This window comes from Numenius arquata, chromosome 5 (assembly GCF_964106895.1).
Source record: "Numenius arquata chromosome 5, bNumArq3.hap1.1, whole genome shotgun sequence".
Classification (NCBI taxonomy): Eukaryota; Metazoa; Chordata; class Aves; order Charadriiformes; family Scolopacidae; genus Numenius; species Numenius arquata.
The window spans coordinates 39,021,500-39,093,588 of record NC_133580.1 but is presented as its reverse complement, the minus strand read 5'-3'; the positions used below and the strand labels follow the sequence as shown (position 1 = coordinate 39,093,588).

At 39.5% G+C, this 72,089-nt stretch overlaps 1 protein-coding gene across 1 annotated transcript; it reads right to left on the bottom strand.

Moving 5' to 3' along the window:
• Positions 1–54,035: 54,035 nt before the first annotated feature.
• Positions 54,036–65,021, bottom strand: RBM46 (RNA binding motif protein 46). The gene is made up of 4 exons (XM_074147679.1): positions 64,866–65,021; positions 61,367–61,834; positions 59,155–59,937; positions 54,036–54,082 (listed from the first exon to the last, which is right to left on the bottom strand). The coding sequence occupies exons 1-4, from the start codon at positions 65,014–65,016 to the stop codon at positions 54,036–54,038; spliced, it is 1,449 nt and encodes a 482-aa protein (XP_074003780.1). The 5' UTR covers positions 65,017–65,021.
• Between the last annotated feature and the right edge of the window lie 7,068 nt (positions 65,022–72,089).

Below are 72,089 nucleotides of genomic sequence, written 5' to 3'. Positions count from 1 at the left end.
TGGACCTCCTACATCTTCACAGACAGAAAGAGAAAAACCTTCTCTCCACCTAATTATCTCACTTGGGTTTTGTTTTGGTATCACTCCTGCAGTCAACTTGTTAACCAGTGTCTGTTAGCTAGAGAGAGAGTCCAAAGTAGGAAGTGGTATCTTGAGATATGCAGCAATAACAACTTTAAAACTGCGTGGCGTGAATGCATGGATACTTTCAATAAGAAGACAGCATGGCATGTTCTCCTGACACATGCTGAAGGTCAGCATTTTAAGAAGCAGAAATTTTAAGCCAATAGGAAATTGAGACGTTACCCTTTGACTATGTACAATTATGTTTAGGATTCAGAACAGAAGCAGCAATTAAAAGAGTCATCCATTATCCTTCTTTTATAAAGATCCTTGGCTAATTCAGAAGAGACATAGTTGTCACCTTTTGACTTAAATATGCTTTTGCCACAAAAAATAAATTACACATAAATTAGCATCCATCAAAATAAAAATACGGACAACAACTTGTGTGATTCGAGTATAACATACAGATTTTAAAGATGACAACTACTTTCATCTTAATAGTAGCATTGAAGCTGATTTATAGAATGCATGGCCACATTCATGGTTAAACCCATGTGCAGTCTTTGACTATGTGTCTTTGTTAGCGAGCAGTGCTGAAAAACAAGACCGAATATCTGTGATGCAGAGCAGCATGCAGTAAGTGGGGCTGATTGGAGGTTTGCCTCAAACTAAACTAAACTAAAGTGCTGGAGGAGAAATTCCCTTTGTGTCTCTTGTATAAGGACTTCAGCAGTCCTTATCCATAAAGGTTAGAGGAAGTGATCAGAGTATTAGACAAAAAAAAAAAGAAAAAGAGGTTGCGTTTGTTGCTTGTCCTACTGGGTACCTTCAGGCAAGTAACAAGCAACAAGAGAAAAACAGTTTTGAAGATGGATGGCTGTTTCTCTGAACTTTTTGTGCAGTCAGCATCATTGCAGCATGTTTTCCTGTCTTCATTTGTTGGCATATAGATTTGACTAGGAGATGTGGACATTTATCACCTTAAAAAGTGTGATGGTATGCATGGGCAAGTGCATAATACAACTCAAGGGAGTGTCCTCTCACACCACTATATTATGTTTTTTTCATCATGCATGTAATGACTTTGCTGAAAAATGTGTGAAGTTTGGTGGTCAAACTGACACATCCAATGCAGGTAGAAAAAAAAGGAAATAGAGGGTTTGAGCTAGAAGAGAAAGGCTACAAGTGTTACATGTTAGGGATGAGAGGAAGCAGTCCACGTATCAGGAGAAAGTAAGGATGTGGAGGATGTGCCAGTTGGGTGGACATCTACCAAGAAGCAGGTACAACAGACCCTGTTCAAATAAGTAGGTTTGCTTGCCATTAAGATTACATAATAGAACTGTTTTGTATTGGGGTTTGTTAGCTTTTTTTTCAGTTCTCCAAGCACAGTGCAGTAAATACCATGTGGAAATCTGTGCAGCTACACTCCTTCTCGAAACCTTCTCTCTTCACTGGCAATTAGTTTAACTCTTTAATTATGGAAAAAAACATGCTAAGCATTGTAATGTACTTTAATACTGATTTTCAGACCAAAAAGCACCAACTTTTCACAGAAAAGGGCAAATTTATCTTGCTTTATCTAACAGTGAAATATTCAGTAAATAAGAAAACTACCTTCCTCCAGCAATGGCTGCATTCTCATGGAGAGGGCTTTGTCACTGGGTTTCTCCCACATCAATCATGGTTTGTTGCTCTGCAGAAGTCATACCGTGTACATATTACAGCAGCCAAAACACCTAATTATTTCCTGTGTGTTATATCTTTTTTAGGCAGCAGGAAGCAGACAAAAGTACCTCTTTTTATGCTGCTAATTATATACATATATGCAGACAGGAATAGGTAGTGGAGCATGAGGAAGACATCACAAATCAAAACAAAGGGATGTGTCTAGTATTCCTGTCCCTCTGCTATGAATTTGGTAGGAAAGCAAGAATTGCATAGCCTGATATGCTCTCTGTGAAATTCATCACTATTGTACAATTCAGAGAAATATAATTAATTGCTTTAGGCTGCCACGTGTTTTAACTGTGTATTGCTACCATCTAATGCAATCAGAGAGAGGGTTACATACTCACAGGTGTAGAAGGTCCACCCACTGCCTCAAAGACAGGATGAACCATCCTTATGCCATTTGTAGCATGTTTGTCTGCTGAGTACTCTCATGGTAGGGATTCCTCAACCTTCCCAGGCTATCCATGCTTCCAATGCTTTGCTATCCTTGCAAGTAAAAAGGCGTGTGTAGGCCAAGTCTTCTCTGTTGCAATTTAAGCCCATCAATTTTTCTCCTGTCCTTAACAGACATGAAAAACAGGTTATTCTCTTCCTGCAGCCCCTTCCATACTTAAAGATTGTTCTCATACACTTTCCCCTATTTTCACTTCCATTCAGTCACTCCTGAAAAAATATACTCTCTAAGCCTCCGATCAGCCTCCCACAAAGGTCTTGCCTAGACTTCATACAACTAGCCCACATGTTCCTTGAAATTTGGACACTCAGCAATGGGTACTGTTTTTTGCTAAATGCCCAGCATGTGCTGAATAGAGTAGGATTCTTTTATGTGCTACACAGATTATAATCCCAGCTATACATCACCTTTCGGTGTTAGCCTTGCTCACTACAATGTGACATAGGTGTCCCATAGTTCACCTGGGAGCCAGAATAATCTTCAGATCTTTTCTCTAGAAAAATGCCATTTAGTACAACTACTGAATGAAACGCCATTTCATAGCAAAACATCAAGTAATGATAAACCTCAAAAGGACCTCTGCTTGGACCTAAAAATTTCCACCTGGAATTTTGCACACATAGCACTTACATGTTTCTATTGATTTTTGAATGGCAATGTTTCTGAGTAAACACCTGTGCTTGACGTTGTGCTTTACAGACCTAGAATCTGTGTTAAGGCCTTTTTGAAAAGCTGCATTTCAACATTGAAAATCTTGCATGGCAAGTGCCAAGCCACAAACCTGGGCTTGTGAAAGCAGGCATTTCAAAGCTGATGCATAAAGAACGAAGCTGATACGTGAGGAATGGCACAAAGGCAGAGAGAAAGAGGCAGGCAATTAGAAATGGATAAACGGGTGCAGTTAAAACAAAGTTCTTACTAAAACGAAACCCAAATTAAACATGCTGAAGGCTCAGAAAAGGCTCATGTGCAGCTCTTCAGTTCATCACTCTTCAGTCAGCAGTTTTCTCTTCTGGAGAGGTCTGCTCTTCCTGCTGTCAGCAGGTGCTTTGCAGATATTGCAGAGAGGAGCAAATCACTTCGAGCAGCTCAAGTACAAGCATTCTGACAGCCCCACAGGTTTGGCAAAGGGTTGATCAGGGTGAAGAATGAGGGCCTCTGCTCTCAATTGCAAAGACACTTTGCTTAAAAACTATGTGCTGGTGACATATTTGGGCCCAAATAAATTCCCCATTGACTGTCTGGTGGCTATTAGAACCAACTTGCAATTTTTTCTGTTGATCTTCACTTCTGTAGTTTTATTACTTTAGTGTAATCCTAGGATCATCTAGGGAAAATGTGTCCACGTCAGCTCCTAGAATCCATGCCTATTTTTTCATTCATTCCTAGCATTTCTGTAGGAACAAAAAACTGAAAACACACTGCATAGAAATTGGATTAGAAACTTAGTGTGTGGCTTCTTGTTAGAGAATTTTATAGCATAAAGATTTGTGAAGGTACAGTTTTACAAATGTTTAGTCATTAGAATGGTAAGAGACAAATACATTACTTCACTGCAAATGAGGAAATTTCCGCACAGTTTATCTCATGGGTGTATGCTTTTAATCCTGTTCTAAGTCACCACCAGTTAAAGCTAAGATACAATTATGAAAAAGTGTGAGATGATTCTTCCCTGCATTTATGACTACACTTATGGAAGGAGAAATTCAGTAGCTGATAGAAACAATTCCTCAGCAATAAAATAATTTATTGTGTTTCAGAAAAAAAATGTGAATTTTTTTCTTGTGCTTGTAGAAATGATAAATAACTAATCCAAGGATTAAAGTCTGAAGACAACAGCTGTTTATTTGAGCAGTGAGAGCAGCACTGGGAATTAAGTGAATAACTCTAAGACAACCCCTGACTGCAGAACTGTTGTCATAGTGCTATATATAAATATACCATCTCTGTAAAAATTCCTCATGGATCGTCCCATGTACTATTTCCCCCAGCCTTAGCAACACACCCTCTTGTGGGACTTACCTTGGGGCACACAGCCCTTTAATTCAGTTCAGGCATTGCCAAAAGTTGGCACACTGAAGATTAAAGTTGAAAAATGTATTTAATTGTCAGATTTTTCAGGGCCAAGCTCTGCAGGGCCAGAGGCAGATAAGCCCCTAGCAGCTTTAGGGGATACAAGACACTAGAATTTAAATTTCCAGAAGAGATCCAGCTGTGGGTAGGCTTTCTGGACTCACTGGGGCAGTCAGACTGCAGGAGCAAGCTGGCAGCCCGTCTCCTGCGAGCCCTGGCTGTCAGGCATCCATCTGCCCTGGCTCTGCTCTGTGCTAGCTCTGCTCCCTACATCTGCTTATGCCAACGGGTGGATGTTGCAACCTACAGCCTACAGACGCCCCCAGGCACCCAAAGGCATGTGGGCATGTGTGCGAAAACACATAGCGCATGCTTAAAGCTGTCTTTGTGGTCAAAATACAGGCCACCAAGGATAAGTGAGCTTCCATGGGTCTCACCAAATTCAGTGCAACAGGCCATAATGTGAAGACATAATGTCACAAATTTCAAGACCTGACAGTAAGTAGAATATAACTTAGCAGCTTAATGAGTCTGCCTGCACCCCAATTACAACAGTAAGTGTTTTAGCATGGTCTTTAATAACCAAGGCTTCCACTCTAGGTAATAATGGAGCGTGCATCTGAAGAACAATGTATATACTACCAGTGTGCTCTGAAAATTGAGGATAGATGCTAAAGCTATAATATGTCTTCTTAATCCAGTAAAGAGAGAAGAAAAACTCCTCCAGAGTACTTTCTAGACAAGACAGAAACATTAAAACATTAAAAATCTGTGTCACAAGGTTTTATTGTATTGTCAGGTTGTAGCAGCTGTGGGCATATGAGGACACGTTGTGTTCTGTATGGTTGTTTAAATATAGATCTTGTTTCTTGTCTCCATCTGGCTCTTCTTCCAGATCCACAATAATAATAATAGTAATAATAATTCTTATAGTTAGAAAGAGGATGAGCAGCCTATCCACTTGGGATCAAGACATGAATAGTTGACATCAAGGGAAAGTTTATAAAACATTTCCTGGTGTTATTACACCCACTCAAGCTCCAAGGAAAATTATTATCAATACTTTGTAGTGAACTCTTATCAGTTGCTGTAAGGATTTCACTGTTATGCAAAATTAGAAATAATTTAAGATCAAAAGAATCATATTGCCATGTAAAATTTGTCTTTCTGATAAAATTAATAATAACAAAGATAATTGACTTGCTTATGATAGATAATTGCCTCTGAAGAACAGTTAATGTTATGTTTATTAAGTAAGGATAGTAAGCACACATAAGGATTAGTAGTGTAATAAGCCATATATGAACCAGTATCATGAGAAAATCAGTAAACATGCTGTGTTCATATTCAGATTTTGTTTGTAATATTTCAATATTTCTGTGATTAATAATATTAGAATGAAAATTCATATAATAATTTGGCCATCTTTTATTGGATCTTTTATATTTGTACAATACTTTATATATTATTAATAATTTTTAACAAACTGTTTTGAAATTTGAGCTGTACCTTCATCAAAGAAGTTCAATTATTTCCCATTTGATCATCCATTATCTTGGCAAAGGGAAGGAAAATTAGTTCCTCTGAAAAAAATGGTTGACTTTGCTGGTTGACAGTCAGCAAATGCATCTCATAGCTTAAAAAGACAGTAGTAAAAGAAGAAAAAGCAATGACCAGTGTGCACCTTGAAAAGAAACCCTACTGTTCTAAAGAGAAGGAAGAAAAAAATTACCAAGTGATGTCTTCAGAAGTTCATATCCTACCTTGTCAAACTCTACACCACCACTGTAACTCCCTGATCTTACATAGCACACGCAGCTGCTAGGGAGAGTGACAGTGTAAAAAAGAAGATATATGGCTGACGTGCAGCCTTTATGCAATACTGGAAAGAGTCTTCTTCCAACAGCCATTTACGAAGTATGGGACCAGGAATGGGTAGAATGTATGTGCTCTTGGGCGAAGAGGAATTTATAAAGTGCTGCCATGCAGCTAAGGGCAAAGAGAACGTATGGTGCTAGGCGTAACCAGGAGTTAATAGGATAGTCACCATCTTGCTCCCTACATGATAATGCCTTTGCAGTTAAAAATACAAATTTCAAGAGCTTAAGACAAAGCTGTGTCTGTGGGGACAGTGGCACTGTGCCTAGGCATGAGTTGCCAGGGAGTAAGCTGTATCCCAGCCCCTAGCACCTGCACTCAGCCTTCCTCTGATGGCAGAAACCTAAACTAGAGCCTGCCAGCTTGTCTGCACAGGCAAAAAGTGAAATGCTTCTTCCATGAATGGACAGGGCTTGTGAAGTGCAACCACTGGGATATACAGGACTACAACTGCGCACATGCAGTTATCTTGTTTTCCAGCAGGAAGCACAGGCCCTTGTTACTGAAGCCAAAGTGGCTCCTGAACTGAAGCTCAGCATATAGTGAAGCTCAGGCATGGCTCCTGGCGCCTGATGCTGGAGATGCCTTACCTCGTTATTTAGGGGTTTTCTAAAAAGGATTCTCCAGGCATGGCATACTTTGCCACGTAAGATGCACCCAGCAAATGGGAACTGCCGAGCACACTGATTTTCTTTGTTCCCAAAAGTCATGTAACTTTCTCTGTCACCCGTTTGGTCCAAGACAGTACAGTTCACAAGGCAAGGTAAGAAGACGACCTTACACTCAGTTTCCTGGTGTCTCACTCCAGCCCTTTTACCCTGTGTCCAAATTTCTCCATGGATCACTCCAGATATAATCTCCTTTACCCTCACAAAACCTTTTGGATCTTGTTCCCATCCAACCTCACATTCCTCATTTAGGGCTGGGGTGTTGGCTGCTGCCTCTGACCAGCCCCTGACATCATCGCCATCTCCTACATCTCCTGTTACATTTTGATAAAAGCATTTTCACGCCTTTCCGAATGCTGCTTCTCACTTTTGGAAGGCGTTCCCCAGAAACAAGAACACAGCTATGTCATTCTTCCCCTTTATCTCCCTATTTAAAATTTTTCTTTGTCGAGATGCCAATAAAGCAATTAGCAACAGTTATGCTACTAGCATGCTGGTGGCTATCAGGATGGCTGATCAGATAACATTTTTTCTCATATAATTTCTCTTTTTTTTTTCCCTCCTCTATTTGCCTGGGTACATCATGCATTGTCTGCCGTTGTAGATTTCAAGAGTAAGTGGATGGGGATGGGAACCCCTGTTTTCTTTATATTTTATTCTGTGCCTGGCACAGTCAGGTCTCTAGTCTTAATCTAATCTCCTATGCTACCCAAATACAAATTATTACATTTGGAGAATCCTTAAAGATGTGCCTAATATTGAAATAATGCATTCCTTCACAGCAGCAAAGAAATTAGCAGAACTCCTTCTCCTTTCAGATTAGTTATATTATTTCTCAGGAGCCTCATAAGAGATGCTGGTAAGGTACAAAAGAAGGTACACCCATCAATATTTAACCCACACAACAACACTGTAAGGGAGACTTGTCACGGTACCAAACATTTCTGTGTTGTGGGAATTTAATTATGTCTTGCCTGTTTCATGGAAACTGTAACCTAGATACAGAGCCTCCAAACTGATAAACATAACTCAATATTTGGCATGTTATGAACCACCGTATTTCAGAGGAAATTATTTGACTTCGTTTATATAGATCATAAGCCTGAAACTAAATTACAGCCACGAATTTTGGCTCAGCAGAGTTCTCTGAACTGTAATAGCAAAGTCTGAGATAAGGTCTGAGTTTTTCAGACTTCCAGAGTGAAACTTTCTTTTTGTAATGTCAACCCTACCACTGTACATTTCACCCCATAGTAATATTTTTAATTATAAATGTCATTTTTCCGTAGAGTTGGACTAAGTGAAAAAGAAAAGTGCTCCAGGTTCAAAGGAATTGCCACAGGTTGGGAGCAAATGATAAACAGTTTTGTTTGGTGATTTTATTCACGTGCAAGAAAAAGAACAGATTAAGACTGACTTGGGAATGTCTTCACTTTCTATATAAAATTAAAACATGACTGCTTCACACTTTTTTTTAAGCCACTCAAGGTATTTTCTGATGAAGAACATCAAACTCCAATTTTCATTAGCAAATACAACTGGTAACTCTAATTGTAGAAAGTACGGTTTTCTTTTTTCCAGCATCCTTACGAGGAAAGTATCCCCAAGTCTCTCTGGCTGATAAATGAATAATGAATTTAGCTCACTATGCCTCAGCAGAAGAAAACACATGATGTGAAAATCTCAAAAATAGCACTAAATTTTCAAATCAAATATAACAGTTTCCCACCTATAGATGCTGTAGATTAACATTGGAATCCCATGCTGATCTTGAGTATTTACAACTTCACAAGCAAAACAATAAAAACCCAACGTAATTTTGAAACTGTTGTTTTTATCAAACATCTAACATTCTCGTTCAGTGTTAGAGCACCACAGGAAAAAGGGACTACACTGCAGATGTAAACTAGTGCAGAGAGTCAGTGCTTCTTCGCTTAAAGTTTGTGATAGAATCACCAAGGAACTTACTATGAATTTTAGTCTGACACAATCTTATTTTAATTTCTAAATGCTTGTGGATTTCTGCATACCTCTGTAGAAATAAATACCACTTTGTTCTTAAATACCATGATATTTAAATGATTTAAAAATTAAATGAACTTGCTGGATCAATTTCCCAAGTTCAACTGAGCTACACTTGACACTGAGCTTGCAAGGAAACAGAGGAGAAAAGTGACTTTTATCGTCTTCACCTTCTTTCCTCCATCGCGTCTCTGGCAGTTGCGGGAGTGTCTTTGAGAGTCTGTTCATTTCAAGGTGCTTCAGATTTGTTCTGTACCATCTTTGTTTATCTCCAGCAATTATACACTTATCAGGCTGACTAAAAATAATTCAAAGGAAGACTTTGTTCCACTCTATTAAGGAGTTTTCAGCATATCTGATACAAGTTATGTAGTGATAAAAGCTATATAATAATGCAATTAATTATTCTCTTTCCTTGCATAAATGATGCATAAAGTTTTGTTACCAAGAAAAAGGGATAGTCCTCTATTCACCGAGACATTAAAATTATTAGGCATTTAGATGTGAAAATGTATACTTAATTAGGATTACTACTTGAATTTACAAAAGCCAAGATATTCAAAGAGTTGTTATCCATCTGCTGGACTTTTCTTGTCTGATCAAGCCCAAAATAATATTATTATTAACTTTTAATTTCTGGCCTTCACTGTTTTATTATCTCCCTGAAAAGGTAATACGCCCTGTTTAGCTTTAAAATTAAATTGTAGGTAGTCACTTGTCATGTCTCTCCATGCTTTCACTTTATTTCACACAATAGGTCTTAAGACTGTCAGACTTACACTTGAGAGAGACTGGTAAGTGTCTGAACACTGTAGCTTTGTAGAGGTGGTTACTCAGTGCCACCCATATGGTTCAGACATGCTGGTTGTGATTGCAAGTGAGAAAACTATTCATGCTACTGCAAAGTTGTAACATAGGCTAGAAATCAATTCTTGTGCTGACAGCTACTCCCCAAAATTCACCTTCTCCATTTTACCATTTAACTTTTTTAGACCACATTTCAGAAGTTCTTGTGAATCCTTGCTCCAGTGCGTTACCTGAGAGGAACCTTAAAAAAAAAAAAAAAAAAAAAAAAAGCAGCTGGAAAGAGAAATAACTAGAAGGAACTGCTCAGATTCCTGCCAAGACCACACAAGCACGCTTTATTTTCTACACCACTGCAGTGTTTTACATACAGCAGAATCTCATTATTTTGTACTTCATTATTCATACCTTGGGTAAGCCACACAATCCAAGCAGAAGTGAGCAAGTTCTTCCCACATCCTGTAAAAAAAGTTAACAGCAGAAGTGAGGGATGCTATATTTCCAGTAAATTGTTGGTTTTACAGAAAGAAAATTCACTGTTTTCACTGCTTTCACTTGTCTGCAAGTAATTAAAACTAAAGCTGAATTGCCAGCATTAATTAAAACTAATTCCTAGATTCCCCTGTACTTCAAGATAACTGTACTGTCACATTCCTCAAGAATGCACTTTCTTTTCAGAGAAGCAAGAGGTATAAAGCTGCCAACAAAATGTCTCTGAAGCTTTCAATCTTCCCCTTCCATGGGGAAGTATGTAAATAGATGAGTGAAATGGAAATCGTTATATAAAAAACTGAATCGGCCAGAAAGAATAAATTACTTTTTTTTTTTTTTTTTTAATTTATCATCATGGGATGATACTAATATGGAATCTAATCAAGTCTGTGCTACAAGCAGAACTCAGGATCCACAGAAATATCTCCTTCAGGACAGACAGGACATATTTTCAGTGCTTTCAGTTTAAAGAATTCATTCCCTTCGTAGAGTCCAAGGTTAGTATAGTATAAAACAACTTTTCTGAGTGATAAATAAGTGGAAACAAATCCTGTATGGCAGATACAGAAACAATATTTAATTAAAGATATTAACATTGTTCAGATATTTAATTCAGATATGTTTGCTCTTGTTAACTCATTTATAACCCATAACAGTCTTGGTCTAGCCTAAGAATGCCAAAAACTGAAAATTAAACTGAGTAACATTATAAAAAGTGACAGATGGGAAAAGCAATGGTTTAAACACAAAGCTAAATCCCACTGCTAGAAATTAAGCACAAGGCAAGGAACAAAAAGCAATTTATTCAAAGGACTAAGTCTGGCAACTGAATGGCAAGAAACTCATAAATATCATTCTGTATGACATTAAAAATAAGAACATCTGTTTTACTATAATTATTACAAACCTCCAGGTTTCGTGCAAGTCATTCTATTTATGTATAAGGCCATCATCCTAATCAACAAAGAAACAGCACTGTACATGTGGGACGCAGCCCAAAGGTTTTGTGCAGCTTGAAATCTTGCAGGGTTTTTGCATCTTTGGAGTTTAATTGTTAATGAATATTCTGGCTGTTGTTTTTCATCCAACTTCTGTCTGTGGTCATACTTTCATATAGCGGGGTTTGTGTCAAATTTTTAGTCCTGCAACAAATCCAGACAAAGATGGAGATGGACAAGAAGGTACTCACTTTTTATTTGTGAAAAATATTTTATGATTTTTTTTTATGTGCATCTGTTGTTAAGGATATGTTACAGGAGCTACTGACCTCTACTTTCTCATGTGATCCTTCCATTTACCACTGCTCAGGTTTCCTGATCTGGTGCTTTCTTCCAATGTGGACTGCATTCAGGCAGGTTGGTAAATGGCTGAGCTGTAGACATTCAGGAGAGAACCAGAGGTTTTCCTGAAGAGAGGAACTCCCTGCTCCATGGTGTGCCCCATCACATCTGGGAAAAGGAGCAGAAGTCACAACACGGCAGATGGCCACTACACAGATTCCTAATTCAGGTCCTCAAGACTGAAAGCCTGACCACTGCATCTACCTGGCCCAAGTGTCCAGCTTTTCTCTCTGGCTACCTGAGTGTGGTAGGGATGGGACATGCCTGGGCCATGCCATGATGTGTGGTTGAAACATGCACTCCGATCCAAGATCCCAAAAGCACTTCCAGATATCACAGTGCGGGCTTTAAGTCGGTGGTGTCTGTTTCAATGGTCTCGTGGCTGTTCTATCAAACACCAGAAACACGTAATGCAGCTGGTAGCTCCAAGCACTGTTTTCTCCTCCAGCATTGAGCAGACCTCCTGCACTGCAAGAATCCAGTTTGGTGAACTGTAGAAGTATAAAAGTGGACTCACACAAAAGACATTATTCCTGCATGGTTTATGGGTGTTTTATATTTTTCTGTCCTTATTTTGATATACATCAATTACAATATCCTCAATTAAAATTAGAAGTAAAGTGGATCACATAAGTGATTGTCTTGCCTACAACTGGATAATTAAGGGAACATGAACTGAACAAGCTGTAAGGAGGAAATAAAGGGAAAACTGGTGCTTCAGAGTGACCCTAACTTATCACAGGCACGTGGAATTGTCTGCTGTTCTAGCATTTAACTTGGACTCTCGTGTGCAGGAAAACAAATTTTAAAATATTCTTAAGTCAATCCTTCAGAAGACAGGAAAATCAATGTAAAAACATCTTTGAATGTTTTAACATTTAATTTTAATGTGTAATTTAGTAGACAAAATGAAGCATTAACTAAGGTTTTTCCAGACTTTGATCCAAAGAGTTGAGGCTGAGTAACAAGTCTATTTATGCAGTGAACTAGTCTGCCAGACAAGGCCAGTTGCATGAGAGCAAACGTTCTCAGCATCATGTCTTGCACTGAGGCTGATACTTGTTCCTGGAGGCAAAGAACAGTATCAGTTTATCTAGTTATTTTAGCAGATAGACGGTGCACCAGTTTATTTTACTGTTCAAGGCAATTTGATTTTGCCTGCTGACAACTTCACAGTTAATTTCAGAAAATGTGTGCTGGTAGGTGATTTGTTCTTGCATGTGACTGAATAACCTAACCCTTCACTTTGAAAGTGTTTGTAGATTGTTCATTGGGAATACATTTCTTATGTCATCAGAAATAACACTTTTTTCTTCTGCATACTTAGGCTTCAGTTTACAGTGGATGCGTTTCTTGATTGTATCTTTTGTTTGTTGGTCTCCATGAGATTTCACAGATGAAACTAGTCTTGCTGTGAGGTGAGTCACTGTTGTCATTTCAGTCGCCAAAAAATTGTTTTTCTAAATAATATGATCATTGCTTGTTATATCGCATTTTTTAGTTAAGAATAGTTAAAATCTACATCAAAACATCACAGTTCTCTGTATTATTTTTGTTCTCCTCATAAGTCAATGCCCAACTAGTAACACTTTTAGTGATGAACATCTTCCACAGCCACAAACTCTTTGCTCACGCTGGCTGAGATTCTGCTGTCTTTCCTTGTTAGGGCACTGCAGAGTGGTGTAGCAGCATGCAATGCATTGCACATGCCCAACTTTCCAGAGGACCTTTGTCCTTTCAAGGGTTTGCATGTTTCCCTCTGAAGCTACATCTCACGTCCAATATGCTTTGGGAAGCTGCTGCAGGGATTTCCAGAAGTTTCTCCCTTAGTGGAGACCTTGTTGCCGACCTCCTTTCATAGTGTGGTCTCCAGAAGATATCCAGTGTGAGTGTGCTGTTGCATCACCCATGGCATTGAATCTTTGTCAGGTTAAGCCAAATTTCTGTAACAACCAAATTGGAATGTAGTTTAGATCCTGGACAGCATTTAAAGAGGGGAGGGGGGGCGGGGGGGCGGTGGTGGAACAACAACAACAACAAAAAAAAAAAAAAAAGTAAGAAGATGTGTAGGTACATGGTGCAGCTATGCCAGGGTTGGGTGGCAGGTGAAGATGGTGGGAAAATAACTAGTGGTAGATGGCTTGCATGAGGGAGTCCTTTTTCATTTCTTGAATGAAAGTCCTTGCAGCTGAATAGGGTCTGTGCTTGAAAGTATTTCCACGTCTGGTAAAATACAAGAAAAAAGTACCTCTCTGTGTTATTCTGGTCCACGCATTAACCTTCTAAAATGAGTTTTTCAAAATACCATGCTTCTAAATGGGAATAAGATGTAGCAGCATAAAAAGGCATCCTCTATGACTGAAGGACAATGTAATACAAAAGAATCTAACAATGTAAATAGCAGGATTAGCAGGTTTAAAAAACAACAACAACAAACAAAACATAGCCCATATATTTGCATATCTAGCACAGGAAACATTAAAACCCTAACCTAAAGGTTAAAACCTTATCTAACAAATAGTTTTTATTTGCTATTCAGCATGTCTTTTAGGGATTCTTCAAAACTGTCAGAGATAAACAGCTAGTTCTATTGGCAAGTACCATGCAAACATACATGCAATACAAACTGTGAAAACAGCTAATCCAAATGACATCTACTTCCCATTTTCGACAAGTACCCAGATTGGTAAATTCCACAAAGGCCAAGGAGGCAGATAATGTTTCAGATTATGTTGTTTCTGTGTGTGCACAGATTTTCCTCTTTGGTCCCAACAGATTTCCTACAAATCTCAATTTTAAAACATTTCTGTTAATGAATCATATGCTAAAATTCCCTATCGGTCTTACAGCTATGAAGTAGCAAACCCAGTCTGGCACAGTGAATCATTATAGTGTCTGAAGAGATAACTCACAAAAAGAGAGACGTAAAATTCAGAATCACAGTCACAGAAGTAAAACTCCTGACATTTCCCCCTTCCACTTCTCCAACCGCACCAAGCGCAAAATGATTTAAGGTCAAGTCCTCACTAGGCAAAGCAGCATATGCTCAGTGTAGTGTGAAAACCACTGGCCTGATTATCACAGAACCTGTTTAATGTGAAAAAATGAAAAATGTCAGTAAGCCTCGTTTTACCAGAGAAAGAGCAACTAATTCTAAGGAGGTTCAGGGCTGAATGGTGCTGTTATAAAGATGATAACATTTGCCTCAACAGAAGCAATGTCTCCCTGGATCAGTTCATTTCCCCCTTATGTGCTACTTCAAACCTCTTGTCTTTCACCTTCAAATAGTACCATTACTTTTCAGCCAACTAGAAATTAACTTCAGACTAGCTATTGCAGCCAGTAAATATATTTTTTAAAAGTATTTGCCAATAAAAGTCTCAAAAATGTGAAGGCCATCTGTATTCTGAAGGCTTACAAAGGAACCACTTTTGCTAATTTATTTTTACTGTATTGTTAGCTGAGATGGTTTCACTGGAATTTTTCCTTCTGTAAACCCTGTGCCCTCTATTCTTTTGTGCTTCATGGGGTCTGAGTGGATGTGAAGAAAGCACACAGACCCTGGGTGAGTGATTACGTGCTCTACTAGTACCTGTGAGGGAAGCAATCAACTATGTCCACCAGCTTCCCTAGAGACTCTTACAGAAGTCATTGATTTCTTTACACCAGTAGTGAGTGGTGTTTTGGGCAGAGAAATAAATTCATCAGCTTTGTGACTTAGGAGTGAAACATGCTTTATTAAGAGCTTGGTCCATGCTTGAGAATTTATGCTCAATTTTTTTTCCACTCTGAATTTTATGAAACTTCAGTACTTGCAAACAAAATTCTGTTGCCCTCCTGGTCTGATGTGAATTATTCATAATTGGCTGGAGAGCTACAGAGAGGACCCTGAGCATTTTTGCACCTTTGTCTCTGCCAAGAGCTGAGGAGAAGGGCTCTGGCTCCAGCATTTCCTGGCACAAGATGACAACGACCTCCCTGCTCCACCACCAGTTTGAGATGCGCTGGAACAACCGAGCTGTATCCTCCCCCCGTCTGCTGGCTTGCCACCTTACGCACATCAACATTCAGATACCCAGCCGCTCTGCCAGCTTGGCTCCTGCTGTCTGTGAGATGACACGCTCCAGCTTAGGACTTTCACTTACACGGTCCAAGAGCCATACACTGTTTCAGAACTGACTTATGCAAGTAAATGAGGGAATGCTGAAGCGTAGCCCCCACAAACCCAAAATATCCATGTTCCTCGATGAAGCTCCCAGGCTGTTTCAAAGGACCTGCTTCTTCAAACCCTTTCCTCTCTCTTGCTATGGTCCACATCCTATGGTAAGAATCAGCAGCAATAATATTGTCATTTCAGTCACTGTACAGGGCTAACAGGCCTTGTTCGCAAATTATTTTTGCACCAAAATATGAGATAATTGGACTAAAGAAGCACTGTAATTGAAACAAAAAAAAAAGAAAAAGTGGTGTGATGATTACGCTATTCAATAATTCCATACGATCTGGAGATAATCCATTATTTCTAGAATGTCTTTTCAAAGGGAATAGATGAAGTGACACATATAGAAGTTTATTTTTCCTTATATGATCAGTGGACTCTAGGATTTTTCTCTGGTTCTTAGCTTTATACTTGAGAATTCAGGATACTTCAATAAAACATGATATCATATCTAGGTGAAGAATGATTTTACTACAAAGATGAACCCGAAACCTTTTTCAACTGCACATATCACTGTTGTTCAACATCCTGAATCTATCTTTTCTGTGGAGGGTTCAGAGAGTCAGGCTCATTTGTAAAACAATCCTGGGCAAAACAGGAATCTCAGAGGTTTAATTAATTCCCTTTCCTTAACTTCATTGGGAGCTGGACCACGCCCCATCCTAGATGAGCGGTGGAAGCAGGCCCTCCCTGCATGCTTGTGCCTCCAGAAGAACCCTGGAGCAACCTTCTTAATACAACAGGTTCAATAACTGGATTATCACAGCAGTGACCTGAGCACAGAGAAATCCTGGATGTCGCTGGAGGTACTTCTGCAATATAAGTTAGTGCCTGTTGTGCAAAGCGCCCACAGGGACTTGTCTTTCAGTAGGTGTTGTTTAGGTTCATGCAGTAATACTCATTAAATGTTCTGAAGATTTTAACAGGGCCAACATTTTCCTTGTTGTCCTGTCTTGCTTTCACAAGATTAATTACTGGCTACCTGTTAGAAGGTATATGCTAATGCGTTGGCCTGGCAGCAGTGTACGAGGGAAGCCTACCTCAACTGGCCGAACAAACACTTTCCCAGACTGTAGCATGCAAAATGGAAGTAAATTGCATCTACAGCAAATGTGCCCTCTGATTTACCAAACATCTTCAAACTGAAGAATTTTGCTTGCTTTCTTTTCCTGTGTCAGGCTGCCACTTCAGGAAAGGTGGCCTGCGCTGCCTCAATACCCCTCCACTCTAAAACCTTGTAGCTGTATCACTGCAGCGCCGGCTCTGTGAGGAAAAGCTGCTGGAGAGCAGCTCTGCAGAGGGAGACCTTGGAGTCCTGATGGACAATAAGTTGACCACGAGCCAGCAACATGCCCTTGTGGCCAAGAAGGCCAAGGGTATTCTGGGGTGCATTAAAAAGAGCGTGGCCAGCAGGGTGAGGGAGGTCATCCTCTACTGTGCACTGGTGAGGCCACATCTGGAGTACTGCATCCAGTTCTGGGTCCCTCAGTTCAAGAAGGAGAGGGAACTACTACAGAAAGTCCAGCAGAGGGCTACGAAGATGATCAAGGGACTGGAGCATCTCTCTTATGAGGAAAGGCTGAGAGACCTGGGTCTGTTTAGCCTGCAGAAGAGAAGACTGAGAGGGGATCTCATCAATGCTTATAAATATCCAAAGGGTGGGTGTTAAGAGGATGGGATCAGACTCTTTTCAGTGGTGCCTGGTGACAGGAAAAGAAACAACGGGCATAAACTGGAACACAGGAAATTCCATCTGAACATAAGGAAAAACTTCTTTACTTTGAGAGTGTCAGAGCACTGGAACAGGCTGCCCAGAGAGGTTGTAGAGTCTCCTTCTCTGGAGACATTCAAAACCTGCCTGGATGTGTTCCTGCCGAGCCTGCTCCAGGTGAACCTGCTTTGGCAGGGGGGTTGGAATAGATGGTCTCCAAAGGTCCCTTCCAAACCCTACCATTCTGTGATTCTCTGTGGTTCTGTAACAGACAATATAACAGATAATTTCCATCTCACTGCCTTGCTGCAGTTTCCAGGGCTGACTGGCATTGGCCAGGCAGGACGGGTACCCAGTGATGCTCACACAGCTGTGGGTGTTGATGTACATCACCTCAAAGGCCTCTGGCACAAGAGGCTGCAGAGACTCTGGTTTCTCCTTACACGCTCAGCTCCTGGCTGCTTGGTCTAACACAGGAGACAAGTGCAGCAAGGGCTGTAAAATGGCTTCTGTATAAACCAATTTAGCTGACATCATAGTATCACTAATAATATCTAGAACATGCATGTATGATTTTCAAGGAAGAAACAAGAGAAAACACAACATGGAGGTGCTATTAAAAAAAAAAAAAAAAGGTGGTAAAGCTGTTACTAACAAAGTTTTGTATCAATCTGCACATCTAGGCCTCTGAGTCCTGAAAACAATGAGAAGTAAAATGACAGGCCAAAGTTATTGTTATGTCTTACGGCCTATCAATTTTCTTATTTAAAAAAAACAATAGTAATTTGGAATGCCTTAGAAAACACTGTATATAGAAAACTTCTTTATTTTGTGTCATTTGGATATTTTCATTCTCTTATCAATGAGTCTTACATATTAATTTTTTACCATATAATACTACTATCTCTTTTAAGTCTTGTGCTTTCTTGTTGCTCTTCATTCTCTCTTCAAAAGTAAGTATTTGTTTTCTGCCCATCTCTTTCCTTTGTACTTTTATAGGAAAAAATCTGTGGTCAAAACACATTTTTAAGCAAAGTGGAAAGACTGCCTAGGGAACACTCTTAAAATTCTTATTTTTTAACCAAGAGGCTGATCTTCATCAAACAATCTGAAATACTGACTCAGAAGTAGGTAATTAATGTCATAAACATTTTATTTTTATTTTCCAAAAAATGAGACATTTCTACACACCTGTGATCCAAAGGGAAGGTGTTCTGAGGACATCCTATCCAACCCCCAAGATTTCATGTTTCACTGTGATTGACACTGTCATTACATCATCATACTGTGTCTTAGTAAAGGGAGAGTACTGAACTTCAAAAGAAATACAATAGATGTCATTATAAAATAATAATTTTTGTTAGAGCAAAAGTTTGAAGATGTCTGGATTCAACAGAGGCTGCTGGTCATATACAGCATCCACATTCGATAATTTTAGTCAGAAAATAAGCTTCTCTTAGTGAACCCGCACTGAAAAATTTTAATTGCCATCCTACCACCCATATTTTGCATTATTCCACATAGCAGTTTTGCAAGGAGCAGGCTTTGCTTTGAACTAGAGACTGACATTTGTACAATGTGTATGTGTTACCTGTCATTTCTATTTGCAAGACCAGTGGAGACTGCAGATAAAATCCTAAGCCTCCAACATGAAGTTCCAATACAAACATCCAGAGATGCTGAAGTTCTGTTTGTTACAAAGAATATTTCAGAGAATAGAGCAGATATTTTACTTTATCAAAACTTGGCAGAAATAAGAAAAAAGTAAAATTATACAATCTAATAGATGATTAAAAAGCTGACCTAATAGTCTTGATTCTTTCATAGTGTCACTAGCTTCACCTACTTCTGAGAGCCTGTGGATGCCATAAATACTTCATAGGTATTGATAATTTCCTTCAGAATTACACAGTAATCACAGTGTCTTTTTATTGCTTCAAGGATTTTTATCTGAATGCTACTAATTCTTTTATAATGACCTTTTTATTGACAAAGAGTTTGTCTAAGTAAGAATCAACACCATGTATTAGTAAATAATTAGACTACACAACTGCTGATTACAGTACTGCATTGATTAAACTAACTCCTTGACTTTCTTACTAAGTGTTTGTATCTAGAATCTTGGCCCTTTACACTCTTTGTTGTTATATTTTTTTAAAAAATTACTAAACCACAGATGTGTATGTGTACATATGTATGTATTGCTACCTGTAATAGTTCAGTGATTACAATTGCCTCAATCAATAGACAGTCACAATGATGTCCCACACAAAGGAAAAAAGCATCAGTTATACATCATAAAAGCAGTCACTTGAAAAAACTTATGGCAATCAAAGGACAGATCAACCACAGACCAAATTAAGCCCCTAGGAATTATTAACCCCATGAACCGCTGACATTAGCTATCCCTACTATGGTCATGGGACAAGCCAGACAAGCCAGAAGAAAAGATATTGCATTCCTGACAGTGGGAGAGGGATGTTAATGGTACATCACTCTCTCCACAGGAGTCACTGGAGATGGATCTCCGTGGTCCGTGCGGAGCCATCAGCAGTGTCCCCATGAGAACACAGACTTAGCAGGCATTTTCTGACGAACAGTTTGCAGGAGGAAAGCGTGCAAACAGGAAAAAGAGAACCAAGGAGGGCAGGAGAGAGGGTTTCAAGATTTTTTGTCCTGGTACAAAATCTAGACCTTTGGAACATTTCATAAATATCGACACGCACTGCCCCAAGAAAAAAAAAAGAAAAGAAGAAGCAGACAGTAACAACTGGCTCAACACCAGTCTTTCTAGAAGCAGCTTAATTAGAGCAACTTTTGGTTACTAACATTGATAGCAACACTGACAGAATCAATCGTTGGTAGTTTCTTTCATATTTTACATAAAGAATAAACTCTCTAGTACGAACCTCAGCCAGAGCCTGTTGCTGACATCAGCCTTCCCAGTTAAAAAAAATGTGAAGTCAGGTGTGAGATGAGAAAAACAAAATGCTCTCTCTACCCTTGTGTTTTCCCTGGTGGAGAAACTCTTTACAAACTCGAGTGACAGGCAATTTCTGGCCAAGGACTTTTACCGACAGCCAGTACCTTTATCGATTGCTGGAAGCCCCCATGTGAAGACGAACAAAAGATGTAATAGCGGAGTCCTCAATACGTAGCCTATGGATCTATCTGGATGCTTTTAAATCTAGTACAGTTTTTTTGAAAGCATTTATCAGGGCATTTGGCTGCCTCTAGTGCCGTGGGACCATGCTCAACCGTGGTGGCACTGACTGCCCCTGCCTGGCTTGCCCTGTGGCTGCTCTCGCCTCCCGGCTCGCTTTTCCCTGGGGAGCAGCCCGGCTCTCGCTGCTCCCCAACAGCATTGTGTATGAGATGATTTTAAAACATCCCTTTAAATGTCAAAGTACTTTCCCCAGCTGAACATGTTACATGGTAACGCATTATTTCTTGGCCCTTGATTCAAGGCCAGACGGGACATTCTATGGTCAGTGTGGGAAAAGGAGCAAGAATTTTTTCCTGCTTTTTTCCCGCTCTGCTTTGCTCTGTAAGCAGAGCAATTACCGTCATGCACCAGAGAAGACTTTCCAGCTGTGGAAAGTCCCACAGGGAAATTTTGAGGAATAAAATGCCTCTAGAGTATTCTGTTAGGGGGTTTCTCTGTATTTCTCTATAATGGCTAGAGATATTGAGAGGTTTTTTCATGCATATATAGATATATTTACAAATACAGAAATATCCAAACTTCTAGTGCTTGTAGCTTTGATATAGATTGCAAAGCCTTGTGATAATCTAAGATAGATGTAATTTGTCACTCAGCTCTTCACCCTGTACCTGCACTCAGTTTCCTAACCCATCTGCCAGGGCCACCATTAAGTATTTCAAACCTTCCAGCAAACTCTAGCAGTTCCCATCCTTTCCAAAAAGCCAGTTTGGCCGAATCATGTTTTCTCCTTCCTCTCCAACTGTGCAATTCACACACACCCACAGACTTGCCTTCCCTGGTGTGAAGGCTGGATTCTGTCCAGAAGCAACAGGACCAGGAAGAGTTACTGATCAAAGTGCAATTTTTCTCCAAATTTTTCATGCCCCGCAAGTCCATGCTGAGACTACGTGTCCTGTTATTTACTAAAGGATGGCACTAGAGGAATACCAGCAAGAGGAGAGGAAAGGCAGGGGAGGGCAATGGTGCAACTAGGACTGATGTGGAGAAGAGACCCAGCTTCCACCTTCCTTTTTTGGCTCCAGACAAAACCTCAAAACCTCTGAGGCAGCAGGAAAAATGAAGTCCAGCAGTAATTTGCAAGAGAAATACAATTAGTGCATTAAGGTCCTTCCACTAAATAATCCCTTTTGCTCTATCACAATAGTGCCTTCTCTGACCTCTGCTGAGAAGGACTCTAAACTCCACAGGGGACAGGCTGAAAACTACCACAGAGAGTTACTCAATGGCTGTTTTTCTGCACAGAAGCTCTGTTGGAGTACCGTGCCTTTGGAGTAAAGGGGGTGCACAGCTACCACCCTTTTAACCTTTCAGAAAGGCTGTGGAGAAGGAAGGGGTGCCAGTAGAACATCCAAGCACTTTTCTGCATCCCAGGGACACTGAGGACATTTTCTGTTGTTGTTTTCTTTGTTTTTTTCCCAAACTAAATTGTGAATTATTTTTAACTCCTTTATTTTGAGCTGGTAGTTTGATCACAGTTTACCTAACTTCGCCATCTAGTGCCAGAGTCCTCACCGCTTGCTAACAGCAAAAAAACCCTAGGGAGACCCTAGAGGGCAAGACATTTAACAAAGAGAATATTACATGACATTTGTGTTGTCTTGCACTACAATCTTGCACATCAAATCTGTGTTGTCTTAAGGTAAGTTTGTTCTTGGGTTCATTGGCATAACTCCACAGTTACTCCACTCACTTTGCTGGAATACTTGTTCTAGAGGCAGTATCAGTTTTGGACAATAAAAATAATTGAATATCATGTCTAGTGCAAAGAAAGTTTGAGACTTTGTATAGGAATTCAAAACGTTTTAAGGCCATGGTTCAAGAAGTGACAATGTTCTTGCAAAGAGGTTGATGATAATGGCCTTCTTCACACCTCAGATACCAAAGACATTATTATTTTTGTGTTGATAATCCTTTTTCACAGAAACATTGGAAGAATTGTGGAAGAAAATGTCTGAAGATGTTCATTTGCAGATACTATCATTATAAATACAGGTTCAGCTGTCCCTTGTAGGACACAACATACTAACTCCTCCTGTGACTGGTGTCTGAGTCTGAGTTTTCTCCAGCAGGACTGCAAGTTTTCTACGTGGCTTTTTGAATGATCAGTTTAGCTTATAAGAACTTTCAAAGATCTATTAAATCAGCTACATGAGAACTGATTTATCATAGCTACCTACCACCTCTTCCTCTGCTGAAATACTGAAATAGATGCACTTTAGAAGAGAAAAACAGATTACAAATTCCAGCAGAAAGAACGTGAAAGCAGAGACAAGCTGTCCTCAGACACAGGATTCCAATGCTGATTGGCACAAAATCTTAGTATTTAGTATATTTACTAAAGTTTTATGTTTATTTAAATTTTATATTTATATTTATTTAAACCATAGTATTTTAAACCTGTATATTTATTTATCCTTATCATTTAGTATATTTACTCATTTAGTATAAGGGCACAAAACCTTAGTATTTCTGAGCTGCAATGAAAACTATTCCACTTTGTCACATATTTTCCATTACAACTAAAGTAAAACTTGTGAGTGACCATGTAGTCACTTCCTGCAACCAAACGCCAACATCCCTGCAAGAGCAAGTTAACTCTTTCACTGGTTTCATGTTGTGAATCTGTTACCTGGAAAGGCTCAGATACGCTAAATGACAGGTAGTAATAAAACCTTAAGGGGAAAGAACATGAACTCCCCACAAAACTGTTTGAGTAAAGACTGACAACAGTGACTATATGAATTCACCCATTCTTACCTTAGGTAAATTTGAGATTCAGAAGATGAAGAAGGAGAGAAAAAGAGAGAAGGAGCAGGTTGCACACCTTGCACGCACTGCTGGGCACAGGAGCGTACTCGAGCAGTTACCAGGGAACCATTAGAGTACTGTACATCCACGTTTTAGCTTGGTTTATGGTAACTGCTCACGTAAGCAAGCCATAAGATAAATAGATCTGGTGTTAAAGCAATGAAAATTATTCACAACTTAATAGGAGGCACACAAAGGGTCCTGTGCTTTGCCTTACCTTGGACTAGGACTCTAAAGCCCTTTGCTTTCTTACATAACATGGTATCAAAAGCATTTCTGTAAAACAAGAAACTCATAAGAGTTAACTCCTGTGAACCCAAAAAATGCTTGAAATAAATCCTCTTCCCAAAGATGGAGACCACTTGTCAACAGAAGTACTGATTAATGACCTGTTTCAATCAAATATTTAAGCCATTCTTGCCTAAACTGCATAAAGATAGAAAAAGAATTATTTAAAAAGCTCTATGTGTTTCTTGGCAACAGATTATTTGGTTTGGCAGAGTGAAATGCATTTTCACAAAACCTCTGATGGAGCTTAGCAGGAAGGTAATACATACAAAAGTCATTTGACTTGGTAGTATGAACTAAATGGTTGCAGAGTGATCAATGATAGCACTACATTTATTTTCATATTTATATAGCAAGTTTTAAAAATAATAGCACTTTAAGATTTTCCGCAACAGAATCCTAGGAACTTACTTACAGTACCCTCGGAAACACAGTCCAGTGTTGTACCGAACTGTTCAAGGGGGACTCACACCTGAGAGGAGCCAGCCTTCCCCTGGGCTGTAAGGTATGCTTTGCTTTTTAATGCCATGAAATTCTGGGAGGCTACAGGGAACAAATGTATGTTTCCTCTGTATTTCCTTCTCCCAATTCTTGAATGAATAAGTTGTAAATAATCTTCCAAATGCTACAAACACTAGAGTCCACTGCACTTACCATGGTAATGATAAGGTAATTGTATGGTATGGTGTGGCAGTGAACACATGACGTAATCATGGCTATGAACACTATGTGATCAGAGGCACAGCTATACACACAGCCAAAGCAGCAAATCTTTGAAAATGGTTCATTAATTTATTAATACAGACTCCAAATAAGTCACCTTCAGGTATTGGAATATAAATATTGGTGGAATTATAAGGCTTAATGATCTCCCACGTTTATCAGTAGCTCATTCCAAGAGAGCAGGACTTCAGAAGAAATCAAACCTTTCATTACAGCAGGGGACTCAATAGTAGAGGCTCCTTAGATCTCCCCCAACAAAGTACCTTCATGAATAGATATCACGCATTAAGAGGACAGACAACAGCCCAAACTATATGCCATATCAGTCTTTCAGATTTTGTAAGTCGTGACTGGAGATGTTCACTGAACACAACCTCTGTGCAAGCTGTTGTTGAGAACTGCACCAATGAGAGATGCACGCTGAGTAGATAAGAAGAAAAGATACTACAGATTAAAAAAGAAAAACAAAACAAAACAAAATTTTAAAAATGCCTCTCATCTGACTTTAGGAATTCGCTTATTAGCTCAGCTAGACACTTCCAGCAATGAAAAGCCAAAAACCATAAGCAACTTTTCTGCTTGCTGAAATTTTCAGGTCAGGTCTGCCTCCTTGCACACCGGTGAGTATCTTCCACTCAATAACAGCTCTGATACCAAAAGTATTTTGTAATCTTAAACCAATCCACAAATTTTGCAGAGGAGATGTCAGACCCCCTGGATTCCAGCAAACCCTCCCATGTAATTTTAGCTGTGCGTGGACAGTGACAGAGTGCAGCCCAAGAAGAGGGGTGGCAGCAGGCACTGCGATGAGACACACAGCGCTACAACTCCTCGGCAGAGCTCTGGCAGGCAGGATCGATTTGGGGCTCCTAGGGCAACCTGAAAATGGACAAAAATGCATTGTTTCCCTCAGCCTGAAAATAAGTATTTCACACCATCCTTTATACTTCATGATTCTTCCATCCTTCTGCTTTACAGATTTGAATAAAGTACACAAATTTGGTCTCCAGAATTCTTTTAAATTAAAATTTTTGTCTAAAGAAATATTTTTATGTCCCTATTTTGGTCTTATTGCATATTAGTTTGAAGGAACTCAAAATTGCATTTTGATAACTTGGTGTGTTGACTGTGACTGGACGTCAGGTGCCTACCAACGCCACTCTATCACTCCCCTCCACAGCTGGACAGGGGAGCCACAGCTGGCTCATGGGTTGAGATAAGGACAGGGAGATCACTCAGTAATTACCATCACAGGCAAAACAGACTCAACCTGGGAGAAATTAATTTAATTTATTGCCAATCAAATCAACATAGGGTATGAGAAATAAAACTAAATCTTAGAACACTTTCCCCCTAGCCCTTCCTTCTTCCCGGGCTCAACTTCACTCCCCATTTCTCTCCCTCCTCTCCCTGAGCAGCACAGGGGGATAGGGAATGGGGGTTGTGGTCAGTTCATCACACCTTGTCTCTGCTGCTCCTTCCTCCTCAGGGGGAAGACTCCTCACACTCTTCCCCTGCTCCAGCATGGGGTCCCTCCCACAAGAGACAGTTCTCCATGAACTGTTCCAGCATGGGTCCCTTCCACAAGGTGCAGTCATTCAGGAACAGACTGCTCCAGTGTGGGTCCCTCATGGGGTCACAAATCCTACCAGCAAATCTGCTCCAGCGTGGGCTCCTCTCTCCATGGGTCCACAGGTCCTGGCAGGACCCTGCTTCAGTGTGGGCTTCCCATTGGGTCACAGCCTCCTTCGGGCATCCACCTGCTCTGGCATGGGGTCCTCCACAAGCTGACGGTGGCTATCTGCTCCACCATTAACCTCCATGGGCTGCAGGGGGACAGCCTGCCTCACCATGGGCTTTACCAGGGGCTGCAGGAGAATCTCTGCTCTGGTGCCTGGAGCCCCTCCTCCCCCTCCTTCCTCACTGACCTTGGTGTCTGCAGAGCTGTTTCTCTTACATATTCTCACTTCTCTCTCCAGCTGCTGTTGTGCAGCAACTTTTTCCCCTTCTTAAATATGTTTCACAGAGGTGCAATCACTGTTGCTGATAGGCTTGGCCTTGGCCAGTGGTGGGTCTGTCTTGGAGCCAGCTGACATTGGCTCTATCGGACATGGGGGAAACTTCTAGCAGCTTCTCACAGAAGCCACCCCTGTAGCCCCCCTGCGACAAAATAATAAACTTTATATCTAAAACATTTTCACCAAGCTTGTGAAAACTAGTCTGACCTGTGCACAAATGCTGATTTTCTATAAACATGTTAATTAAATTTTTTTAATTTCAATTTTTTCACACTATGGCAAAGAAGATGGGGATGCTTTCTCCTCCAGAGAAACCAAAATATAGTTTGTGTATTATTTAAATTAATAACAAATTACATAACTAGTAGAAATTGTATTACATTACAGTTTGGGAAGAAAGCAGGAAATATTGAAACCTCAGGGGAAATGCAGATAGCGGAATGTAATTAGTCACATTAGTTTCTGGCCAAAAGATTAGATTTTATATCTAAACACTTATTAAAAGTTTTACTAAGTGATAGCAACTGGCAAAGACTTTCTAATTGTATCCAAAAGATAGTAACAAAGACATTTGGCTGTTGCATGACGTTTTATACTGGGCACTGCATTTTCTAAAGTGCTGAGGAGACTTTGTGATGTGTCTCAAGTCGGATCCATTCTTGAGCCACTCTGTTCTCCAGCAATAGTCTGACTGATTTGTGGTATCTGATGTGGATGTGTGATTAACTCACGGCCAGAAAGCAAGCACCTTGTCCTAAAAAAATAAAGGAATAATTTTCAAAACAGGCTTTTGAGGAAGATGCACGACACTCTAGAACTGGCCTCTGTTTACACTCAGTGCTGCTCACTGCTTCTCCAAGAACTCCATTCCAACTGAGTGTAACAAACCACTGCAGAAGTAAACCTGGCAGGTCATTGACAGATGGTTTTTAGATATCGCCTACTAGTGATGGTACCAAAGTGCAGCCTTGGCTCTTCCTTAGACCTCTTCTCCTGAAGGGAAGCCTTCGCACCTGCGCCTTGGCAGACCACAGTGGCCAACACACGTTCATGGTTCAGCTGCATGGGGCGGGAGAAATTTTTCACCTTGTGTTGGAAGGTCCCTCAGACACTGCACAGAGCTACCAAAACCCCTGCAGCCACCAGCTGAGATGTGACTGTCCTGGGCACATCTTGGAAATGTTTCTCAGTCTGCTTCCCTGAGCAGGGCTGTGGAGCGCTGGGAGAGTTCACGACAGAGCCAGCAAACAGCTTACGCTCACAGAAGTTTTTCAGAACTACTTTCTTTCTAAATTTTGCACTGACAAATTTCTCAATTTTCATTTATGGTGGTAGATTAAGACCTAGTCTTAAGCAAATGTTTCCTTCTGGAACAGATGCTGGGAAGACACACTCACTGTATGAGTACTGGTAGGCGTGACCTGCACAGCAAAAGACCCATATGTTTTTCCTCATCTGTAGACCACAGGACCCCTTACCTGCTGCGTCTTCATTAGTCCTGAATGGTACTGCTTTACAGACTTTTATTTGTTTGGAAACATAGCTGCTGATACATCTTACCAGCTTAATTTTTCTTTCTACATTTGCAGCTAATTCTTTTACAAACTTTTTTTCAAACTAAAATAAAATTACTGAACACAAAGGCAACTTGTGTAACTGATGTAATTGCTATTTTTTAGTTGTACGATGAAGAAGTATACACTGTCAGTGGTGTTTTCAATATTAAAAACATACATATGATTGTCTCTATTGGAAAGAAATCCGATGCAGACATATTAATGGTATTTTAAGTATCACAGGGCAAAACACCAAAATGTGTAAGACTAGTTTAGGCATTCAGACACTGATGCATTGTCTTGCCTTTTTTTTTTGAGAAATACAACTTAAAAAACCAGTCTTAATAAATGCAAAATAACAAGTGTCCTACCAGAAATTCTTGAAAAGCTATTGTATAGAATAATCAGATTGCCTTTATCTATTTGAAGAGAGTAAAATTCCCCCCGTATGAACAGAAGCTTAGGGATTTTTCTTAGTCAGTATTAGAATTTCCAGACAAATTACCCAGAGTAGCTATCCCTGCTGAATAACTCTCCAGCTTTTCCATAAACTTGGACCAAAATCCACAGTTAATAGTCACCATTTCCCCAACTCATAGCTCTGGGCAACAGTACTAAAATGTACTAATTTGAGCTAACTCTGCTACAGTATTTCAAGAAGAAAGGTTATTTTTTCCCCCTCCTTTGGCAGGTTATTTTAAGGTGTCAATTCAAATTTTTGGCACTGATGTCAAATCTCTCAGTAGAAAAGCTGTTCCTATTCTCTGCAGGGCTGTTAAAAGTAGAAGCAATAGACTTCATTCTCCACTAACTGTAATTTTTCCACTGTCCTATTATTATAATTTTCCACCATGCTCTTGACAGCCTTGTTGGCTCTGCCTTACCAGAAGAAAGGGGTCTACTTATTTGTTTTGTCTTGAGCATGTTTTCATCACGAAAGAGAGGAGGTAGCCTTTGATACACACCGCTTGTTTTGGAGCAGAAAAGAGAGAAGCGGTAGCCATGGCTGTACTGTGAACACTTACATAGCTCACAGCTGTATAGTTCATGGAAGAATAAACGTAATAACAGTAGTAATAATAATAATGACAATGATGTGTGCAGTGACATTTTACAATGCAGGAAATTTTTTCAGTCCAACCTTGACTCTAAGCATCTCCACCTGACACTCAGGAGAAATCCCAACCTGTTCCAGGCTCAGTTTATACCCATACTGAGCCTGATGAGAGTTTGCCTGAGCAATTAGTCTAAGACCTCATTTAGTGGGCAGCTGATCCGGAGGTCCTGCAATAGTGAAAGCCTGTTAACCCACCTTGAAAATCAGCTGTCATTGGAAATAGCTGTGTGGGGAGGCTAACGGGCAACAGCTCCACAGAGACAGGCTTGCAATGTTAATGGAGGATGGGAGTACTCAGTTTTAACTTGCATTTACAGTGTGGCACCACTGGCTTGAAGTCAATCAGCTCCCTAACTCTTAAGGCCTTGAAATAACCATGCAAAATTGTAGCGTATTTAGTAAGACTGCTGAGAGAAGTAATGCCATCTAAACCTTTGAACATGTTCAGCTGTTCTTCTTTTCTCACTCTTCTTCCCATTTTAAAAAGATTTATGACAAACAGAGGATGATACTCTTTCGCCTACTGAGGGATCCTATGTATTGAAGCTGCAACTCAATTATCTGTGAAGCTTTTCAGAAATCTTCAGCACGGCAGCAAAATTTAGTGTGGATTAGCTTCCAGCTGGGAAAATAATAGATGGAAGTTTTGTTACTTTACATATGGGAGAACAAATATATGGATATTTCTACATAAAATGGTAGTGATTTCTTTTCTCTATATAAATAATTGCTGATAAGGTGATGTAGGGGAAGGAGCTAATGATTTTGCAACTCTGCTCTGTGCCTACATCATTGTATGCCTAATCTTTTGGCCTTGTTCATGTATCTAGCCTTACTCCTTCAACCTTGAACCCCTTCTATTTGCTGAGAACTGGGACTAGAAGAGTACAGTGATGATTTCAGTTGAAATCTCATTTCTAGGTTGCTGCAATATTTGCACCACTGTAACATTAGTAAGAAAAACAAAGGCTTGGGGTTAAATTCCATGGCATGTTTCAGTCTTTTTAAATTACTACAGATCAAAACCCTATGTAGCCACTGTGAATTACACTGGAAATGAGCAAAACCAGCTATTGCCTTCCTCAGAAGTTTAAAGTGATGTCTGTAACAGTTCCACAGTTTTTTGGCTGAGGCTGAGCATGCTTAAAATGACAGTTACACACCTAGTCCTCCTGCAGCTCTAGCCCAGCAGCCCTCTTGCACAGAGCCCTTCTGGGAACTTTGTGGTAACCTCAAGGTTGCACTCCTTTCCCAAGAGAAAAAGAGCACCATGCCAGGTCCTCAGCACCACAGAAGTTTTACCTCCCTGAGGGTCCTACAGGACATATTAGCTGTTGCAGCCAACTGGGGTTTTAGGCAGATCAGGATCTGGGCAGGGGCTTGGCAGGTCCAACAGCTTACAGCTGGGCAAGGGTGTGAGCAGGACCCTGCACTGAGCTTCTCTGCTCCTCGAGGAAAAGAAGTCACAGAAGTGTGTTTTCTTATTGTACTTGGGGGACATACAATGGATGTGTGCTCCTGAAAGCTCTGTCAGGTAAGGGAATATCATTTTTATGTGACTTCTTTTTCGGTGAGCTTTGACACTCAATCCTAGTAATATCCTAGTGTACATTAGGTGTCCTTACTTCTTGTGATAACTGGGTTTTACTCTAAATCCTACCTGTATTATTTACCAGCAAGTCAGTTCTCACTACCATTGCCAGTGAAGAGCATTTTAAGTGATGTTCTGGTTCATTATATGGTCAAACTGGTTGTTAAAATCTGTTTGCGGGAATCTTGTTAGTGAAGGTGATGGGGAAGGAGAGAAAAATGGAGCTTGTTTGCAGCCGAGTGGTTTGAGCACAAGGTACTGGTAGTTTACTTGCTATGTAAATTGAGAAATAGGAATGCTGAGAAAGATGAAATGACCATGCTCTGCTTTTTTCTTTTCATGGTTTTACTTCTTAAACTGTTTTCCCAAACTATTATGCTTTCACCTGAAAGGTTGTGCTCTGGTGTGGGAGGTAACTATATGGAGAAATACGTCTGAAACATGGTCTCAGAATATCCCTATCTGTCAGTATCTAGGGGTTCTTTCAGGAGGTGCAGAGAGCTCTACTGCTGGGAAAGAGAGAAGAGAAAATGGTCCGCTCTAATTTTTTGTCTTAGCTGGGGGAAACACTGTGGAAAAATAAAGCACCTGTACAGAGGGGGGTGGGGGGTAAGTAGGGGGTGAAATAATCCACATATTTAGATTCTGAGATGAGGAAATGAATTATATTCCCCAACACCCTAGCTGATACTAACACAGTGGTAGCTGATTACAAGAGGAAGCATTTATGTTAATGAACTTATTTTGTGATTCGATTTTCTTTCAACTCCTACCATCTGTTTTAAAATATATGTTTCTGTTAGGATGCTAATAAGTACACGTGGTTTAATGCTGCATGCTAGTCACCAGTAGCTCTCACTGATTTAAATGCAAATTGTATTTTGCCTGAATCTGGTCTGCTAGATCTGGTCCCAATTTGAATTACAGTTTTCAGGGAAATGCTAAAGTGAGGGAAATCACGGAAAAGCTATGTTCATATGTCTCTTCTGCTCTATTTGGAAATGGTCCGTCAAAATGTAGCTAAAGTTTGTAATGTTTGGAATTGGCCAGGAGACCCATTTATAGCAAGTGAATGTCTGGCTTTCTTCATTAGCTGCTGCATGGCAGTTTTCATGATTAAAGGTGGCACTGTTTGGGCATTTTTTTCACTTATAAGTGAAATGTATCTGGCTGTAACTAAATACAAGTCTTCCAAAATGGAAAGTGAATTTATTGGTGTAGTGGGAAATTTCCTCCCAAGGAAAGAAGAAGGTCAGTGGTTTTAAACAGTTTAATGAAGCTCTTACCAAAGAGCTGATGGTGAATGCTTTGCATTCGGGATTTGCATGAAACTTTTAATTCCTAGAATCTCTGAGGGCTGTGGCACAAAACTAGTCTGAGTGGAAGTTTTGAGCAGCATCACACCCCTTCTCTCACTAGTTATCCCACTAGATAATACCTTTTTGTTTTATAGCAGATGCTGCCCAGTGTAAAAATGAGAGTTAATATTAACCTTGCAATTTAAACTTTGTCTTAGTGCCAGAGATGATATAACCATGAATAGTTTAACCAAATTTAACAAACTTCAAAAAATTTGTATTTTTAATGTTAAGAACTTTAATGTAGTTGTTTTCATGTGCAGCCTTTCTTTCTTTGAAGGTGGCTGCTCAGATGACAGTTTTTGCATCTGAAATGACAGCTGCACTAACCAGGAGAGTTAAAACAGTTTTTGCACTACTGAAAAAACAGACAAATCTTCCCAAAATGGGGATTCATTTTCCTAAAAGAGTGACCCTTAACTCTATTTTAACTTGTTTGATTTCATAGATGGACTTTAATACTAAGCAGATGAAGAATCCCTCTGGATTTGCATTTTTATATCTTTTAGTACCAAAAAAAATCATCATGACTAAGTTAATTTTTAGTGTAGTAATAGGACTTAATCAGAAATGACTGTCTTTCATTCTGAATGTTATAAACCTTATATGAGTTTTACATCTTAAAAAAAAAAAAAACTTATTTGCCAAGAGGATTAGACGGGAACTTCTAATCCTCATTCCATTTCATCTGTTTTATTAATAAACTATAAATACTCATTCTAATTATGTCACGCTTGCCATGGGCCTGATCCCGAGAGATGCTGAGTATCTGGGCCCACATGGATCACCATCGATGTCCTGCTCCAGCGTCACTTCTGCTTTCTCAGCAGCCTGCTTTAGCCAGATCTGTTTGGTCTTCTCTTCTCCTGGCTTTGGTTATATGTAATGTGTTATATGTAATACCAGAATATTGCAGCTCTTTAGATGTCCGTGCTTGAAAAGGATGTTGTAGCTGCAGCGAATTTCACAGGGCATCAAGCCTGCAGAGGAGTGCCTGTACTTAAATTCCTACGTTGTGTATTCCACCGGGCCTTACATGCGTGCAGGTCATTGCATGGCTCAGGAGACTTTATATTACATGAAGTAAGATAAAAATTGCAGGTGTTCGTGCCTTGCTGTGGCTTATGCCAGCAGTAAGGGGTGGGGAGGAGGGAACGCTCGAATGCACAAGAGAAGAATGTGACACTTTAACACCAGTATTGAGTGAGATCTGCAATGTAACTACATTTAAATTTGTCCAGTTGAGGTGTCATCAACCCCCACCATTTGCTAATATATAATGTTGGTGAAAGTTATAAGAATTCTGCTTTTGCATTGGGCATAGTCAGGGTTTTGCAAATCATTACTAATAATGCCACTGCGTGGTAAGAGAGACTTGCAATGGATACAGGTGGGGAAATAGAGGAAGGGGACAATATAATGGGGGCACCTAATGCAAATGGGATGGTGATAGCATAAAATTGCTGCTGCTGCCTCTGCAATACATTCATGCAGTCAACAGGAGCACAGAAATAAGCTGAACAGCGTTTTTCAGGTAACTCCATCCAAGCAGTTTTCCTTCTGCTTTTTACAGTCCTACAGTGCAGCACTATGCCAATAAATGAGATTGATAGCAGGTCTCCTGGAACAAAGGTGCTTCAGGAATTTTCCAGGACAACTTGCCAATTTTCCTGGGGCATGCCAGGAGCAGGGTATGAACCAGATGTGACTTCTTTGGTAGCAGCAGAACCCTGGGGACTTCTGACTGTACAAAGACAGGGGCACATCCAGTCATAGGGAGGGGAAGTGTGAGGAAGTGAGGGAGGAAGAGGATGGCTGGGAGCTGTTTGCACTGAAGAACAGTTCACCCTATACACCATTATCCCCAGTCTGCTCCCAAGCTGTCCCTAAGAAAGTGGGAGCTGTTGCTTGGGATGAGATGGACAGCATTGTATGAGAAGTTCTGGGCCACTTGCCCTTTCTTAGGAACAAATTGGAGGTAGTCATAGGTGTGGTAAGTCTGAAGCGGTGCCCTTGTTGACGAAAGCAGGTCGAGTGAGAGGAGACAGGGATCTTCTGTGTGTCTCTGCTGCTATATTTGACGGATGGTTCTGCTCAGACAACTCATAAAGACAAATAGAGGTGGTCTTGGGAAGGTGGGAGGAAAACTAAATGGATGAAAAACACCCAGTGAGTCCTGTGTTCATCAAACCGTGCAATTTTTTACTTTTAACAACCACCTGAAACAAAACATTGAAACTCACAGTAACCACAGTAATCATGCACTTACTGTAATATTACCAAACTCTTGAGACAGACCCCTCAAATAGCACTAAAATAATATACAGCATGCTTTGTAGGTCTTGTTAAAAATTTATTATTTGTCTTCTGATTTTTGAGATGCCAGAGTTCCCCTGAGCCATGCTTACAAGTTTTTCTTTGTAACAAGCATCAGTAGGAAAACATCGCTTAATTGGTTAGACTTTATTTTTCAGTCCAGCAGCTAGAGCTCAAAGTAAACCCCATGACAAAAAGTTTCAACAAATTGATGAAAGCTGATGGTGTTGGGGTTTGAATCAGTGTTGAATGCATTAGAAAATGCAAAGGTTAGTTCTTTCTTTTAATAAAGTAAGGGGAAGGCAAGACTACTGCCTGCGAACTTCAGTGAATATACAGCTACGTAACTCGGAGAATGGTGTCAGGAAAAACACAGGAGTAATATTGGCCACAAGTAAATCTTGGTTGCAAGTCCTAACTCAGAAGAGCAAAGCTATGGGACAAGCCCTTGTCATAGTAATGGGAGCAGCAGTGGTCATATTTTAAGAGGAAGGTGACTTGGATCAGGGAGGGAATGGAGTTGGGTGCTCTGCTCCCTCCACAAACATCTGAAGAGGGTTCCTGGTCTTTCTAAAGGAGAAACCTCTACTGTGGCAACTCCCCAGGGGTGCTTATTTGAAAACAGCAAAGTGCTTCTAAAGCAAGATAAAATGTTTTCACTTTAACTATCTCATTTTAACTCCACAGTAAGAGACTGACATTTTCTTTGAGATGTAAACCAATAATGATCTATACAGTACTTAATATTGTGTATCCAATAAAAGACCTAATTACATATGTTAGATTGAGTCTTTTGTTAGTGTCTCCCAGAGCATGCTGTGATGCTGGCCAGGCATGATTTCAGGAGATGGAAAAAGGACCAAAGAAAAGCAATTTGAACTTGTTTAATTCTAGCTTACGGCTTTGTTATTGGTCTGTGTTTAAAACATTAAACACTTCACAATCCTTTTGTAATTATTATTATTTTGTGGTCATCTCAAACAAATTTTCTTTGATGCAACTCGTGAGAAGAAACAGGACTTGAACCGTGCCCTTTAAATGAAGACTTGTACAATAGTTTCCTACAAATTATAGTGTAGTAAAATGCAATTAATATTTCAATGTGACTCAAAAGTGACCTTTCCCAGTCTCCAACAGCAAGCTTGCTCTCACAAATCTACTGCTCTGAAAAACTGATGTGTGTGCTGGGCGTACTAAAATGAAAGATATGAGCTGATTTATCCCACACCCCCAGCTCTCATAGGACTATCACAAATTAGTACAAAAGATGGTGCAGGTCCTCAGACCTTTGGGGTTGAGATGCACTGCTTGCTGGCATGTCAGCCTACCTCAAGGACAGCCTCGCACCTTTCTGCATCATGTCCTTTGCTGGAAACTAGTCTCTTCCACACAGACACCAACAACATCACCTTACCAGCACCTCACCCCCAGAGCAGTTAGGTAGGGATGCAGTTCATAACTTTTTGGATACATTAGGAGGAGCATGCAGATGTTGCATGCTGTCTTGATTTTAAAGTTGTGAGACTTACTTTAATTCAAGCCAGGATAAGGTTAAAGCAAACAAAAGTATTTTCCTTATGGAATTCAAGCAGTGCTTACTGAGGGTTTGGAAGATGAAGGACAGAAAGGAAAGGAAACTGCACGCAGTCAAGATGCTACACGATGGAATCTTTAAAGGCTTCTCTTCCCACATCTCATTGAGGAGCAAATTTACCTGACATGCAGTGCTGGGTCTCCCACTGTATTGAACATCCTTTGTCCTCGGGGAGCAGCCATGGGAGGTATGCTCAGATGGGGGACAGGAGGAGGCCTGATAGTTTCCCATCCCTTTGGTTCATGACTTGATGGGAGAGAGGGGTGTAAGTGTTTCCTTCAATCTCAGGCCTTCCTACTCTCCCAAATGTTATATTTCCTAGCTTAGTTACCCTCTGGAAATGCTGGTGACACTGGGCACAGTCAGCATTTACCATCTCCCATCCAGGAACTAATTAATTTTGTTTGGCTTGCCCCGTATTCTTCCTAGTTTCATGGCCTCATTCAAGTCAGATGGGATCTCTGGAGGTCTCTAGTGCAACCCTTGCTACAGCAAGACCAACGTCTAAATCAGATGAGGCCTTGGGGATCTTGTCCAGGGGAGTTTTGAGCATCTACAAGGACAGAGATTCAACATTCTCTCCAGGCATCCTTTTGCAGTGCTTAACCACCTTCATTGGCAGGGGGGTGGAATTAGTTGGAATTTTCCTTGCTCCTACCTATGACCATTGCTTCTTGTACTCTCACCATGTGCTTCTGAGAAGGATCTGTCTGTCTTCTGTCCAGCCCTCCCCACCCTAGCAGCAGTGGCAGCCAGCCATCAGATCCCCCTTCAGCTGGCACTTTTGCAGGCTGAGAGTGCTCAGCTCCCTCTGGGGCTCCTCGTGCATCGTGTGCTTCAGCCAGACACTGCTCCAGGTGTCGCTTTGAGTTATGGGTAGCAGGGGAAAAATACTTCTCTTGACCTGTTGGCTAATTCTCACATGTAGCTGGCCTTCATCGCCACAAGGATGTACTGCTGACCTGTCTGCCTGCCTGCGCTCTTCTGCAGAGCTGGTTCCCAGCAAATCCTGTGCTGCGTGCACAGCCAGTATGTTGCACCTACCCAGCAGGACAGAGTTTGCCTTCCAGTTTACCACGTAATCCTTTTCCCCACATGCTGAATCCCATTCTGCATGAACCACATTTTCATCAGTCACGTACTGCATCATTGTGTAGATAAGATTAGTGCCTACCTCTTGCTAAGAACAACACTTGAGAGTAAAGTATTCCAGAGTAAAACGAGGTGATTTGGGATGTCTGAGCTCCTCTATCCTCTTGCTGGCATGCTATGTGTAAATAATATGCATTTGACATAGTATTCTTGTATACAGTGGTTTGATAACGTTCCCTCAGGAGATCAAAAAGCTGTGACTTAATCCTTTTCTTAATGTAGCGAACATTTGACAAGTTATTGCTGAAGCTGAGTACTATTTATAGGTTGTTTTACTATTTAGTTCCGAGCGCATGGTGACTAACAACAAAACGACTGTACAATCATCAAGTATTTTTAAATACTCTCCGGTAGGTCTCTCCTAATGCTTTACTTTGATTATTTTTTTCGTGAAGTAAGGAGAGGGGAAAGTTTAAAACAGTTGTTCCTTTCCCTTTTGGGAGAAAAAACGCACGAAAGAGCATATTTCAAATCCAATGCCTCTTTAAAAAAATATTGTATAATAAAATTTAAACATTGAAATATCAGCTCACTGAAGTCAATGGGATTTTTGCCAGCAATTTTGTTGCTGAGTTTCCTTTACACCCTTTTTCCACTGAGGGAAGAAGGTTGAATCAGACAGAAATGCAAGTTGCCTGTGGGGAATTCAGTTTGTTATAATTCAGTGAAATTCTTCCCTGAGCCAGAACAAGTCTCTGTATGTCGTCTCCTGTTTTGAACCCTATTTTAATTGCATAATAGATTGAAGTTTTGCAGGTGTGATACCAGAGAAATGCCTCCACAGTGGCAATATTACTTAGACTATAAGATGCTTCAACCAGTAAATGTGGTTGTGGCCACTGGGATGCAGCCATCAGGCTGGGAGAACCTTTTCCAATTTCCCTAACAAGTTAGTGGGGGGGTGGGAAGTAGATAAATACCACAGGATGGATGCAGTGTTACCCCCCTTCCTTGCTTCTTGCATCTCGCGAGTCAACTCCTCCATGCTACAACAGCGGCTTGTCCTGTTCCGTTGCTGGAGGTACTTGGAGCCTGGGAATGGTGGACTGAGAATGGGCGAAGGAAAAGAAGTCGGTATAGGCTTTACCCCTCAGGGTACAACAGCCTGGAGAGCTCTCCAGTAATCCATTTATGACAGACTAAATGTGTAGGAGAGGAGGCAAGTTATTAAGAGCGCAGAGCCAGGACTCACCAAGATTACTTGCATGAAAAGGCTGAATTTGCAGCACCTGTGCTAAAACCTATTGATAAAATCTTTCTGGCTTGTGCTAAGTATTCCTGATGAAATTTGAGGGGAAAGAGAAGTGAAAGATGGTGGCAATGCCGTAGGGCTGCTCCTTGGGAGCTGCTTCCTTCTCCTTGCCTGGCTCAAGCCAGCACTCTGAGCCCAAGCGTGCCCCACGGCTCCCACCTGTGCCTTGTTTTTCACATCACGGGCTACTGCAGAATTATAGTTCATCTGTCTGGGTTGATTAAGTCAGATAATTAAAATGGCTTTTTTTCCTCTCTCAGATTAATCTCTTAGTCATAGTGTTAGAATTATGACTTTTTTTATTCATCTTTTAGAAACTCATTTTCTGTGCCTGTGTTGAGACCCCGGTTCAAAATAACAAAACAAAAAAATAGCTAAGCTGTTCCTGCCAGAAGCCAGGGGAATTATTCAAAATGTAGCAAGAACTGATAGGATCTGGCTGCCTCAGTGCCTTGAAAGGCAGTCTTAATTTCTTTTAAAACTGGAAGTTAGCCAAATCCTTACCTTTTGGATATGCTGAAATTTATTGTATGGCTGGAAGGGGAGTTTTTGCACATTTACAGCCCTTTGCTGCCCCTGGCGTTCCCACTAAGGCAGCCGTTCCCACAGAGTTGCCCTTGGCTACCTTGGGGACCCTCAGGTCCTGCGCAGGAGGGCAGTAGCATTCTCCGTCCCCAGGGTTTTCACCTGCATAGTTTAGGATATTGCTGGTGCTCCCCTGTCCCTTGGCTTTCTCCGTTAAACTTGTCTTCAACAGAAGCAAAAAAAAAGAAAATCCTTCAAGCCAAGTCTTGCTTCTTTCCCTTCTGCCTCTTCTCTAGCCTACCTGGACATTTACTAATATGAAAATATAAGCATATGTCCGAGGTGTGCACACCTTCCAAAACCAGTTGTTATTTTAAACATTTGATGCTGAAGACCTTAGTGCTGAGTTTTGGCTTGGAGGTGTTACACTGAATGCAGGCTCTGGTCCATCACAGCTGAACAAAGCCAAGGCAGGCTCAGGACTGATCTTGTCATCCTTCTGTGATACTCGTTCACTTGTAAAAAATGATGAATTAGTTGCAGTACAGAGGCTTTGTTCACTGAAAATTTATTCTGAAAAGTTGTTATCGCAGTAAGTGTCTTTGATTATGATAGCATGAATAAGTGCTTTGGGAAAAAAAAAAGGAATATTAAGTAAGAAGCTCGTATTCACACGAGAATCTGTTTCTTGAAAGACTCTACAATTCTTCACTTATTATCAGGTATTGCAAAGTTGGAGATAAAAGCAACCAACATTAAAAAAATTAGACTATCTTCTATTTCATAAAGTTGTAAGTTAATTTAATAATCAGAGCCTTCATTGTCCGGGTAATTTAAATTACCATTAGTTGTCTTGTCATCATAGGCTGATATGAATAATGACTGTTACATATTGCTCAGTCTGGTACCTTGCACGTACAAGGATTCATCATGATTCTATGTTTCATCTTTCACGTAACTGCTGCTATTAGTGCTATTACTGAGCTTGGCTGCCTTCAAAGCCTAACTTGAGCTACTGAATTTATTCCTCTGATCTCCACCAGGATATAGTCCGATAGGGGGAGTATAGTCGTACCAGAAATTCAGTTTAATGATAACAGTGTTTTAAAGCAGTGTTGGTTGAAAATCAGAAGCTGGCTTTTCCCTTGTCAGGCTTGTGCTCATGTTCTCAGCCAAGGTGCAAAGTGCCTTTCCAGCATGAGTCAGCATGTGGTGCAAAAATTCTAGTACCAAAAAAACACCAACCAGGCATAGAAATTTCTATAAGAATCTAACACAGAAATCAGAAGCAAGCATCCACTTTCTTCCCCCCTCCCCCCCCCCGTGTTGTAGTTTAATTGCTCAAGATTTCAAGATCTGATTCAGATAGGATTTGATTAAGAACTAGCTTTAATGTTTCTATGGGATGTTTAAGAAATCAGTGTCTTCATGTTACTCTCCAAAATTTTGGTGTGTATCTACTGGAAAATAAAATTCTTGGTGCTTTAAAAAAAAAATGTGTTTCACCAATAATGTTAACATTCTGTGAATTATATAGTTGTAGATTTATCTCTTGATCCCTTATTAAATTGGTGCTTAGCCAAATATTCATATTTAGCTTTCATAATCTTTCCTCAGACATTGTCCCTCCAGAACCACAGACTCTTTGATGCTTTTCGCTGAGCTCCATGTGAATGTCTTTGTTTTGGATTATTTTTCCCCAGAGGTGATAATTTTCATATTTTCAAGCCAAAAAAATCATGTTACTTTCTGTCCTGGAACTGTACATTTTTCTCATCAATGACTGGAACGTTTCCAGGTTGAGGATGCTTTGTAACTCTAATAATGTATTTTCTCATATAGGTCAGGACTTAAGATGCATGTGTTGGTAAATACATGCACCAAATATTTTTTCTGGTTTGGGTTGGTGTTTGCTTTAAATGTTACTTGTTTAAAGCCCTTTGGGTTCTTTACTCCTAACTTAGCAGAACAATTGCAGAGGCTGATCTACCTTGAGGGCTGGTAAGGGCTTTGCAAGCCCTCTGTTATCTCCTTCAGCAGGGGATCTGGGATTATCCCAGCTCCTCAGCACCCTGCCTTTTCTGCAGTCAGATGTCTGGAACCTCTCTCTTCCCTTCTTTGAACTTCATGCACCAGGGGCTGTGTCTAACCAGGTCCAGGTAGCCTAACCTAATGCCTCTGGGCATCGGGGAGCATCAGACAAGTCCAAAGCGACTGGAAGCTAAATATGAATGAAAACATAGAGGAAAACAAATGCATGTCTTAATGTGTATTGACTTTTTAATTTGTACAGTAAAAATAAAAATCCAACTCTGACTAATTGGACATTATGCAGGAATGTACATGAAATAGTCTGGAGATAGAGAGTGCTGCTGCTCTCGCCCAGGTTAAGCAAGAGACTGGTAGAGGGGTTTAGGATGCAGTGGGGTCAGCTCAGGCAGATGAAACTCTGCAGGATGGAAGGGAAACCTGCAGGGAAGGAAGGGAAATCACCACAAAGCTTGCTTTCTTCCGTAAACAAGAAAGATCTTGCTCTGCTGTCATAACCCTGTGTCTGCTTTTGAGAAACTTCGATTGAATATCACTGAGCCACTGATGATACAGGAATGAAGTTTACAATACCAAAATAGCCATTTCTTACTATTACAAAGTCTGTTAGTATTGATGGTCCTCCATAAAAATAGTTCTCCACAGAAGGGATTCCCAATGTGCTGCCAGATCTTTTTGATGAGCAGCTAACATGGACACTGTGGAAATCTGGGTGCGTCCTGGGTTAGGGAATGCAGCCTGCGAGCGTTAGCAGTGAACTGGGCTTGGGCAGTCTGCATCTTTCTGCATCCCTAGCTTGAAATCTCATTTCGGAAAGCTGCTCTTTGCCTTGGGGATTTTTACCCGATATACCTTTGCCACCTGGAGACCAACTTAACTATGAAATTTCATATACTTCATGTGTACTTCACTTCTAACTTCCTCTTGCAACACCCTGGTTAATTTTCAGCAGAGATTTTGGCTGCCATGACCTGAGTTTGTTTTGTACATCCTCTGCTCCCTGTATCTCCCAGAACTGACCAGATAAGGAACGCTTAAAGTTTGTCAGGTGCTTAGTGAATTATGTTTGCACACTTGAAATGATTCTACAAAGATACTGTACTACCACAGTACCTGTTTATTAGATATATTAATACAAAATATACGCAATGATCATGTGGGACCATTTTTCCATTGAGTAAGCATCTTCTTGCCAAAGAATTAGAGATGTGGTAGATGCATCAAACTCTCCCTTAGTAAAACAACATCTGTAAAAGATTACTCATCGTGAAAAGAACTGAGATTATATTCGATACCTAGCAGAAGTCTGTAATGTAAGCTTCCAACAGCACTCTGTTGCAGGCTCTGTTAAGGATATGAGAAAACAACCAGTGACAGACACAGAGGAGCTGGCAGGAGCCTGTGTGCTAGTGATGCTGAATCTATACTCAAAGTGATATTCTGGTACCTTATCTCAAAAAACACCCCTAAAGAGGGACAGTCCATTTGGAAATAGTCTGGAAACACACGAGGAGAATATTTTGATACCTAACAGTGTAACCGAGAGCAGTCAGCACTGCTTTAAGTAAAAGAATAAGAATAGATATGCTTGAGGTATTTGGTGGATTTTGGATTTTTTTTAAAGAAAATACAGTGTGAGCTGGCAAGGAAAAAGCAGCAAACGGTCTTCACTAAACACAATAGTAGACTGAAGCCTATTGTGGAAGAATAATCGATGACATAGAACAATATTTGAGGGGGGAAAAATGCCAAGCAAGGTCCACAAAATGATGAAGTAGCAATGAAGCAAGGAGAATCTAAAGACAGCTGATGAGAAAGGCAGTACAGTTTGAGATACAGCTTGCTGAGCTGTTTTGGAAGGCAAGCCAAAAAGAGCAAACATACAAGACAGTGAAAAAATTGATCATAGTTCACTTTCATGAGCTGTAATGCATCTGAGTCTTGCATACACTGACTAAAATTGTTTGGGTAGGATATTCTCATTTACAGTCAAACATCTGTGTATCCTAGCATTATGAATCCTAATATTCCAACAACTTTTTTAAAAGTTACGAAACAGCTATCCATGTAATGCAATTTAAAATGTCTGCTGGTACTTAGATCTTTATCCCTACTTTTCTCATTTCCTCCACAACAGTATGCATGCAACAGTAATTAAATTGGTGGTGTTTTTTTAAGGACCTGTTAAACTGTAAGACTATGAGTAAATTTAAAGTGGAATTTAAAAAATGTTTCCCAAAAATCCTTCATAAACTCTTTCATAAACTTTCAAACAAGATACTCACATGAAGCTTCCTTGAATTATGTTGGTTCTTCTCTTCAGGCTAAAAGTACATTCTTCCTTGGTGAGAATGCCTCTCCTATCTCTGCTGGCTCCTGTTTGACAAACAGTGCACTGGGATGTGAGCACATAAAATAGGAATCTCTCTAGTCTTTCTTGGCGGGGAGCGGGGGACGGCTTTTAAACTACTCCTGGCTTGCTTGTAATAATGAGGCTGTTAAAACCCTGGGGGGGTGTCTGATCAGGTTGTCCTCTGCACTGAAAGCTATTACTATCCAGAATTTTCTAACATCTTGGAAGTTCACTTCTTCCTGAAACAGAAAAGCTGCAGAACTAGTATAGGGCAAGGAAGGGATGTGGAAGACTTTGCACCAAAATAAGAATCTTCAAAATATGCAAACTTTTTTTTTTTTTTCAGTTTTCTTCCCGTAATACAGTATTCTCCCTATCCTAGTGGGTTGCTGAAAATTTAATGAAGAATAGCATAGAAAAATTCAAGTCATACCTATACAGGAGAACAGTTTATTTCCATTATGAAATAGTGGTATATCATGTAATTCAAATGGATTTAATAAGCACAAATCCAGTATGAAATGGAAAAACTGGCTTTTCTGGCAAATAATTCTAGGGTAGGACAGCAAAAGTTTGGCAGACACTCTACTACAGCAGGCTTCTTGTGCCAGCCGTTCCCCAGCCCTTACAGCAGCTATGCTTGCTTGCTTTTATCGGGGTTTGAAGTATGCAGGAGGAAAAAAGGAAGCTGAGCTTCCAAAAGACCGTAGCATTAATCCATTAGCTTGATTTGTACAGCAGCATTTGAGAGTTCACTAAGCGCCTGCCCTAACTGGTACAGTATGCACTATACATCCCTTACCCCTAGCATTAGAAGAGCCTAAATAAGCTTTGGCAGAATTGTTTACTAAAATGACAAGATCCGATGCTCTTAAAGAATTCCTGTTCTACTTTAGGATGAAAATATTTCGCGTTGTTAGATTTTTAAATACACATATTTGTCCAGATGATCCCTGAATGACTTTCTCTGACAGATGGACACACTGTCCTTCTATGAATACTTGCACCTGTGTTTGCCCCCGAACTCTCCAGTGAGAGCACCAAGCTCCAGCTCCTCTCGGAAACTTAAGACCTGTGGTTCACCTGCAACTCGGTGCAGGGGCCCCGTGAATTGGAGGCCATGCCCCTCCATTGGGTCAGATAAACCCAAATCAGGGGACTGAGCTCTGCTAACACACAGTCTCACCAGTTCAGCTGTGGAACAGGACCAGCTCATGAGCTCTGTTGTGCTGGTTCACCAGAGCTAAATAGAGTTGAGCTCCAGATGCCTCACAGCTCACTGGAGTCCTCCTATAGTGTTATTCACACAGTTATTCAGTAGTTACTGAAATATTAGACAAACTTCAGATGAGGTTGTAAAAGAGAAGCAGGAAAATACAGCTGACAGCTACTAATAGCAATAAGCTGTCACCAGTATGTAGAGCTGGTAGGTAGCTTTGAAAATTTCCTGAGCTCAAAGCAAGAGGAGATACCAAGAGCTTAGGAAATACCCTCTGTATATGGGAGAAATCAAGTATTTTTGCAATAAAGTACTGTGTCTGTTTAAAGTTAGGAAACCCTGATCCAATTTATGTTGTAAGATTCGGCACCTTGTGGACTTTGATGCCTTTCTGGAAGATGTGCTTTCATCAGCTGTTACAGGGCCTGCTCCAGGGGCACGTAATGAAATTCAGTGATGTGTTTGGACTGCTGGACAAAGTAGGTGACGTGACTGTTTCCTCTGGTCTAAATCTACCACTTTCATAGCTTAAATTCTTGACTAGGATGAATGGATAAAATAAATATGGTTTCATGGTAGCTGAAAACCGTATGCTTTTTTTAAGGAAAAATGTAGTGAAAGTTTCATCAAAATACATGCCTTGGTATTAAAGAGAGTTCAGGTAGCTTCCTCTCATGAACATTGCTTTAGATAGTGGAGGTGGAGTTTTGGGGCTGGGGGCTTGCCTTTTTTACAATTTTGTCTAGTTTATAAAAAAAAAAAAACCACAAAACCACAAAACCTTTAATCAGTGTTCCTATGATCATAGTTTTCACCATAAGACTTCATGTGTGAAAGCTGCTCACCACCCCTCCTTAGAAAGGCAGTGCTAAAAATGAGCTGTCATCCATTTTCTGACAATCTTCTACTCCCTGTATAAAAATAATGTATTAAAAAACAAACATCTCCTTGGATTCCAAGAGGAATTTGAGCTTTAGCCATAGTTGTCTACAACAAGAGAGAAATGAAATTGTTGTGTGGTCCTCAAAATCTGTGTCATCCTGTAGGCATCTTGAGCTGATTGTATTATTTATTTTTGCAGGCACCCAAGCCCTCCTTTGCTATTTAAGTTTCAGAAGAACCTAAACAACTCCTCCTCAGCCAGAACCACTCAATTCCTGAAAGACTGTGGCAGCTTCCTGCCCTGAGCCCAGACAGACCTTCCTGATAGACATTAGTCTGCCTAATTTTTCTGACTGTTTAACTGTGCTAAAGGTGCATATGTTAAAGTATGTACCTACAAACAACACAATGATCCTTCTCACTTCAAAAAAAAAAAAATAAATATAGTGGGGGGCAGTGGGGGAGAGTCAAATGTCTCTTCCCTCATCAGTCTGAATCCAACCTACTACTCTCTCTTCTCTAGGAGTGTGTTGCAAATACTAAGTTCTGCCTGTGAAAAGATACTGGGAAATGGGAAGAACCGTTCTTCCCCTCCGTTGCTGTCAAACCTGTAGATCAGAGCAAGGGAGGCGTCAGGATGCGGGACAGAAAGGCCCTGTGCTGCAGGGACCTGTGGCACTTGGTACAGTCAGGGAAGTTCCACATTCTGCCTCGGGAGAGCTTGCCCACCTCAGGACAGCCCAGGATCCAGGAGTTAGATCCTCTCCTCAAACAGGGGAGACAGAAATCAGTTTTGGAAGAAATGAATACAGAGCTGAGATGGAAGCCCACATGCAGGGAAAAGTAGAAGCCTCCAGGGCCATTCTTTTTACAATGGTAATTTTTTTTTCTTCTTCATTAGAGTAACAGCATCAGTATCGCAACCCAGAGGTAGGCTCCTAAATCATAAAGGGATAAGATTTAAGGTCCCTCTTTTGTATTTCCTGCTGATTTGATAAGCTTCCTTTGCTTCAGAGAGCTATTTTATCACTTGAAATGTTTCAACTTCTCCTAAAAAAAAGGTGTAACTCGGTGAATACCATTCTTGACATTCTAGTCTCTTGCTCTTTGCTTACACATAGAGACATTTCCAGCTTTGAGTCAAATGATCTTTGTCAATATTTGGTTTTCATACACTAGTGCATACTTCCCTCTGCAGGAAACTTTAAGTCAATAGCAGTCATAGCCTCTGGCAGTGTGGAAAAAAATGTTTGAAACCTGAAGGGGTAACTTATATAGCTAAATTTACTGAAATGGGTACTTGTTTCTTGGCAAGCCACCCTAGTGGTATGGTCATGTTTTAAGTTAAGTTTTCCATCAAGGTATTTCCATTGACTTTCAATGGAAATTTTTTTTTAAACTGTTTTTTTCCGGTGGATTTTGACAGCACATAATGGCAGATGCCATTATCCATGCAGAATATTCTAACACTGGTTCTTCCAAGTATTGCTCTCCTTGGGACTGTCAGAGGAGGAGAGTCATCTTTCTCATCAGTCGTACTCTGCCATGGCTTTCTAAAGGAATTTGACTTCCTACTTAAACCGAACTGTAGCAAATAGACCAGCCTCTGTGAGCTACGATCTGCCTTTGTAGATGCTTCTGGTTCCTGCACTGCTTAATTTCAATTTCTGATTGTGTCAATTATTTTCTGACAGTCATAAACTCCTGTACCTCAACGCTTTCCCCTCCCCATCTAAAAATCGCATATTATGCCTGCTTTCTGAAGCACCACAGGTTTTAAAATGCAGAATATGACCACTACTGTTTGATCTACAAACCAGTACTGCCCTCGGTGGTTATTACTTGGGATTCTTCACCTCTTTCAAGTCTAAAACTTTATCTGCTGGCTTAGTTAAAAGCATCACTGCCTTCTCAAAATGACAATCTTGGTTTCGCGGGCTTCTTTTTGAAGATATTTAAGTGTCCTTATACTTTTTGAAATTTCCCCAACTTCAAGCAGTACTAAAGATTTTCTTTCAATTTCCATGAGCAGGTACTTGCATTCTAGAGTCCTAAAAATTCCACCTGGTTTGACAGTGGTTGCGTCATTTAATTGTTCTATGGCTGTTTACTTTTTTAGCGACAGAAAAGTTTCTTTTCAAGAAAAGGACCAGCCTCACAAAAATTAAGCCCTTCTGCAGTAAGGCCAAAGCACATCAGTTGGATGGAACAGGGTATTTTTTTAGATAAAAATCAAGCTATTTTTGAGATATACTTAGATAATCCTTGTCAATTAATGTTTTCCATGGTAGTTTTGCACTGCCTGTAACATTGGAAAAGGCCTGCCCTCATCACAGTCCCATGTGCTTGACACCATTCCCAGTAGCCGGTACCATCCTGGTGGCTTGAGCGCTGCTTTCATGAGGCGACACGGGCTCTGCCTCTGAAGGAGGTCAAGGGTGTTAGTTATTTTATTACCGATTCAGCACCTGCAATGTAGTGACGAGGGCAAGCCTCTTTCTGACTCTTAAGCTGAATATTTCAGAACCAGGCAGAGTCCCTATACTCTTCCCAGGATATCTGTCCCTGCTTCCACTGCTTGTGCATCTCTTCCTTGCCCTTTAGTTTAACCAGCAGGTCTTGACTCAGCCATGCTGTCTCTTGCTTCCTTTCCCGTTTTCTTCCACCTGGGGATCGAGAGCTCTGGCGCTCTATGGGAAGTGTCCTTAAAGATCTGCCAGCTCTTTTCTGCCCCCCTGTCCCCAAGGGCAGTTTCCCAAGGGGGTCCTACTATCTAACTCCTTGAACATCTGGAAGTTTGCTTTCCTAAAATTCAGGGTTCTGACTTTGCTCTTCGCCTGACCCATATACCTCAGGACTGCAAACTCCACCACTGCAGATCAGGCTGCCTCCAGTCTTGATGTCACTGATTACAGAATGAATCAAAGAATGATTTGGGGTTGGAAGGGACCTCTGGAGATTATCTAGTCCAACCACTCAAGTTGATTAGCTCACTTTCGTTGGTGACCATCAGGTCCAGTATTGCCTCTCCTCTGGTGAGGGTATTACCTGGTTTGTTATCCTTGATGCACTCCAGGAGTCTCCTGGATTGCCTACAGCTCACTGTGCTAGTTCTCCAGCACATGTCAGGGTGTCTGAAGTCCCTCAGCAGGACGAGAGCCTGTGAGCGTGATGCCTCCTGTAGCTGGAGTAAGAAGGCTTCGTCAGTAGGCTACCCTTGATCAGGCGGCCTGTAGTAGACACCAGGTAATAGTTCAACCACAGACAACTTGCACCAATTATTTCAAGTCGTGGTGGCTCCTAACAGCTTTGTTAACATGAAAACAGGAACTATGAGGGGTAGAGAAAGACTTCTAAATACTGCTCTAAACAACCCCCTCACACACTTTTTCTTGGTTGTTTTGGGCCTAATAGGGCTTTCTAACTGCAGGAAAGTTCTGTTTAAGACTGCCAGACCATTAGTTGTTTTCCTTCCTCTGGCTGTCCATTAAGTTTAACACTAAATAGCTGGAAGAGATGCTGAAGCGGTCATTCTTTGTTATGCACAGTAGCTGTGCTAAGAAATTCACTGAAAGAGAAGACTTATAACAACTGACTTCCAGGGGGTTGATTGCTTTCACCTCAAGAGCATGTTAACCTAGTAACTCCCAGCTGACCTGCTCTTTAATACTGTTTCCTACTTAAAAGAAATTTCCATTAATTCAGTAACTCTTGTTCACATTACTACATAGGACGCTAGCTCTTGGGGACAAACAGCCTTAGTTCCCTCCACCCCACCTACTGTTCTTTTCCCAGGTGTAAAAAAAAAAAGGGTTGGAAGATAAAGTTTCTACCCACAACATCCTTGCTCCATAGAACAGGCTTTACCATCTGTCACCAACCGTAAGGTAGTAATAATAATATTTCAAAAAGAAAAAAAAAAAAGGCAGGCAAGCAGATGCAAAAGGTAACTGTAAGCATAAGGAAAACCTTCCCTTATTTAGGGCAAGGTTTTAATGCAGGGGCATTTAGAGCAAAAGAACAAAACTTTGTTTTGCTAAAGTCAGTGGCCTCTGCTTTCAGAGGGATTTCTAGTTTCTACACCAATGATAGAACAGGATGGCAGATGGATTCACTTGTATCAGTTATACAACAGGACTGTAAAAAAACCTGCAACGCCATATTTTCCCTTTGTCACAACACTTTCAGAAGAAATACGTGGCTTGGTTTGGCTGTTTTCAAAGGTTAATAAGCTCCAGTGAGACTTTTATAAATATGAAAAATATGCTTGCAATTTTGCACACTGATTAGAGATTTTTAATGATGTGCTCTAAATAAACTTCAAAACCCCTGAATTACAGCTACTGAGTGCTACTGCTGCTTCAGCTGCTTATTCCTTACCTTTGTCGTTACCTGCAAAACAAAGACCAAATTCTGTCAGAGGGCTGCATTTGGCTTACATCCACCCAGTACTCATTACACTCAAACGTTTGATCATGGTTTTGTACAGTCACACTTGTGGGGAATATTGAAAATAATTGCCAAGGTACATGCTCATGTTAGTAACGATGGGAGTTACTAGTTCGTAGCAAAACTGCTTTTTGCACAAGGCTGCTTCAAAGATGGGAGCACGGTTAGAAGTCTGAACACTGACTGAAAAATACTGGCTTTCTGCAGAACTGGTCACTACCTCCCTTTGTTCACTGGGTAAGTCAGCTCTCCTACAGGTATTCATCTTGATGCTATGCTACCTTTGTGCAGCTCGTCACACAGCTCCCTTAAGTAGCCAACAATACCAATTCTACTGAGGTTCAGTTGGCCCATATTTCCATTTGAAGTATTACAGAATACTGTTTTATCAAATCTTTCCTGCACATGCAAAAGTCTACTGTATTTTCAAGGTGTCACTAAAGATGCCTATATAAAAACTTGCAATACAAAAGTCAGGCTTAATCAAGACATCTGAAAAATAAAAATAAAGCTCATTTCAGCAGTCTGTAGACTGGAATTCTCAGGCTGCCAGGTGCAAATACTTTTAAATTAGTTCCCCCACACCTTATCAGCATTATACTGTATTATTCTATCTCAAACATTGATTTTTGTCTGGCCTCAAGGACTACTTAGTTGAAACATGAGGTAAAGCAAGCCCCCTCTTCTTTCCTCCCAACAGATTTTGTTAGGAAATCATAACAGTTTAACAACTTCCAAATGTGACAGATGCTACTAAGGAAACTTGCTTTTTAAAAAGGACTTTTCTTTTTTCAAGGCTTCACTAAGCCCTTCACTTAATCACCCTTTCTCTTGTTCAAAGCACCTGCACTGGAGCCTCTGGCCAAAGCTTGCTACTATAGAAAGCAAAGGGAATCCCGCAAAGTAAGTTTGTGAAGGTACCACATGTAAAATAAGTATTTTTTGCACACACCAAATACTAACAGCATAAATTTAATATAAATGTTAATTCAAGTACAGAAGGCAAACGCATGATATCAACATTAAAAATTACAACACTTAAAACTACTATGTAGCTAATACCAAATTAAAATAAAATTAAACTGCTATAACTGCAACTAAATTAATTAATTAAATTAATTAATTTAATTAATTTAATATGCTGATGAAACACATTTAACTAAAATATGTAATGGACCACAATAATTGACTGCTTTTAAGAAAAATTATTCAACTTTAAATCTTTCCACTGCATCGTTTTCTGTCTACGTAATATTTCTTTTTGACAAACGCTTTTCAGATAAAAAACCTTACACCAATACTTGCATAGGTCAGGCCCTTAGACTCTTAATATATGCCACTTGTCCCATTCCTTGACCAGAAACTGAAACTATATACCAAATTCAAAAAGGAGGATGATCTGCTATAGTAGTTTCAGATTTAAAAAAAAAAAAAAAAGAAAAAAGGCCTTTATTTTTTGTCACTCAATAAATAAAGCTCTCTACTGAGAAATGCTAAATAGTCACAATAAAAATCAAGATGGCTCTCTCAAAATGAATTACATATACCCGATTTAAAAACTTGAAAACTATTTTCAGTTTAATGCTAAACTATGTTTTTTAAGAAGAACATGGCCTGATTAGAAAGCGAGTAAGCTGCTGTTCAACATGGATACCACAGGCAATTAGAAGTGCTGGTTACGGGGCACAGCCTGGGTAAGAGTAAGGCGTCTGTGAAGATGGAAGCACACACGTGTCCCAGCAGAGAGGTGCTAACAACAGGAAATGCAACTTACTGAGCTGTACAGAAAAGTACATGTAATTTGTATGTGTCAAGATTCTATTTTGCCCATTTTTGTCTCAAAGAATTATCTAAGGTATTGAACCTCAATGTCATGAGTACAGCAATGTATCTCATGTAGCCTGACGGTACGTCAACATAAAGCCCTTCAAAATACCACTCCTTCATTGACGTAATGCTTTACCAGAAGCAAAGATTTTATTGGACATGTTCTTCCCATAAAATTTTGCATCAAGTTACAAAAACAAATCAGAGTCTGGAATTTAAGTTTCATATTATGTATGTTTATGTATGAAACGACAGGGGTGCCAGGGTGGTATAGTTTTGATTTTTTGTAGGTTGGTTTTTTTGGTTTTTTTTTTAATGTCTGCTTAAGATTTATTACTTACAATACAAACTATAAAAATTCCGCATGAAACTCAAAACACAGGAGTAGGAATTGTAGTAAATTATTTCAACACTAAAAATAAGCTATTGTTATATAAACTATTACAGGTACTGAAAATCTTTTAAACAAATTATCTTTTCAAAACAAATTTAATCAAGCTAACCAAAACATTTTAACATTCAATTTCATTAATCTTTAAAGTGAAATGTTTAATACACACATGTGCTTTGAAGAATTATTCATCAAAAAACATGCAATGTGAATTTCTGGTAATCATGTATCAGTGTGGTGTTCTTTTTTCTTTTATGGCAAGATCCAAAGCAACGAATTCCAAACTTTTCTTCTTCAGGGCAGTTCAAGCCAAATAGGGTGTACAGTTGGCTGCAGAAAAAGAGAGGAAAGAGGGGAAGAAAATGACTTTTGATTTCAGCAAGCATACTACATTACCTATTCCAAGATGGACTTAAGTTCCTTAATAGTTAAGATACTGATGTAATGAAAGCAGTCACAGTGTTATACCAATGCTGCGTTCTTCCCTTTCCTCTGCACCCCTAATACTAACTCAAATAATTAAGAAATTATTTAGTCAACAGTTCAAGAAACAGCAGAAAGGACCTAGTAAAAAAGAGAACTAAAAAATGAGAATTCACTAATCTGATTTTTTTCCTAAAAGCTTTATACTTTTAAAAAAACTCCATTCTTCTGTACTGACCGTATTTTCTCAGCCTATGTATTTTTAACCAAATTTTAGAAAAATGACCCTTTGTTTCACCTCTACTGAACACAAAGTATTAATGAAGACAACTTTAATTTGCATGAGATCACTGTTCTGAGTTGTAGTTGTTATATATATCATATCATAGCGGCAGTCTTTTCTATTACATATTTAACACTTTAGATTGGGGTGTATTATTAACTAAGTACCAAGTTCTGGCAGATACACACTGCATAAACAAAACCCAACTTCATTGTGATCATCAACAGACTAGAAAAAGGCACTAAATTCAGTCCTGTTTTAAAGTGACTGGCTCTACTGAAGTCAGTCAAGTTATTTCACAGATAAACATAGTCCATCATTGTAATAGCTTTCTTACTCATTTTTTTTCCCCCTCAAGTTCTCCTACATAGGCCCAGATTAACAAATTTATGTTCCCCGCCCATAAGCAGGAGCAACAGAAAACTGAATCTTCAGGACAAATCCTGGGTGACTCAGATTAGAAGCTTCGAGCGGTAAAGTTAACACCAAGCATGGATTTAATGCTATTTTCAAACTGCTTATATTAAATATTTTAAGCTTTTAAAAAACCAATCTCACGACACTCTGAGAAGATGGTAATCCTCATTTTAAAAAATGAAAGAGGCTTCAGAAGTGACAGACATCCACACTTAAATTCATCCACAACAGCATATTTGAAAAAAAGAGAACATTTACTCTTGTAGCATAAAATGCAGAAAGTTAAAAAATTACACTTTTTGCAAGTAAGAGGAGGAGACATTAGTCTCTTTCTTTTACGTGAAACTGATGACCCAAAGAAATAGTTCAAGTCACCAGTGTAGTAACAACTCCACTTCTGAAAATAAATTTAAACCCAAGCTGGAAATGCAAATAATTCACAAATGACTGAAAAACGACTCAGAGTCATTTTAGGAGTAAAAATCATAACCTTCCTTTGTGCTGCACAATCCATGTGAACATCAGACTGGGTGATCCATCAGCAGGTCCACAGCAGTAGAGCTATGGTCTCCTTTGAAGAAAAAAATGAACAGAGTATTTCTACAATCCTTCTCAGAGGTGTGTATGTGGGGAAATAACCTTAAGAACAACTTCTCTCACAAACAGTCCAAACAGTGCAGCAAAGACAATGTCTCTGAGGGGGAAAAAACCTGCACCAAACACAATCCTGGGAGGTTCACTCACCTCTACTATCCCACTAGGCTGCATTCAGGGACAGCAAAGTTATATATGCTTGCTCAGGGGCTGTGATAAAAACCATTATGTGTAAGTCATCTGATAAATATTCAAGACTTCTAAACTCATACTGTTAAGGAACATGTTATACTACATTCTGAGCTTTTCTAAAAAAATTACTTAAAAAACCCCCACCAACCAACCACTACGTATCATCTGTATTTGCTAAGCAAAGCCAGTGATTTCTGTAATTTTTAGAAAACTTACATTTTGTACCTGGCTCTTGCTTGTTACAACAGCAATATAGTTAACTTTGATAAAGCAAACCAAGCAAAACAACAAATCAGTAAAATAAAAACATTTCACTTGAACTGTGACACCTTTAAGTTTTTTGTCCAAAATCTAGGACAGCAGTTTACTGATATGTTTGTTCTGAGACCCAGATGCTGAGTACAGACTCTTGAACAAGTTTATACAAGTTTTATCCTTGACTTGTAAATTGCTACTGCATGCAGTATTTAAGAAGCTTAAAAAAGCGAATTCACAGTAGTAAGATACAATGCTTGTTCCACCTGTTTCAGTACAGTTTACTACACACATTATATGCGATGAACTGGAATTAAACTGCTATTTACATGCTATAGTTATTAAATGCTCTTCTTTGATTCAGAGATTTACCAGTATATTTTTCCTTTAAACACTTTGTTAAATACTCTCCTCTACCTAAAAGTTAACTACTTAAATTATGTCTCAGTGAGACACCACATGGAATAGCATGTGTGAGCGAGCAAAGAATACCCTATTGTGGAATACACGTATAAAACCTGGCAGATCTCCAAAAGAGAAGAAACTTTCCTGAAACTTCTTCTCTTCTCCATCACCCTCAAGTCAGACTTAGTAGGGAGAGAATTCCCTAGAACTCAGCCTTTGCTGCAGAGGGATCTCTGCTCCCCTTCTCACAAATGGGCATCCAGACATGTAATTTGCACATATTTAAACGAGCCTGGGCTTTTTCACTTTCTTGATCTGTTCATGATTTATCTGGTAACATTAATATGTAGCTTATTCATCTTTCAGTGAAATCATAGCTTTCTGTATTTTCTCCAAGCGTCATTTTCAAAATATTCAGGTGACACCAAGTGGTAAATTGTTGTACTGCTGTCTGTTCAGGACCACTGTATGCAGTAACAAACAAGTATTCTGCCTTGGGAAAGTAAATACAGGAATATGTATCACCAAAAAAAGCCAACGGAGTGCTTTGAGATTGTTTATCATAACAGTCCAATTTTAAAATGCTATCAAATCAGCTCTCATTCACTTACCTTAATCTGCTTATATACTCTAAAAAGAAAAAAGAACTGTACACATGATCAAAAATTAAGTGGGAAAAAAATTAAGTTCCTGTAAGAGAAGTTACTTACCAGAAGGAATTACTCCCTGTGGCATCTTTGTACATTCAAGCTTACAGTAAGTTGCTTCCAAGAAGAAACACACTCAGACTTTTCTCAAAATCACCGTTTCTTATAAAAAATAAAAAAAAAACCCACCACCAAATCCAAAAAAAAAAAAACCCACAGCACATGCATCCATGCAGCATCATTCACCATACCAAACCATGCAACAGACACTTCAGTGAGAAGGATGGATCCTCTAGCAACTCTGCTTTAGCTTCAGATGTTTGTTTCCCACATAGTATATATATTAAGTTGGAACAAACCCAACTTCTATAGATTAGATAGGGACAAGAAATTCTATTTCTAGAATCCTTAGGGCCTTGTTTCTGTATTGCAATAGTTCCAACATCAAAAAGAGGGTTTTATCAACATGAAAGAGGTGTATCTTTCAAAAGTCAGCCATGTATATTTGCTTTGCAATAGGGCTCTTGCATGCTCTGTGTAAGGCCATATCCTCCGAAACAAGAATGCAGAGACCATCAAAAGCAAAAAGTTTTACAGTTCAAAGATAACAAGACAGCATTACCAGCACGAGGCCATTAGGTGGACATCTTTTAAAAACCAAACCTGAGATACAGCAATTCTGCTAAGCAAGAATTCACATTAATTGTGATCGTTTCACACACTGACGTGCTAAAATGCTTTAAAATACTGCTAATTTAAATTCACTTTAATTTTTTTCCCTATAGCACTTATAACTATAATTGAAGAGATAAAAATCTCATCACATACTTTCTTCATTTTTTTTAAACTTGTTTGCACTCTGGATTTGACCACAGCTGTGAATAATCATTCTTAGTCTATTTTTTTTTAATCATTCTGTTGATTTTTTCCCAGAGAAGGATAGGAGAGAAAATATTTTCTTTAGATAATGCTATCTGTAAGCCACAAAATGGGCAGGTATGCATGATCAAGCATAGAACCTGAAGCTGTCTTTATACTTCTTTAAAGGAGGAGAGCATCACACCACTATTTTGAGTTTACCACCTTTTTTCTCTTTTATCTTCAGGATTACATGTATTATAAAGGTATGGCCCTAATTTTCATAGCTAGAAAAAAAAAAAGGAAACAGACACGCAACCATAAAATGGCCCCTACAATGTGTACAAATTCAGGCACAGATACTTAGCCACTTCATTATTAAAAATAAATATAACTGATCACTTTGACCATCTGAAAGTATCACCTTCTGGAGGCAACCTACCAATGCAAAACAAACATCTCCACTAAGGTAGAGACAATGTATAAGGCTTTGCATTTGGAGATTCTTCTTCCTCTAAAACCTTCTGGGCATGCAAAAACAAAACCAAGAAAAAGCAAGATTCTAAGGAAGAAAAAAGCTTGTTTACATTTCAGTCACGCCTGGCAAAAAAAAGGCATCACAGTCAGGCCTGAAGTAAGTCTGCTACAAACTGCATGCAAAAGAAAAATCTCACCACAGCCTAAGTATCAAGAGACTTCCAGAACAAGTGCTAAGTAGCAGTATTAGGAAGAAAAGGATGGCAACACTATTTTAACAGTTTGCTATCAGCAGTAGCTTTTCCAATCCACTGAAACTAGAACTGGTGAAAAAAAAAAATAAAAGAGGGGAATAAAGAACAAAAACGTCTTTGCTAAAGCATTTCTCAGGAACAGAAAGAGTCATCACTAACACAGGAGTCCACTTAACCTTTCAGTTACTATTTCTGCTTCCATTTCCCTGAAAATTTAGCTTCACTGGGCCAAAATTATCAAGTAAAAGCATTTTAATAAACACTTATTGATCTGTTCTCTTTTCTCCTCCTTCCACTCCTAAAGCAGAATCAAGGTTTAAATCTTGTGGATGTATTCCTGGGCCGCGTATGCATGCACAACTAATCAGAAAAGGATTATTTACTGTATTGTATCATCTCATTGTGTTTCTATCCAGAGCTGCACTGTAGAGGACCACTATGTCTGATGCTTCAGACGCTTGCTGTCCCACATGTAGCAGGCACTATCCACAGAGAATGCCACTCCTGATTTCAAACCTGGAAGTCCACAGCTTAAGAAGGCCAATATTCTAAACTAGAATGTGAAAAAACACAGCGGACTATTAAAAAACTGAAGTAATAGTAACTGAAGCACAACCTGTTCAAACTTCCTAGGTATTATAAGAAATTCAGAAAGAACTTGCCTACCACTCCAGAAACCAAAACATTCCCTTCCCAAACAACTCTAGCATTGGTCCAATTCTAAATAAAAATCCAAAACCACAACAAACAAAATGAAAAAAACCCATGACAACCCAAAATACCCTCAACTTTCTACACACAATTAGAGAAGAAACTGCTTTGTATTATTTGAACAAGCCTATTGTCTCCAATGCAATTCTTCACAGAAAGAAAAAAAAAAAACAAAACCACAAACCTCTGGCTCTAGGATTCATTAGAAACATTTTTTTTGTAATGACATAAAAATATTTATGTTCTACAAAAGACTAGCAAGAACTCATTTCATGATACAGCATCTACCAATCTAGTCATGATGACAGAAATCATGCAACAAATACATAAGAATGTTACTCTGCAAATCAAAGAAATTACATGATGGTTTGTAATACTTGCAAAATTATAAATATCAGTCCTATCTCATCTTCGAATATACCAGGATGTAAAGGCCAGAAAAAGAGCTAACTAAGCAGAAGCGACACTGTACAAAAAAACCCAGGTGGAATAAATTAAAGTTTCATCTGGAATTTGAGTTTTCAAACCATCGTGGTATGGCTCTGTAACAGCCTTCAAATCCGAGTACCAAAGAGCCATAATTCTCATTTCTTTGAGGATGAAGTTTGATCAGATGATAACTACAATTACTAACGAAACAACCTGGCACTAGAAAGCAGTTCTGTGTTCTGACTGCTTTGTGCTGAATGTCCTGAAAAATGCTGGACAGGAACTAGACTGCAAAAGTGTTACATTTTGTATTATTTACGTGTTTCACTTTACAGAGCAACAGGGATAACACTGTCAGAACTGCACTGATCTTTCTTCTTAGTTATGAGAAGAACAGGTTTTACCGTAGCTTTTAAAAATACAAAAACTTTCCTCTTCTAATAGTTACATTCTAAATGGAATATAAATAAATGAAGATGCTAGACTTGACTTACTAATTAAGAAGAACAACTATATCCCTATTTTCTCTAATTTTCTGGTTAAAAAACCCACTATATGGCAACACTCTTTACCCAAAAATAATACATGTAGAGCGAGGTAATGATACTCTGCTATAGCATTAAGAATGTTCATGAAGAGGAATCAAAAAAAGCCTCCCCAAACTACTTAATTATCTGAATATGGATCTACCACTCCTGCTTTCCCTATTCATAATAAATCAAGAACAGAGAAAGCCTTTCAAATATTCAGCACCATAATCATCACACGGGTATAAGATCATCTAAGTCACTTAACATGCCATCTATTTCTTCCTTATAAATCATTATGGTAGACAAACGTAAGCAAAAATGACCCTAGCATTGAACTGTAAAAATGTTTATACTGTGTTTCTTCAGAGCTCTCACCTGATCATCCAGATTCAGCTAACTATTCTTCTGTAGACTTATACTTTATATAATACACACTCAAGCCAAGATATGTACACAAAGAACATTTTTAAAGTAACTTTTCTACCTTAAGTTCTTAAGAACTAACTGAAAGCATTTATGCTTACCTAGATGCAGAAGTGTGAACTGTGCTGCCAATTCCTTTGCACTTTCTACTGTTGTACAGAGTTTGTCTGGCATGAAGTAACTCTGGGAACCATCTGCAATACCAGGAATAAGCACCTTGTACACCAAGAGTATTTTCCCATCCTGACTTGTGGTTGAATACAAGTAGTATTCTGGTGGTGCCCAGTTATTTTTATTGCAAAAATAATCCAGATGCATTGCTGCAGAACTGAAGTGACTGGATTTTAAAGAATACATGCTAATTGGAGTAAGCTTTATTCCTGGAAAAAAAGGGTATGTACCTCTTTCAACTTCAGGAGGGCCTGGACTGTGCTGACCATTAAGACGAACTGGAAGACTTGCTGGCTTCCCTAAGGATTTTTGATGACCACCTTCTTTGTTAGGAAACCCTAAAAGATTTTCAGAACTGGGACTTATCTGACCATTAAAATGTTGCTTCCAAGTACCTTCTTTGTTAACTGGCTTTGCCAGTGTTACCTCAATATTAGCTCCATCAATGCACTTTCCATTCATTACAGACATAGCAGCAATTGCATCGTCTCGATGGAAAAAATGAACAAAAGCATAGTCTCTCAGCTTCTTTACACGTTCAACTACTCCTGGCTTGAACTTGTTGAATTCAGCTTTAATTGTGTCCTCTGTGGTAGATATCATCAAATTTCTTACATATAATACTTTAACTCTCTGCATTGTTTCTTCATCGACTTCTTTCTCTGGGTCTGCCCAGTCTACTTGGATAGTATGACCCCAGAGTTGGAATGTTCCTACAGCAAAGAAGCATTACATCAATAAGAAATATGCAAAGGAAAACAAAATCATTCTTATCAACTACCTCTAGAAAGAGTGGGTTTTGTTGCCTTCATCTACTTAAGCAAAGCACGTAAAATATTACTACTTGAAATTATTAAAGAAAATAAGACTCTGCAAAATTCAAAATGTTCTATCTGTACCCTTTGGGTTAATTAAGCACCACAAGCTGTCAAAACACACACACTGTGGTTTTGTGACATGCATATACACCATAAGCAACACATTCTTTTACTAGCTAGTAAACACGGCCTCTTCAGTAATATTACCACCTAAAAAAGTAAGGTCAACACCTGGAAAAAGGATCTAAATCTATATGCAGCAGCATAATCCTTACTCTACATTGCAGCAGACACCGAAACCATAAACTAAAACAAAACCCCACAACTCCCCCCCACACACACTTTGTTACTCATTTCAAGTCAACATTTTGAGTATCACACCATTAGTTTATTGTGCATTCAGTGATCTGGCCATATTCCTCCCAACACTTTGCAAGGCCTATGTAAGTCTTAGCTAACACTCCTTAACACTGTCAACAATTAACCCAAGACTTGCCTAAGTCTTAGCCTTAATAAATACAGAGAGTTTTGTCATTCATTTCAGCAAGGCCAATGCTGTTTTAATGCTGTTTTATGTGTTTGGTTTTTTTTATCTGTTTTAATGATTTTGCTTCTCCAACTATATTGTTTCATTTCCTCCCCTATTTAATTTCTCTTCTTTTCCAGAATTTCCCTTTTTAACTGTATCTTCACCTATTCCTTCCTTTTTCAATATTCTTAATCCCTTCAACTTTCCCTCCTTCAAAACGTATAAAAAAGGTGCAAAGAAAAAGTCACCTTCTACTTGTTAAACTCTTAAAAATATTTTCTAGTAGAAGATTAAGGACCTACTTTGAAACATTTTTAAAATATGAAACATCAATAACTTCACTTATGACACTCAAAAGAAATAAGGGACACATTCCAAGCATTGTATTTTTTAAGCTTAGCTTTAAGAGAATTTATGTGCAGGGACTAGTGCATGCAAATGAAAACGGGATGTGTGCCCAGGCAAATACGTATCTCAGAGTAAATTACAGCAACTTGTGTTTATGAAACAGATGTCTGCTCTTTCATTCTCAGAACTGCTTAAATTTCAGCTTCTTTAAAAACAAACAACAACAACAACCCAACAACAAAAATGCCCCAGAACCTAAAGAAAAGAAGCCTGATTCATGAACCAAAAAAACCAAAAAAATCCTCTCTAGCTCAAAGGTACTACTGCAGTTTTGTAACTCTCAAAATACTTTAAAGGAAAACAGAGACGATCCGTCACCCCACCCCCCCCACAAAATGGGAGACAGATACTCCCCCAAAAACTTAGTTTAATTACAAACCGGTTTACCTGGGATTAGCCGCCTTCTAGCCATCGCAGCTGCTCTGTGAGATTCATATTCTACAAAAGCAAAGCCACGATTTTTAGTTTTGTCAGTGGCATTTGGATAAACAATGACATCCACCACTCCTTCTGTAACTTTTTTCATTTCATTCAGTATTTCTTCCTTCTTCTTTTCTTTTGGAATTGCTCCAATAAATAGTCTGCAGTTGTCCAAGCTTACGCAGACACCAATAAATTTCCCTGGACGAATTTCATAATTATTAAGAATCTTGATGGCTAGCTGGGCTTCCTCTTTAGTAGTGTACATCACAAAAGCATAGCCTCGATTCTCACCACTGAATTCCATCATCAGTCTGAACTCATAGATCTTCCCGGCTCTCTCGAAAACGGGAACTAATTCATCTTCATACATATCACGAGGAATCTTACCCACAAAAACTTCACATCCACGAGGCGGTGGAGGACCTTCCCAACCTTAAAATAAATTGTCCAACAACAATCTTAGTACAATTTCCAGATAGTCACACTTTCCCACCGCCCCCCCCCCCTTAATTTGGAGGTGGGAGTTACTTACATATTTTTAGTCTCAATTTAAAACTAGCATATTCCCATCTATTATTTCTTATTTTTGTTATGTTTAAATAAAAAAATCCAGTAAGACCACAATTTGTATTTCTTTTAATTTCATTACTGTTAACAAGTTAAAACAAGAATTTAATTAAATATTTTACTTTTGTTTTAAGTTCAGAATAAATTATATTTAGGTGATTTTGTAATTAACTCAAAACTTTTGTCTTCATGTAAGTATCATCAAAGACCACGTAATTTACTCGTGAAAAATTTTTTTTAACAAAATTGGGAAATTTTTACCTTCTCAGAGTAGAGATTTTCATCTATAAGCTGTACACTAAGAACTACATGGTATACAGTGAAGCCACCAGTTCATCAGAATTGACATGCACTTGGAGCCACACCACCATGGCTTATCTAGGAAAAAGTTTGGCTCTGTTCCACACAGCATTCAACATCTTCATCATTTTCAGCTTTATACACGTTTAGGACCACTTCAACTGAGGCCTGACAGCCCATGGAAAATAACACAGTTTGCAAGCTAGTACTGCCATTACTTAACATTGTGGCAGTCAGTTGCCTACATAAAAAAGCATAAACCAACAGTACATAATTTAGGAGCTCCAAAGACAAAAAGTAACTGCACACCTTGATCAGGAAAAAGGGAGGAGGCTATACTTGACTGTGTAGGAATGTCATTAAATTAAATAACAGTGTTCATTTATTAACATCCTCATTTATTAACATTAACATTCATTTATTAACATCCTTTTACCACCATCCTCAGCCTGGTAACTGATTAAACAGTGATTCTCAGTAAGCAAAAGCCATTTACCATTCAAAAAGCTCATCTTCTAATTTTAAAGTTGCATACTAACTTAGCATTACAGCACATTACGGCCAACTCAGAGTAAGTTATGACTCCTGACTTAAAGAAAACCTGGTCTGTGACACATTTGCCAATGAAGGACATGTATTTAAGAGTAAACGTGGAAACAGTTAATGAGAAGCAGCATTCCTCAAGTAGATACCAACTGACCAGAGAGTTTCCTTGACTGAGTACTTGATTTATCACTGGACAATAGATTATGGGATTCCCTTTTTTTGCAGCAGTTCAAGTAATCAAACTTCAGTAACATCAGGCTGCCCAGAGAGGTGGTGGAGTCTCCTCTGGAGATATGCAAAACCTGCCTGGATGCATTCCTGTCCAACCTGCTCTAGGTGAACCTGCTTTGGCAGGGGGGTTGGACCAGATGATCTCCGAAGATCCCTTCCAACGTCTACTACTCTGTGATTCTGTGATTATAGTTATAATCTTGCCACTGTTAGTGAGATCTATGCCATCTCAAATTTCTTCCATTTAATTCTGATGACTTGCATCCCTAATGACATAAGTATGTCTCCAGCAATCAAAGCAGAGGACCCAAACTTTTTTTTTTTTTCCCTTTTTTTACACACATACTTCAAAAATATAATTTTTTAGGCTAATTTTGAGCCAGATCAGCTGCTTGCTCTGAATAATGTACCAGTCAGATAAACAGGATGACAGTCTTACTGTCATCTCTGTTTTCCTGCTATCTCCTCTGGCAGCAACACAAGCTTATAGAAACCACATCTTAAACAAGCAAAATTCACAGCGAAACTCTTCATTTACAAACAGTAATTGTAATTGCTTACAAACCATCTCAAACATTCAAGTCTCATCTGGCCTAGAAAACCATTTATAGTAACTTAGGGTAATTTCCAGCCTAAGCAACTATGAAAATAGATGAAGATTTAAAGGAGAGGTATATAATTAATGTCAATGAACAGATTTATAGAAGGTACACCTTGTCAAACACAACTAGTTTCAGAAAAGATTAATAATTTCATTAATAAAAGTAACTTTGCCAAACAAATACACTTAATACTGCCTAATGTTCTAATTAAAAATCATAATTATAATGTAATAATTGTATTAAATAATTTAAGAACAGGCTGAGCCCTCAGCACGTAGTCCGTGATGCCCTGCAGTTCTTTTTCCAGTGCCATTTCCAAAATAATTTCACAGGGGTTCATTTGCCTATTTTATATAGGCTAGTAACAGTATGGATGTAGTTTTAGACCGGAAGAACTTCCAGAGAGAAATAATTTTGATGCAGCTGTATCTTAAACTACATATAGCAATGAGTTATACAGTTCATGCTTATGAGCATGACTTACAAAGATAAGGGATCACAGGCCACAAATGAGAACAAACTGTAACAGCTGCACAAAGAATTTTCCTTCTTTCTGCTTTTGTAAGTGCACAGTCTGACTCAAAAGCAAGCATTACTGTATTCCATGTGATACAACCAGGACTAATGGCAAAATTCTTGTACATTGCTGATGTCAACAACGACACTGGAAAAATTATTCAAATAAATGCTTCATAAAGATTTAAGGTGTTTGATTCATAAGAATAACAAGAAATGTCAAGATAAAGGTAACTGATACAGCATTATTACGTAGGTTATGTTAGACATGGAGAACAGATTAGTCAACTCTGAAAACAAAATGAGTTAGCACCAGTGAAGATAACCAGTCTCAGAGAACAGAGGTTTGTAAAAAGAACGCTTTGGCCAATGCAAGTGGTAAGACAAGGAATAAAGTAGGTCATGCCTGATTATCACCAACTTGTTTGTCCCTTCTGTGCCACTTAACGTTTTCAAGTGTGTTCTCAGTCATATGGAACAGACTGTTTTGCTTTTAAAGCTGTGACTTCCTAAATCCACCAAGAGCAGATGTTCAACACAGTTTAGCACAAGAGATCTTAAACTGTCTTTCCCTAAGCATCCGCTTCTGGTCACTGTCAAGATACAGGACGTAACGGCTACACAAATTTTCAGTCTGATTCAGTACAGATCTCCTTACAGAAAATAAATTCCAACTTCTTAATCTCAAAAGAAATGCTTACCTGGTGGAGGACCACCAAATTTTCTTTGCCCATTTTCTTGAATCATGCTGTATCCAGTCTTTTCCATCAGGGCCAGTAAAGCAGCCTCCTTCTGAGTGCCACTTCGGATTTTGCCACATCCATTTGGTGCAGCTTTATTTTCCTCATGCATATCTGCAACAGCTTCAACAGAACATTGCAGATATTTCAATTCAGACAATTCTAAGTTGTTATATGTATACAGAAGCTACCAAAGCACAGAAAATCAACTTATGCTACACTTGCCTATTAACTGTGACTTTGTTTAGCGTAAGGCTTCAAATCCTACATCCAACTACTATCATTTATATATTTGCTTTCAAAACATTGTTCTGCAGCAGTCATAATCTTGAACTTTAACCAGCAACTATATATTCTATATTCAAACTTTTGTAAGTGGTATCACAATTTTCTAAGTATGCTGCCCTTCAAGAATAATGAATTCTTTCATAAATCATGTTATCACAGTTCTGTAGAGACCCATATGTTACTCAAAGTGACAAGTTCCACTTGCTTATTACTACATTTTATAGAAATAACAATGATTTTAAAATTGTATTTTAGTACAAACATACTTAATAAATACATTTAAGTCCATGCCTAATTAATACAAAGAATTCAAGAACAAAAGTAATTTAATTAAAACCAATATGTAACAAAACTAGGCAGAACTGTCTGGTGAAACTAAGGTGTTGAAATAATGCCATCTCTGGGGTCCTTATTTTCATGCCTTTACCCATTTTCACCATTTCCAAAACTAAAGAAGCTTATCAACACAGTTGTTGCTGCTCTATCCACTAGTTCCCCAGCATGCCAAGATCTCCTACAACAGCTTTAGGTTTCTGTCATCTAGGTGATACGAAACAATCACACCAAGGAGTCCATTTGGTAATTACCAACTTTACTAGTCAAGTCCCTAAAAAAATTAACTTTCAAGTCAGATTTTTTTTCCACTGCCTTTTTCCTTCCCCAATTTATATTTCTTTTCCCAAGATTTTCTGCCTTAAGGTCTACATATAGCTTGATCATTTCAAATGTGCTTTGAATCAAAGCAATAATGAAACTATTCTTCAGTGCATTATTTTCACAACAGCCCTCATGACGTAAGAGACTGTACGCATCCCTTAATTAGAATGGTGATAGAACAAACACAACTGCAGTTTTTTCCATCCTAGAAAAAGACTACTTTGGTTAAGATACTTTGTTTTTTCTATCAAGCTGGTATTCATTTTGGGGCAGGAAGCCATGCAACCAACCACTGTGGAGAAGTTTATATGATACCCATTGCTGGTCATTAAAAAAGTCAATCCCCGAACAATTCCTGCTTTCATCAAAATGAGATTCCAGAAAGGAAGCAGGGTAGAGCACACACAAAAAAATCCCTGACAGACAACAGCAGTAACAGCATGACTCCTATCTGCTACAGGTGCTGTCCCATCTCCTTTCAGCAAGTGAATTACATTTACTGTGTTTCACAGCCTACAAGTGCTATGGAGCTGCTGTCATCAGCAAATCTCTCAGCAGTTTCAGGCCTAACAAGGTATGGATAAAGACAACAAAAAAGTTGGGGCAAGGGAGAGGTAAATTAATTTTCCCTTTGTCTCAATGTGTTCACACACCCAGCCGAGAACGTTATCTGTAAGAGCAGCAAGGGGACACCAGATTAAAATCGTGGGAGCTGAGGAGGGCACCCGCAAGGCTGCCAGAGAGGTGAAGCGCCACTGAGGAGTTAAGCCAAGAGACCAGTGGAGGAAGCAAAGGGACCAGCGACTGGCTTCAGGGCAAAAACGCCACCTGAGGCAGGAAGATGGGCACGGTGGACAGGGAGCAAAAAGAGAGAAAAACAACAGCCTCGGAAATACCCTGTGCTACTCTCGCCGACTTGCTCGTTGAGGACAGCAGCCGCGGCCCCTTCTCTACACACCCTCGTCCCTCACGCCGCCTCCACAGCAAGGGCGCGACGCCGCCGCTGTCCCCAGGCAGGCGAGGGCCGCTGCACGACTCCCCGCTCTCCCGTTGAGAGCCCTGCGACACGGCGGGAGAGAGACACGGAGAAGAAGATCCAACCCGGCCCAACGCCTCCGCCAGCCACCACGCTGGCCTGGCCCCGCCGCCACAGCTTTCCCTCGTTCTGCCCCCGGCTAGCCAATCACCACCCACACAGGCCGGACACGGGCATAGTTGACAGGCTGCGTCAGCCAATCATGGCAAAGCTAAGGGCGGATGCTCGGCACGCGAGCGCTTTTAAAAGAGGCGACGGTTGGGGGGAAGGTGTACTGCGGCTGCGCGTGACGAGCCGCACCGGCGGAGGGGCGGCCGTGGGGAGCTGGTGGGACGTCGCGTGCGGGCGTGGCCGCCGTCGGGGCGGGAGATCCGCCGCCTCAGAGCCCTTCCTGAGGGAGGGGGTCCGGCCGGTTGTCCGCATCCCCTCCCTCTTTCCTAAAGCTCAACGTTAGCTTGTCAGAACGCGGCTGGGGTTCTTTGTGTCTTTCGGCTTATATCTGCTTTTAAAAGGTGTATTTGAGCCTCCCGGGTATGTTGCTCTTGGAAGTCCCATCAAAACTGCTTTAATGGGCACACATCAAATGCACCAGTGTCAGAAAAGAGTGGGGGATTAGCTTGCAAGTGCCTCAATTTGTTGTTAGAAAAATGTTGTGGCCCACTTTCCCCGTCTGGCAAATGGAAGTTAAAGCCAAAATACTTCCACTGAAGACTTTTCCTTTTTCCTAAGATTTAAATGCTCAACTGGAGAATCCCAGAAACTTTTAACTTCAGGACGTGCAAATTCATCTTTATTATTAAGGTGTTTCAGAGCTTTTAGGAATCGAGTTTTAAATACGTACTGCCTTGAAATAGTCACAACTTCGTATTAGACATTTACGTATTAAAGTTCACTTAGTTTTCTACAGAGAAAGCTTATTACCTTTTTATTAATAATGGCACGATACAATAATCATGTATTTCACAAATTGCGTGTCTCTATTTAAAAGTTTGTGTGGCCAACATAGCGAAGCTATTGCCCTCGAGATTAAATTTCACCACCTTCTGGTTTCAGGTGTCTTTTTTTTTGACTACATCCAAATCAGCCACAAAGCCTCTGACGGGAATGAATATGGGGTATATTAAGCTAAATGAAGTTTGGGGTGTTTTGACTGCAGCTCAGTGTCCTTGTTTCCTTGGAGACTTCTCACTCCCTGGCAGAAAACTCCATGTGTCTCAGTTGTTACTGCTGGTGGAAAGTACTGAAAGAACTGAAAGAAAAATTCTCATCTAAGTGAAAAGAAAAAAAAACAAAAAACAAACCTCCAGGATTTTCTTTCTATTTCATGTAAGTGACATCTTCCTGGATAGGTTACCACGTACAGCCATTTCTGGGGACAAATGACTGCTGCTCTAGGATAGAGGAGCTGAAGAGCTGCTCAGCTGGGAATGTTAACCCATTCCAGCACTTAACAGCAGAAGTCTCAAGAGAAACTGCATATACAAATTTGACAGCAGATTTTTGTCTTCATGACATGACATGAATAAAAGAAAAAATCAGAATAAGCAAAAAGTGTTCAATGTCTGCGTTATTATCTATTATTAAAGTCAGACATAGGAACTAAAGACTCATTTGGTTTTCTGGCTGACCCCTGCCTCTCTAACAGAAACTAATGATCCTTTTCTTCCGTTGTTCCTCACATGCTAATTGGGTATCAGAGTTCTCACTACCTCCTTGCCCACAGGTGCTAGCTGCTTTTTTCTCTCTGACAGTCTAATTGTTCAGTATAATTAGGTTTCACTAAGAACAACTGTTTCTAACCTGTATTTGTCTTGGATTTGCTGCGACTTGTGATAAAGTCTGAGCTGAATATTTGAATTTTTTTTCTAATAAGACAATATTTACAGGGGAATACAGTATTTTCATTCAAGCAAGCAGTATATCTGATAACTTCAGGTCTTCAAAAAGGAGTTTGCACATTTGAAAGCTTCTCATGGTTAAATCAAAACTATATTCACCTCAGTGCTCTCTGAAGTGTTGCTTTTCTTGTATTACAATGAGCAGAATCCTCACCAAGCGAGTCTTTCAGTCAGTCTCCCATTTTAAAAAGTTAAGTTTAGTTACTTTTAACCTTTAACACAATGTGTAGTTCTATCAAGTTGGTTACAGTTGAGGGGATAAGCCACCTCTCTCCTCCTCCAGGCAGGCACTGCCCCTGGTGAGTTCTGCCTTGTTTTGATTTCTTCCCCTTGTGCTGGATTGCATTCTGCATTCAAAAGACGTATCTCACTCATTTTTCAGTAGCCATCGTTTGTATAAGTGTGGTAGAAGAAGGGCAATTAACATTTTAATTCCCATTTCTAGGGGTGACAACTTCACAGCAAAGGGATGGTTTCTCAGTTGTAATTTCTTTCTCTCTTCCTATACATACGTAAACACCACTCATCCAAATTAAGGCTGTATTTTAGTTCACTTATTTTTAATGGAGTTTAATTAAAGGATGGGAAAAAAGACCAGGCCCGGAACAGTGTTCGTTATTTATCAGACTATTTAGGTTTTTACTGCTTTATTGAATCACTACCTTACTACATAACTGTTTTAACTTTTAAACCTGATAAATAGAAACTTACTTTAGAATTATTTTATGAGAGTTACAGTATAATTTGCAGAAAGCATTTGGCACAAAATCTGGTTAGAAAATTACTTTAAATTGCAAATAATGTGCTATTTGCCCTAAAGCTTTATACAGTTCCTATTAACTCTGAGTTAGTTCCCTCATGAATGTCTTTTTGAAACTGTCACAAATCAGATGGATGAGGAACGAGGGCAGAGTCCTGCCAAGATTATGACATTTATTCCTTTGGCTAAATACGAAAACGTGAAAGGGGTCTTTTTCTTACAAGTCCTATTTTATAGCACTGCACCAGACGGTTGCTTTTCTTTTCCTTGTAAGTTATTTTAGGTAGCTGTAACACAGAAGTCCTTGATGTTTTTTAACTTCTGTTTCATTGGAATGCTAGCAAGCCCCAGCATATATATATATTCCTGGAGTGGGCTGTTACTGCAGTTGTGATATGCCTTAGTAGAAGCATAAGCTTTTTTTTTTTTTTTTTGTCAGTGTAGATTTTACTATGGCCTGGAGCAGGAAAAGAGGGTATGTAGTATTTCTGCACTCTTGACAGGTTTGATATGTAGGTAGTGGAAATACTTGAAAAGGAAGCAGACATCCTTTGAAGTTTCGACAAAGGTCTCTGTAGAAAACCTAGACATAATATGATTATAAATCTAATTATAGTAAGCTGTCTAGAAAGACTTAATTTCGGTCAATCAGTCCATTTGAGTTTGGGTTTCAGTTTATCAAGTAGCTGCAATGCTAAAAATGTTTAGTAGGATCCTCCTAACGAGGCGTCCCAGCGCCTGAAGGGTCTTTTTTTCTTGAAAGGTGCTGTTTGCTCTTATTCAGCTTTCTGCCTTAAAAGAGTTGCAATAATTTTTAACTATAAAATTACAAAATCTGATATTGCTGGAATAAGCATTTGGGGGAACAGAATACTAATCGCAGAGAAAACATCATACAGAATTGCTTTTTTTTTCTTTGATAAACGACTTTGAGGCACACATGCCACATGATTTTAAAATGAAGATATGCAATGTATATGGAAAAATGGATCCCAAAGCACATTCTGTCTTCACTTAGATAAGTATGTCAACAATTTCACTGATGTAAATGGAAGTAAATCAACTTCAGGCCAACATTGTTGAGTGCAGAGTGATATAAAATGTGCGTAACAAAGTGTGTAAAATTCCTCTGCTTGTTTTTTCCTCCATTGCCTCCAGAACTATAGTTTTTTGCTCCCTCTGTATCTCGCTCTAAAAACCCGAACCCTCTGTAACAAAGCTGTACCTTTAATCAGGGAGTGGAACGGCTGTTTTCTGGCAGTACAACTAACCCCTGGAGGGAAGGAGCAGATGAGAATCACTGAAAACAGTAACACTGCAAAGGGTTGATGGAAGAAAGGGTGAATGTCAGGGAACTGGAGGGAAGAAAGGATGGGAAGGAAGGAAGGGCCAAAGGAGATGGACAATCCTGTCCTGCCGTACTGCGGTCTTTTGATGCCCTACCATTACAGAATGCTTTCCCGTCTGCTTTTTAGGCAGACTTTTTAAATTAATGATGAAATGGCAGTATATCCTCTGCACATCTGTACAGCAGCAATTAAAGAGGTTTGGGGGTTTTAGTGCTTCTGAAAGTGGCTACTGCCCCGAGCAGCTGGAAACCAACATTTTCTTTCCACAAAGATGTGAAGCACAAAGATCTACGGGGTGGCCTTCCTTTCGTCACACCACTGGTGTCTCAGTCCTCACCAAAGAGCTCAAAAGGTCAGAGACTCTCAGTCACTGCTCATTTTTTTATTTCTCTGCAAATATTGTCAGAAAATACTTGAATTTAAGGTAGCTCCTGTGAAAGTCTTAGAGTGTGTTTCAGCATTGGAACCAAAGAGGCATCAGGCATCAAACTGTAAAGTCTTTGGTCATACTCGATCTGACCCAGACATGGAACTGGTAGTTTCCCAGGGAGGCTGAAGATTTTTATATCACATTACTTTTTGAATATTTAATAATTCTGGGGAATAAATTCTATTGAGTGCAACAGTGGAGAACAAGATTTAATTTTTACTTTTCCTAAATTTAAATATTTAAAATACCTTTATTGCGGTGTGAAAAGAGTCCACTCTTTCTTTAGGCTGTTCATATTTGGCTTTGAATTCCAGCTTATTCTGAGAATCCTAAAATACATTGATTTATCAAGCTCACATCCTTTTAATCTATAATCCAGCTGCTGTGAGCTGCTAACTACCTTTTAAGTCAGGAAACTCTGGACTGTCAATGCCAATTATAGTTAACTTACGATGCTTCTGTGTAATTTTCTTTATATTTTTCCTGAGGCTTTAAGGATATAGTGCTATGCTTGGAGATTAAGAAAGTCTGAAGTAATGTAACCTGTGGGTTTCTGTGTTTCTTTCATTCATATGTATGCACACATTTATATATGTATTTGTATATTATACACACATAGAATCCCATGACTTACCTTTGGGGTTTTTTATACTATTCACTAAGTACAGCTAACAGAATGATTTTTAAATGCTTTTCTGTATCTAGCTGTTGTCTTTCCTACAAAGCCTAGTGATAAAACCAAAATTGCAATGAAAAACTAAACCAAG

What these genes read in the sequence shown, in the direction of transcription:
- RBM46 (XM_074147679.1), bottom strand. Translation starts at nt 65,016, where the DNA reads ATGCATGAGGAAAATAAAGCTGCACCAAATGGATGTGGCAAAATCCGA. An exon ending in ATTTGGTGGTCCTCCACCAG is followed by an intron (nt 61,835 to 64,865) that starts GTAAGCATTTCT and finishes ATTTATTTTAAG; the next exon opens with GTTGGGAAGGTCCTCCACCG. An exon ending in TAGAAGGCGGCTAATCCCAG is followed by an intron (nt 59,938 to 61,366) that starts GTAAACCGGTTT and finishes TCTTTGCTGTAG; the next exon opens with GAACATTCCAACTCTGGGGT.